We start from the raw sequence: 72,089 nt of genomic DNA, 5'->3' as shown, positions 1-72,089 counted from the left end.
TTGCACACGTCTGTCACTGCGCTCCCCAGGAGCAATTTTGGGGAAGGCACAGCACGCCGCCCCAGGGAAGAGAAGGATCCCTTGGCCTTGGGTCTAGAAACGCTCGGGAGTCAGAATAGCCTGCCGAGGCACGAACAGCAGGCCATGAGAAGACAAGTGTCCTCTACTCCCTGTGCGGAGAGATTGAAGCCTGGCTGCTAAGGAGACATGAGGGGAAGACAAGGGCATGGGTGCGTGCTCCACTCTGAGGAAGGAGTCTGGGCAGAAGGCAGGCCTGTCCTGTGCCTCTTGTCCCAAGGGGAAAGCATCTCTTTGGCCACCTGTCCCAAGGGCAGACTTGGGCTTGCCACCAGGTGCCATACCCGGAACTCGCAGAAACAACCCCATGGAGAAACGTGCAGTCAGATGCCGTCTTCCACCAAGATATGGCAGCATTGTGGGTGGCCGGGGGTGTGCCGGGGAAAGAGTGGAGACAGTCCCCACCGTTCCCCATCCCAGTGCTCGGGCCCTGTGCAGGGATCCTGTCGCCTCTTCTCTCCTGTGGTGAAGGCACTGGCCTTGACCCCGAGTCTGCCCGAGCGCCGGAGCAAAAGGCAAAGCCTTACCTACGCCAGGAGATGGTAATAGGCATAGAGTGTCATGCTAGGCCACGCACGCTGCTGCAGGGTTGTGACTGTGTCTGCTTAGATCGGCTTAGCAAGGTGAACCCAGGGCGCGAACTTGGAGCCCGGGAAAACAAGGCCCAAGAGGCACCAGCTCTCCCGCGGCTCTTCTTTCCAGCCGCGACAGAGCAAACGACCAAAGCCTTGCTGAGGAAGCAGCAGCGAAGTGCGTTTTGCGCCAAGCTGAAAACCTCTGCGAAAGCATAGCAGTCGCTGGGAAATCAGAGTCGGTTCTGTGGGATGCTGCCTGCTGCTTGCCGAAGCTAGTCTCCACTGCACGGTGGAATAAACCCGCATGGAGCGAAATCCTCTTTGCCTGGGCTTCCGCTCTGCCTGAGAGAGAAGCGCGGTGGTGCCTGTGGAAAGAGCCTTAAGGAAAGGGACACATCTGTCACTGCAGAGCGAAGGAAGCCGGGCTGCTAAGGAGACACGAGGGGAAGATTAGGGCAGGGGAAACGCACCACTCTGAGAAAGGAGTCTGGGCAGAAAGCATGCCTGTCCTGAGCCTTTGGGCCCAAGGAGACAGCAGCTCCTTGGCCACCTGACCGTGGTGGAGCCATGGGCTTGCCACCAGGTGCCTACCCTAAACTCGAGAAACAACTCCCAGAAAGACCTGGCCATCAGATGCCGTCTTCCTCCGGGATGTAGAAGCTTGGAGGAGGCCCGGGTTTTAAGGGAAGGAGTGGTGACAGTCCCCCAAAGCTCCCTATTCAGTACACGGGCGGTGTGCAGGGATCCTGTCACCTCTCCTTTCCTGTGGGGAAAGCACAGGCCTAGTCTGCGAGTCGGCCTGAGCGCCAGAGTAAAAGGCCAAGCGATGCCTACACCGGGAGATGGTAGTGTGCATGGAGTGCCATCCTAGGCTAAGCGCAATACTGCACGGTTGTGACTGTGTCTGCGTAGTTCGGCCTGGCAGGGTGAACCCAGGATGCGAACATGGAGCCAGGGAAAGCAAGGCCCAAGAGGCACCAGCTCTCCCGCAGCTCTTCTTCCCTGACGCGACAGAAGCCTTGCTGAGGAAGCAGTGGCGAAGGGCTGTTTGCTCCAAACCAAAGCCTCTGACAAAGGACAGCATTCCCCGAGAAATGTTTTGGGGGCTGCTGCTGCGTGCCTGAGCCCCATCTCGCGGTGGGAGAAACCCGCATACAGCGAAAGCCCCTTTGCCTTGGCATCTCCCCTTGGAAAGCACAGCATTCGTTGGGAAATCAGAGTTGGGTTTGGGGATGCTGCTGCTGCTTGCCTAAGCGAGTCTCCGCATCATGTTTCCAGATACCCACATGGAGCGAAATCCTCTTTGCCCTAGCATCCTTTCTGCCTGAGAGAGAAGCATGGTTGCTCAAGTCTGTCACCACGCTTCCCAGGAGCAAGTGTGGGGAAGGCACAGTACGCCGCCCCCGAGGAAGAGAAGGATCCCTTGGCCTTGGGGTCGGGAAACGCTCGGGAACAGGATAGCCTGCCGCGGCACTAAATGCAGGCCGGTGGCCAGACATGTGTCACCCGCTCCCTGTGCGGAGAGATGGAAGCCTGGCTGCTAAGGAGACATGAGGGGACGACTAGGGCAGGGGCGCGTGCTCCACTCTAAGGAGTCTGGGCAGAAGGCAGGCCTGTCCTGTCCCTCTGTTACCAAGGGGACAGCATCTCCTTGGCCACCTGTCCCAAGGGCAGACTTGGGCTTGCCACCAGGTGCCATACCTGGAACTTGCAGAAACAACCCCATGGAGAAACGGTCAGTCAGATGCCAACTTCCACCAAGATGTGGCAGCATTGTGGGTGACAGGGGGTGCGGCGGGGAAGGAGTGGAGACAGTCCCCCACAGTTCCCCATCCCAGTGCCCGGGCCGTGTGCAGGGATCCTGTTGCCTCCTCTCTCCTGTGGTGAAGGCACTGGCCTTGACCCCGAGTCTGCCCGAGCACCGGATCAAAAGGCAAAGCCTTACCAGAGCAGGAGATGGAATTAGGAATAGAGTGCCATGCTAGGCCACGCACGCTGCTGCAGGGTTGTGACTGTGTCTGCCTAGTTCGGCTTAGCAAAGTGAAATCCGGGCGCGAACATGGAGCCAGGGAAAGCAAGGCCCAAGAGGCAACAGCTCTCCCGCAGCTCTTCTTCCCTGACTCGACTGAAGCTTTGCTGAGGAAGCAGCGGCGAAGTGCTGTTCGCTCCAAACCAAAGCCTCTGCGAAAGCACAGCATTCGCTGAGAAATGTTGTGCGGGCTGCTGCTGCTTCCCTGAGCCCAGTCTTGCGGTGGGAGAAACCCGCATACAGCGAAAGCCTCTTTGCCTGGGCCTCTCCCTTAGGAAAGCACAGCAGTCGTTGGGAAATCAGAGTTGGGTTTGGGGATGCTGCTGCTGCTTTCCTGAGCGAGTCTCGGCAACATGGTGGAAGATACCCGCATGGAGCGAAATCCTCTTTGCCCTAGCATCCCCTCTGCCTGAGAGAGAAGCATGGTTGCACACGTCTGTCACTGCGCTCCCCAGGAGCAATTTTGGGGAAGGCACAGCACGCCGCCCCAGGGAAGAGAAGGATCCCTTGGCCTTGGGTCTAGAAACGCTCGGGAGTCAGAATAGCCTGCCGAGGCACGAAGAGCAGGCCATGAGAAGACAAGTGTCCTCTACTCCCTGTGCGGAGAGATTGAAGCCTGGCTGCTAAGGAGACATGAGGGGAAGACAAGGGCATGGGTGCGTGCTCCACTCTGAGGAAGGAGTCTGGGCAGAAGGCAGGCCTGTCCTGTGCCTCTTGTCCCAAGGGGAAAGCATCTCTTTGGCCACCTGTCCCAAGGGCAGACTTGGGCTTGCCACCAGGTGCCATACCCGGAACTCGCAGAAACAACCCCATGGAGAAACGTGCAGTCAGATGCCCTCTTCCACCAAGATATGGCAGCATTGTGGGTGGCCGGGGGTGTGCCGGGGAAAGAGTGGAGACAGTCCCCACCGTTCCCCATCCCAGAGCTCGGGCCCTGTGCAGGGATCCTGTCGCCTCTTCTCTCCTGTGGTGAAGGCACTGGCCTTGACCCCGAGTCTGCCCGAGCGCCGGAGCAAAAGGCAAAGCCTTACCTACGCCAGGAGATGGTAATAGGCATAGAGTGTCATGCTAGGCCACGCACGCTGCTGCAGGGTTGTGACTGTGTCTGCTTAGATCGGCTTAGCAAGGTGAACCCCGGGCGCGAACTTGGAGCCCGGGAAAACAAGGCCCAAGAGGCACCAGCTCTCCCGCGGCTCTTCTTTCCAGCCGCGACAGAGCAAACGACCAAAGCCTTGCTGAGGAAGCAGCAGCGAAGTGCGGTTTGCGCCAAGCTGAAAACCTCTGCGAAATCATAGCACTCGCTGGGAAATCAGAGTCGGTTCTGTGGGATGCTGCCTGCTGCTTGCCGGAGCTAGTCTCCACTGCACGGTGGAATAAACCCGCATGGAGCGAAATCCTCTTTGCCTGGGCTTCCGCTCTGCCTGAGAGAGAAGCGCGGTGGTGCCTGTGGAAAGAGCCTTAAGGAAAGGGACACATCTGTCACTGCAGAGCGAAGGAAGCCGGGCTGCTAAGGAGACACGAGGGGGAGATTAGGGCAGGGGAAAGGGCTCCACTCTGAGGAAGGAGTCTGGGCAGAAAGCATGCCTGTCCTGAGCCTTTGGGCCCAAGGAGACTGCAGCTCCTAGGCCACCTGACCGTGGTGGAGCCATGGGCTTGCCACCAGGCGCCTACCCTAAACTCGAGAAACAACTCCCAGAAAGACCTGGCCATCAGATGCCGTCTTCCTCCGGGATGTAGAAGCTTGGAGGAGGCCCGGGTTTTAAGGGGAAGGAGTGGTGACAGTCCCCCAAAGCTCCCTATTCAGTACACGGGCGGTGTGCAGGGATCCTGTCACCTCTCCTTTCCTGTGGGGAAAGCACAGGCCTAGTCCGCGAGTCGGCCTGAGCGCCAGAGTAAAAGGCCAAGCGATGCCTACACCGGGAGATGGTAGTGTGCATGGAGTGCCATCCTAGGCTAAGCGCGCTACTGCAGGGTTGTGACTGTGTCTGCGTAGTTCGGCCTGGCAGGGTGAACCCAGGACGCGAACATGGAGCCAGGGAAAGCAAGGCCCAAGAGGCACCAGCTCTCCCGCAGCTCTTCTTCCCTGACGCGACAGAAGCCTTGCTGAGGAAGCAGTGGCGAAGTGCTGTTTGCTCCAAACCAAAGCCTCTGCGAAAGGACAGCATTCCCCGAGAAATGTTTTGGGGGCTGCTGCTGCGTGCCTGAGCCCAGTCTCGCGGTGGGAGAAACCCGCATACAGCGAAAGCCCCTTTGCCTTGGCATCGCCCCTTGGAAAGCACAGCATTCGTTGGGAAATCAAAGTTGGGTTTGGGGATGCTGCTGCTGCTTGCCTAAGCGAGTCTCCGCAGCATGTTGGAAGACACCCACATGGAGCGAAATCCTCTTTGCCCTAGCATCCTTTCTGCCTGAGAGAGAAGCATGGTTGCTCACGTCTGTCACCACGCTCCCCAGGAGCAAGTGTGGGGAAGGCACAGCACGCCGCCCCCGAGGAAGAGAAGGATCCCTTGGACTTGGGGTCGGGAAACGCTCGGGAACAGGATAGCCTGCCGCGGCACGAAATGCAGGCCGGTGGCCAGACATGTGTCACCCGCTCCCTGTGCGGAGAGATGGAAGCCTGGCTGCTAAGGAGACATGAGGGGACGACTAGGGCAGGGGCGCGTGCTCCACTCTAAGGAGTCTGGGCAGAAGGCAGGCCTGTCCTGTGCCTCTGTTACCAAGGGGACACCATCTCCTTGGCCACCTGTCCCAAGGGCAGACTTGGGCTTGCCACCAGGTGCCATACCCGGAACTCGCAGAAACAACCCCATGGAGAAACGTGCAGTCAGATGCCGTCTTCCACCAAGATATGGCAGCATTGTGGGTGGCCGGGGTGTGCCGGGAAAAGAGTGGAGACAGTCCCCACTCTTCCCCATCCCAGTGCTCGGGCCTTGTGCAGGGATCCTGTTGCCTCCTCTCTCCTGTGGTGAAGGCACTGGCCTTGACCCCGAGTCTGCCCGAGCGCCGGAGCAAAAGGCAAAGCCTTACCTACGCCAGGAGATGGTAATAGCCATAGAGTGTCATGCTAGGCCACGCACGCTGCTGCAGGGTTGTGACTGTGTCTGCTTAGATCGGCTTATCAAGGTGAACCCCGGGCGCGAACTTGGAGCCCGGCAAAACAAGGCCCAAGAGGCACCAGCTCTCCCGCGGCTCTTCTTTCCAGCCGCGACAGAGCGAACGACCAAAGCCTTGGTGAGGAAGCAGCAGCGAAGTGCGGTTTGCGCCAAGCTGAAAACCTCTGCGAAATCATAGCACTCGCTGGGAAATCAGAGTCGGTTCTGTGGGCTGCTTTTGTTGCTTGCCTTAGCCTAGTATTCGCAGCACAATGGGAAAAACCGGCATAGAGCGAAAGCTTCTTGGCCGGGGCATCCCCTCTGGGAAAGCACAGCATTCTCTGGGAAATCAGAGTCGGGTCTGTGGGATGCTGCCTGCTGCTTGCCGGAGCTAGTCTCCACTGCACGGTGGAATAAACCCGCATGGAGCGAAATCCTCTTTGCCTGGGCTTCCGCTCTGCCTGAGAGAGAAGCGCGGTGGTGCCTGTGGAAAGAGCCTTAAGGAAAGGGACGCATCTGTCACTGCAGAGCGAAGGAAGCCGGGCTGCTAAGGAGACACGAGGGGAAGATTAGGGCAGGGGAAAGGGCTCCACTCTGAGGAAGGTGTCTGGGCAGAAAGCATGCCTGTCCTGAGCCTTTGGGCCCAAGGAGACAGCAGCTCCTTGTCCCCCTGACCGTTTTGGAGCCATGGGCTTGCCACCAGGCGCCTACCCTAAACTCGAGAAACAACTCCCAGAAAGACCTGGCCATCAGATGCCATCTTCCTCCGGGATGTAGAAGCTTGGAGGAGGCCCGGGTTTTAAGGGGAAGGAGTGGTGACAGTCCCCCAAAGCTCCCTATTCAGTGCACGGGCGGTGTGCAGGGATCCTGTCACCTCTCCTTTCCTGTCGGGAAAGCACAGGCCTAGTCTGCGAGTCGGCCTGAGCGCCAGAGTAAAAGGCCAAGCGATGCCTACACCGGGAGATGGTAGTGTGCATGGAGTGCCATTCTAGGCTAAGCGCGCTACTGCACTGTTGTGACTGTGTCTGCTTAGTTCGGCCTGTCAGGGTGAACCCAGGACGCGAACATGGAGCCAGGGAAAGCAAGGCCCAAGAGGCACCAGCTCTCCCGCAGCTCTTCTTCCCTGACGCGACAGAAGCCTTGCTGAGGAAGCAGTGGCGAAGGGCTGTTTGCTCCAAACCAAAGCCTCTGCGAAAGGACAGCATTCCCCGAGAAATGTTTTGGGGGCTGCTGCTGCGTGCCTGAGCCCAGTCTCGCGGTGGGAGAAACCCGCATACAGCGAAATCCCCTTTGCCTGAGCATCTCCCCTTGGAAAGCACAGCATTCGTTGGGAAATCAGAGTTGGGTTTGGGGATGCTGCTGCTGCTTGCCTGAGCGAGTCTCCGCAACATGGTGGAAGATACCCGCATGGAGCGAAATCCTCTTTGCCCTAGCATCCCCTCTGCCTGAGAGAGAAGCATGGTTGCACACGTCTGTCACCGCGCTCCCCAGGAGCAATTTTGGGGAAGGCACAGCACGCCGCCCCAGGGAAGAGAAGGATCCCTTGGCCTTGGGTCTAGAAACGCTCGGGAGTCAGAATAGCCTGCCGAGGCACGAACAGCAGGCCATGAGAAGACAAGTGTCCTCTACTCCCTGTGCGGAGAGATTGAAGCCTGGCTGCTAAGGAGACATGAGGGGAAGACAAGGGCATGGGTGCGTGCTCCACTCTGAGGAAGGAGTCTGGGCAGAAGGCAGGCCTGTCCTGTGCCTCTTGTCCCAAGGGGAAAGCATCTCTTTGGCCACCTGTCCCAAGGGCAGACTTGGGCTTGCCAACCAGGTGCCATACCCGGAACTCGCAGAAACAACCCCATAGAGAAACGTGAAGTCAGATGCCATCTTCCACCAAGATATGGCAGCATTGTGGGTGGCCGGGGGTGTGCCGGGGAAAGAGTGGAGACAGTCCCCACCGTTCCCCATCCCAGTGCTCGGGCCCTGTGCAGGGATCCTGTCGCCTCTTCTCTCCTGTGGTGAAGGCACTGGCCTTGACCCCGAGTCTGCCCGAGCGCCGGAGCAAAAGGCAAAGCCTTACCTACGCCAGGAGATGGTAATAGGCATAGAGTGTCATGCTAGGCCACGCACGCTGCTGCAGGGTTGTGACTGTGTCTGCTTAGATCGGCTTAGCAAGGTGAACCCCGGGCGCGAACTTGGAGCCCGGCAAAACAAGGCCCAAGAGGCCCAGCTCTCCCGAGGCTCTTCTTTCCAGCCGCGACAGAGCAAACGACCAAAGCCTTACTGAGGAAGCAGCAGCGAAGTGCGTTTTGCGCCAAGCTGAAAAGCTCTGCGAAAGCATAGCAGTCGCTGGGAAAACAGAGTCGGTTGTGTGGGATGCTGCCTGCTGCTTGCCGAGCTAGTCTCCACTGCACGGTGGAATAAACCCGCATGGAGCGAAATCCTCTTTGCCTGGGCTTCCGCTCTGCCTGAGAGAGAAGTGCGGTGGTGCCTGTGGAAAGAGCCTTAAGGAAAGGGACACATCTGTCACTGCAGAGAGAAGGAAGCCGGGCTGCTAAGGAGACACGAGGGGAAGATTAGGGCAGGGGAAAGGCTCCACTCTGAGGAAGGAATCTGGACAGAAAGCATGCCTGTCCTGAGCCTTTGGGCCCAAGGAGACAGCAGCTCCTTGGCCACCTGACCGTGGTGGAGCCATGGGCTTGCCACCAGGCGCCTACCCTAAACTCGAGAAACAACTCCCAGAAAGACCTGGCCATCAGATGCCGTCTTCCTCCGGGATGTAGAAGCTTGGAGGAGGCCCGGGTTTTAAGGGGAAGGAGTGGTGACAGTCCCCCAAAGCTCCCTATTCAGTGCACGGGCGGTGTGCAGGGATCCTGTCACCTCTCCTTTCCTGTGAGGAAAGCACAGGCCTAGTCCGCGAGTCGGCCTGAGCGCCAGAGTAAAAGGCCAAGCGATGCCTACACCGGGAGATGGTAGTGTGAATGGAGTGCCATCCTAGGCTAAGCGCGCTACTGCACGGTTGCGACGGTGTCTGCGTAGTTCGGCCTGGCAGGGTGAACCCAGGACGCGAACATGGAGCCAGGGAAAGCAAGGCCCAAGAGGCACCAGCTCTCCCGCAGCTCTTCTTCCCTGACGCGACAGAAGCCTTGCTGAGGAAGCAGTGGCGAAGGGCTGTTTGCTCCAAACCAAAGCCTCTGCGAAAGGACAGCATTCCCCGAGAAATGTTTTGGGGGCTGCTGCTGCGTGCCTGAGCCCAGTCTCGCGGTGGGAGAAACCCGCATACAGCGAAAGCTCCTTTGCCTTGGCATCTCCCCTTGGAAAGCACAGCATTCGTTGGGAAATCAGAGTTGGGTTTGGGGATGCTGCTGCTGCTTGCCTAAGCGAGTCTCCGCAGCATGTTGGAAGACACCCGCATGGAGCGAAATCCTCTTTGCCCTAGCATCCTTTCTGCCTGAGAGAGAAGCATGGTTGCTCACGTCTGTCACCACGCTCCCCAGGAGCAAGTGTGGGGAAGGCACAGCACGCCGCCCCCGGGAAAGAGAAGGATCCCTTGGCCTTGGGGTCGGGAAACGCTCGGGAACAGGATAGCCTGCCGCGGCACGAAATGCAGGCCGGTGGCCAGACATGTGTCACCCGCTCCCTATGCGGAGAGATGGAAGCCTGGCTGCTAAGGAGACATGAGGGGACGACTAGGGCAGGGGCGCGTGCTCCACTCTAAGGAGTCTGGGCAGAAGGCAGGCCTGTCCTGTGCCTCTGTTACCAAGGGGACACCATCTCCTTGGCCACCTGTCCCAAGGGCAGACTTGGGCTTGCCACCAGGTGCCATACCCGGAACTCGCAGAAACAACCCCATGGAGAAACGTGCAGTCAGATGCCGTCTTCCACCAAGATATGGCAGCATTGTGGGTGGCCGGGGTGTGCCGGGGAAAGAGTGGAGACAGTCCCCACTGTTCCCCATCCCAGTGCTCGGGCCTTGTGCAGGGATCCTGTTGCCTCCTCTCTCCTGTGGTGAAGGCACTGGCCTTGACCCCGAGTCTGCCCGAGCGCCGGAGCAAAAGGCAAAGCCTTACCTACGCCAGGAGATGGTAATAGGCATAGAGTGTCATGCTAGGCCACGCACGCTGCTGCAGGGTTGTGACTGTGTCTGCTTAGATCGGCTTAGCAAGGTGAACCCCGGGCGCGAACTTGGAGCCCGGCAAAACAAGGCCCAAGAGGCCCAGCTCTCCCGAGGCTCTTCTTTCCAGCCGCGACAGAGCAAACGACCAAAGCCTTACTGAGGAAGCAGCAGCGAAGTGCGTTTTGCGCCAAGCTGAAAACCTCTGCGAAAGCATAGCAGTCGCTGGGAAAACAGAGTCGGTTGTGTGGGATGCTGCCTGCTGCTTGCCGAGCTAGTCTCCACTGCACGGTGGAATAAACCCGCATGGAGCGAAATCCTCTTTGCCTGGGCTTCCGCTCTGCCTGAGAGAGAAGTGCGGTGGTGCCTGTGGAAAGAGCCTTAAGGAAAGGGACACATCTGTCACTGCAGAGAGAAGGAAGCCGGGCTGCTAAGGAGACACGAGGGGAAGATTAGGGCAGGGGAAAGGCTCCACTCTGAGGAAGGAATCTGGACAGAAAGCATGCCTGTCCTGAGCCTTTGGGCCCAAGGAGACAGCAGCTCCTTGGCCACCTGACCGTGGTGGAGCCATGGGCTTGCCACCAGGCGCCTACCCTAAACTCGAGAAACAACTCCCAGAAAGACCTGGCCATCAGATGCCGTCTTCCTCCGGGATGTAGAAGCTTGGAGGAGGCCCGGGTTTTAAGGGGAAGGAGTGGTGACAGTCCCCCAAAGCTCCCTATTCAGTGCACGGGCGGTGTGCAGGGATCCTGTCACCTCTCCTTTCCTGTGAGGAAAGCACAGGCCTAGTCCGCGAGTCGGCCTGAGCGCCAGAGTAAAAGGCCAAGCGATGCCTACACCGGGAGATGGTAGTGTGAATGGAGTGCCATCCTAGGCTAAGCGCGCTACTGCACGGTTGCGACGGTGTCTGCGTAGTTCGGCCTGGCAGGGTGAACCCAGGACGCGAACATGGAGCCAGGGAAAGCAAGGCCCAAGAGGCACCAGCTCTCCCGCAGCTCTTCTTCCCTGACGCGACAGAAGCCTTGCTGAGGAAGCAGTGGCGAAGGGCTGTTTGCTCCAAACCAAAGCCTCTGCGAAAGGACAGCATTCCCCGAGAAATGTTTTGGGGGCTGCTGCTGCGTGCCTGAGCCCAGTCTCGCGGTGGGAGAAACCCGCATACAGCGAAAGCTCCTTTGCCTTGGCATCTCCCCTTGGAAAGCACAGCATTCGTTGGGAAATCAGAGTTGGGTTTGGGGATGCTGCTGCTGCTTGCCTAAGCGAGTCTCCGCAGCATGTTGGAAGACACCCGCATGGAGCGAAATCCTCTTTGCCCTAGCATCCTTTCTGCCTGAGAGAGAAGCATGGTTGCTCACGTCTGTCACCACGCTCCCCAGGAGCAAGTGTGGGGAAGGCACAGCACGCCGCCCCCGGGAAAGAGAAGGATCCCTTGGCCTTGGGGTCGGGAAACGCTCGGGAACAGGATAGCCTGCCGCGGCACGAAATGCAGGCCGGTGGCCAGACATGTGTCACCCGCTCCCTATGCGGAGAGATGGAAGCCTGGCTGCTAAGGAGACATGAGGGGACGACTAGGGCAGGGGCGCGTGCTCCACTCTAAGGAGTCTGGGCAGAAGGCAGGCCTGTCCTGTGCCTCTGTTACCAAGGGGACACCATCTCCTTGGCCACCTGTCCCAAGGGCAGACTTGGGCTTGCCACCAGGTGCCATACCCGGAACTCGCAGAAACAACCCCATGGAGAAACGTGCAGTCAGATGCCGTCTTCCACCAAGATATGGCAGCATTGTGGGTGGCCGGGGTGTGCCGGGGAAAGAGTGGAGACAGTCCCCACTGTTCCCCATCCCAGTGCTCGGGCCTTGTGCAGGGATCCTGTTGCCTCCTCTCTCCTGTGGTGAAGGCACTGGCCTTGACCCCGAGTCTGCCCGAGCGCCGGAGCAAAAGGCAAAGCCTTACCTACGCCAGGAGATGGTAATAGCCATAGAGTGTCATGCTAGGCCACGCACGCTGCTGCAGGGTTGTGACTGTGTCTGCTTAGATCGGCTTAGCAAGGTGAACCCCGGGCGCGAACTTGGAGCCCGGGAAAACAAGGCCCAAGAGGCACCAGCTCTCCCACGGCTCTTCTTTCCAGCCGCGACAGAGCGAACGACCAAAGCATTGGTGAGGAAGCAGCAGCGAAGTGCGGTTTGCGCCAAGCTGAAAACCTCTGCGAAAGCATAGCAGTCGCTGGGAAATCAGAGTCGGTTCTGTGGGCTGCTTTTGTTGCTTGCCTTAGCCTAGTATTCGCAGCACAATGGGAAAAACCCGCATAGAGCGAAAGCTTCTTGGCCGGGGCATCCACTCTGTGAAAGCACAGCATTCTCTGGGAAATCAGAGTCGGGTCTGTGGGATGCTGCCTGCTGCTTGCCGGAGCTAGTCTCCACTGCACGGTGGAATAAACCCGCATGGAGCGAAATCCTCTTTTCCTGGTCTTCCGCTCTGCCTGAGAGAGAAGCGCGGTGGTGCCTGTGGAAAGAGCCTTAAGGAAAGGGACGCATCTGTCACTGCAGAGCGAAGGAAGCCGGGCTGCTAAGGAGACACGAGGGGAAGATTAGGGCAGGGGAAAGGGCTCCACTCTGAGGAAGGTGTCTGGGCAGAAAGCATGCCTGTCCTGAGCCTTTGGGCCCAAGGAGACAGCAGCTCCTTGTCCCCCTGACCGTTTTGGAGCCATGGGCTTGCCACCAGGCGCCTACCCTAAACTCGAGAAACACCTCCCAGAAAGACCTGGCCATCAGATGCCATCTTCCTCCGGGATGTAGAAGCTTGGAGGAGGCCCGGGTTTTAAGGGGAAGGAGTGGTGACAGTCCCCCAAAGCACCCTATTCAGTGCACGGGCGGTGTGCAGGGATCCTGTCACCTCTCCTTTCCTGTCGGGAAAGCACAGGCCTAGTCCGCGAGTAGGCCTGAGCGCCAGAGTAAAAGGCCAAGCGATGCCTACACCGGGAGATGGTAGTGTGCATGGAGTGCCATCCTAGGCTAAGCGCGCTACTGCACGGTTGTGACTGTGTCTGCTTAGTTCGGCCTGTCAGGGTGAACCCAGGACGCGAACATGGAGCCAGGGAAAGTAAGGCCCAAGAGGCACCAGCTCTCCCGCAGCTCTTCTTCCCTGACGCGACAGAAGCCTTGCTGAGGAAGCAGTGGCGAAGGGCTGTTTGCTCCAAACCAAAGCCTCTGCGAAAGGACAGCATTCCCCGAGAAATGTTTTGGGGGCTGCTGCTGCGTGCCTGAGCCCAGTCTCGCGGTGGGAGAAACCCGCATACAGCGAAATCCCCTTTGCCTGAGCATCTCCCCTTGGAAAGCACAGCATTCGTTGGGAAATCAGAGTTGGGTTTGGGGATGCTGCTGCTGCTTGCCTGAGCGAGTCGCGGCAACATGGTGGAAGATACCCGCATGGAGCGAAATCCTCTTTGCCCTAGCATCCCTTCTGCCTGAGAGAGAAGCATGGTTGCACACGTCTGTCACCGCGCTCCCCAGGAGCAATTTTGGGGAAGGCACAGCACGCCGCCCCAGGGAAGAGAAGGATCCCTTGGCCTTGGGTCTAGAAACGCTCGGGAGTCAGAATAGCCTGCCGAGGCACGAACAGCAGGCCATGAGAAGACAAGTATCCTCTACTCCCTGTGCGGAGAGATTGAAGCCTGGCTTCTAAGGAGACATGAGGGGAAGACAAGGGCATGGGTGCGTGCTCCACTCTGAGGAAGGAGTCTGGGCAGAAAGCAGGCCTGTCCTGTGCCTCTTGTCCCAAGGGGAAAGCATCTCTTTGGCCACCTGTCCCAAGGGCAGACTTGGGCTTGCCAACCAGGTGCCATACCCGGAACTCGCAGAAACAACCCCATAGAGAAACGTGAAGTCAGATGCCATCTTCCACCAAGATATGGCAGCATTGTGGGTGGCCGGGGGTGTGCCGGGGAAAGAGTGGAGACAGTCCCTACCGTTCCCCATCCCAGTGCTCGGGCCCTGTGCAGGGATCCTGTCGCCTCTTCTCTCCTGTGGTGAAGGCACTGGCCTTGACCCTGAGTCTGCCCGAGCGCCGGAGCAAAATGCAAAACCTTACCTACGCCAGGAGATGGTAATAGGCATAGAGTGTCATGCTAGGCCACGCACGCTGCTGAGGGTTGTGACTGTGTCTGCTTAGATCGGCTTAGCAAGGTGAACCCCGGGCGCGAACTTGGAGCCCGGGGAAACAAGGCCCAAGAGGCCCAGCTCTCCCGAGGCTCTTCTTTCCAGCCGCGACAGAGCAAACGACCAAAGCCTTGCTGAGGAAGCAGCAGCGAAGTGCGTTTTGCGCCAAGCTGAAAACCTCTGCGAAAGCATAGCAGTCGCTTGGAAATCAGAGTCGGTTCTGTGGGATGCTGCCTGCTGCTTGCCGGAGCTAGTCTCCACTGCACGGTGGAATAAACCCGCATGGAGCGAAATCCTCTTTGCCTGGGCTTCCGCTCTGCCTGAGAGAGAAGCGTGGTGGTGCCTGTGGAAAGAGCCTTAAGGAAAGGGACACATCTGTCACTGCAGAGCGAAGGAAGCCGGGCTGCTAAGGAGACACGAGGGGAAGATTAGGGCAGGGGAAAGGCTCCACTCTGAGGAAGGAGTCTGGACAGAAAGCATGCCTGTCCTGAGCCTTTGGGCCCAAGGAGACAGCAGCTCCTTGGCCACCTGACCGTGGTGGAGCCATGGGCTTGCCACCAGGCGCCTACCCTAAACTCGAGAAACAACTCCCAGAAAGACCTGGCCATCAGATGCCGTCTTCCTCCGGGATGTAGAAGCTTGGAGGAGGCCCGGGTTTTAAGGGGAAGGAGTGGTGACAGTCCCCCAAAGCTCCCTATTCAGTGCACGGGCGGTGTGCAGGGATCCTGTCACCTCTCCTTTCCTGTGGGGAAAGCACAGGCCTAGTCCGCGAGTCGGCCTGAGCGCCAGAGTAAAAGGCCAAGCGATGCCTACACCGGGAGATGGTAGTGTGCATGGAGTGCCATCCTAGGCTAAGCGCGCTACTGCACGGTTGCGACTGTGTCTGCGTAGTTGGGCCTGGCAGGGTGAACCCAGGACGCGAACATGGAGCCAGGGAAAGCAAGGCCCAAGAGGCACCAGCTCTCCCGCAGCTCTTCTTCCCAGACGCGACAGAAGCCTTGCTGAGGAAGCAGTGGCGAAGGGCTGTTTGCTCCAAACCAAAGCCTCTGCGAAAGGACAGCATTCCCCGAGAAATGTTTTGTGGGCTGCTGCTGCGTGCCTGAGCCCAGTCTCGCGGTGGGACAAACCCGCATACAGCGAAAGCCCTTTTGCCTTGGCATCGCCCCTTGGAAAGCACAGCATTCGTTGGGAAATCAGAGTTGGGTTTGGGGATGCTGCTGCTGCTTGCCTAAGCGAGTCTCCGCAGCATGTTGGAAGATACCCGCATGGAGCGAAATCCTCTTGCTCTAGCATCCTTTCTGCTTGAGAGGAAGCATGGTTGCTCACGTCTGTCACCACGCTCCCCAGGAGCAAGTGTGGGGAAGGCACAGCACGCCGCCCCCGGGGAAGAGAAGGATCCCTTGGCCTTGGGGTCGGGAAACGCTCGGGAACAGGATAGCCTGCCGCGGCACGAAATGCAGGCCGGTGGCCAGACATGTGTCTCTTGCTCCCTGTGCGGAGAAATGGAAGCCTGGCTGCTAAGGAGACATGAGAGGACGACTAGGGCAGGGGCGCGTGCTTCACTCTAAGGAGTCTGGGCAGAAGGCAGGCCTGTCCTGTGCCTCTGTTACCAAGGGGACAGCATCTCCTTGGCCACCTGTCCCAAGGGCAGACTTGGGCTTGCCACCAGGTGCCATACCTGGAACTTGCAGAAACAACCCCATGGAGAAACGGTCAGTCAGATGCCATCTTCCACCAAGATGTGGCAGCATTGTGGGTGACAGGGGGTGCGGCGAGGAAGGAGTGGAGACAGTCCCCCACAGTTCCCCATCCCAGTGCCCGGGCCGTGTGCAGGGATCCTGTTGCCTCCTCTCTCCTGTGGTGAAGGCACTGGCCTTGACCCCAAGTCTGCCCGAGCACCGGAGCAAAAGGCAAAGCCTTACCAGAGCAGGAGATGGAATTAGGAATAGAGTGCCATGCTAGGCCACGCACCCTGCTGCAGGGTTGTGACTGTGTCTGCCTAGTTCGGCTTAGCAAAGTGAAATCCTGGCGCGAACATGGAGCCAGGGAAAGCAAGGCCCAAGAGGCAACAGCTCTCCCGCAGCTCTTCTTCCCTGACTCGACTGAAGCTTTGCTGAGGAAGCAGCGGCGAAGTGCTGTTCGCTCCAAACCAAAGCCTCTGCGAAAGCACAGCATTCGCTGAGAAATGTTGTGCGGGCTGCTGCTGTTTCCCTGAGCCCAGTCTTGCGGTGGGAGAAACCCGCATACAGCGAAAGCCTCTTTGCCTGGGCCTCTCCCTTAGGAAAGCACAGCAGTCGTTGGGAAATCAGAGTTGGGTTTGGGGATGCTGCTGCTGCTTGCCTGAGCGAGTCTCGGCAACATGGTGGAAGATACCCGCATGGAGCGAAATCCTCTTTGCCCTAGCATCCCCTCTGCCTGAGAGAGAAGCATGGTTGCACACGTCTGTCACCGCGCTCCCCAGGAGCAATTTTGGGGAAGGCACAGCACGCCGCCCCAGGGAAGAGAAGGATCCCTTGGCCTTGGGTCTAGAAACGCTCGGGAGTCAGAATAGCCTGCCGAGGCACGAAATGCAGGCCGGTGGCCAGACATGTGTCACCCGCTCCCTGTGCGGAGAGATGGAAGCCTGGCTGCTAAGGAGACATGAGGGGACGACTAGGGCAGGGGCGCGTGCTCCACTCTAAGGAGTCTGGGCAGAAGGCAGGCCTGTCCTGTGCCTCTGTTACCAAGGGGACACCATCTCCTTGGCCACCTGTCCCAAGGACAGACTTGGGCTTGCCACCAGGTGCCATACCCGGAACTCGCAGAAACAACCCCATGGAGAAACGTGCAGTCAGATGCCGTCTTCCACCAAGATATGGCAGCATTGTGGGTGGCCGGGGTGTGCCGGGAAAAGAGTGGAGACAGTCCCCACTGTTCCCCATCCCAGTGCTCGGGCCTTGTGCAGGGATCCTGTTGCCTCCTCTCTCCTGTGGTGAAGGCACTGGCCTTGACCCCGAGTCTGCCCGAGCGCCGGAGCAAAAGGCAAAGCCTTACCTACGCCAGGAGATGGTAATAGCCATAGAGTGTCATGCTAGGCCACGCACGCTGCTGCAGGGTTGTGACTGTGTCTGCTTAGATCGGCTTAGCAAGGTGAACCCCGGGCGCGAACTTGGAGCCCGGCAAAACAAGGCCCAAGAGGCACCAGCTCTCCCGCGGCTCTTCTTTCCAGCCGCGACAGAGCGAACGACCAAAGCCTTGGTGAGGAAGCAGCAGCGAAGTGCGGTTTGCGCCAAGCTGAAAACCTCTGCGAAATCATAGCACTCGCTGGGAAATCAGAGTCGGTTCTGTGGGCTGCTTTTGTTGCTTGCCTTAGCCTAGTATTCGCAGCACAATGGGAAAAACCGGCATAGAGCGAAAGCTTCTTGGCCGGGGCATCCCCTCTGGGAAAGCACAGCATTCTCTGGGAAATCAGAGTCGGGTCTGTGGGATGCTGCCTGCTGCTTGCCGGAGCTAGTCTCCACTGCACGGTGGAATAAACCCGCATGGAGCGAAATCCTCTTTGCCTGGGCTTCCGCTCTGCCTGAGAGAGAAGCGCGGTGGTGCCTGTGGAAAGAGCCTTAAGGAAAGGGACGCATCTGTCACTGCAGAGCGAAGGAAGCCGGGCTGCTAAGGAGACACGAGGGGAAGATTAGGGCAGGGGAAAGGGCTCCACTCTGAGGAAGGTGTCTGGGCAGAAAGCATGCCTGTCCTGAGCCTTTGGGCCCAAGGAGACAGCAGCTCCTTGTCCCCCTGACCGTTTTGGAGCCATGGGCTTGCCACCAGGCGCCTACCCTAAACTCGAGAAACAACTCCCAGAAAGACCTGGCCATCAGATGCCATCTTCCTCCGGGATGTAGAAGCTTGGAGGAGGCCCGGGTTTTAAGGGGAAGGAGTGGTGACAGTCCCCCAAAGCTCCCTATTCAGTGCACGGGCGGTGTGCAGGGATCCTGTCACCTCTCCTTTCCTGTCGGGAAAGCACAGGCCTAGTCTGCGAGTCGGCCTGAGCGCCAGAGTAAAAGGCCAAGCGATGCCTACACCGGGAGATGGTAGTGTGCATGGAGTGCCATTCTAGGCTAAGCACGCTACTGCACTGTTGTGACTGTGTCTGCTTAGTTCGGCATGTCAGGGTGAACCCAGGACGCGAACATGGAGCCAGGGAAAGCAAGGCCCAAGAGGCACCAGCTCTCCCGCAGCTCTTCTTCCCTGACGCGACAGAAGCCTTGCTGAGGAAGCAGTGGCGAAGGGCTGTTTGCTCCAAACCAAAGCCTCTGCGAAAGGACAGCATTCCCCGAGAAATGTTTTGGGGGCTGCTGCTGCGTGCCTGAGCCCAGTCTCGCGGTGGGAGAAACCCGCATACAGCGAAATCCCCTTTGCCTGAGCATCTCCCCTTGGAAAGCACAGCATTCGTTGGGAAATCAGAGTTGGGTTTGGGGATGCTGCTGCTGCTTGCCTGAGCGAGTCTCGGCAACATGGTGGAAGATACCCGCATGGAGCGAAATCCTCTTTGCCCTAGCATCCCCTCTGCCTGAGAGAGAAGCATGGTTGCACACGTCTGTCACCGCGCTCCCCAGGAGCAATTTTGGGGAAGGCACAGCACGCCGCCCCAGGGAAGAGAAGGATCCCTTGGCCTTGGGTCTAGAAACGCTCGGGAGTCAGAATAGCCTGCCGAGGCACGAACAGCAGGCCATGAGAAGACAAGTGTCCTCTACTCCCTGTGCGGAGAGATTGAAGCCTGGCTGCTAAGGAGACATGAGGGGAAGACAAGGGCATGGGTGCGTGCTCCACTCTGAGGAAGGAGTCTGGGCAGAAGGCAGGCCTGTCCTGTGCCTCTTGTCCCAAGGGGAAAGCATCTCTTTGGCCACCTGTCCCAAGGGCAGACTTGGGCTTGCCAACCAGGTGCCATACCCGGAACTCGCAGAAACAACCCCATAGAGAAACGTGAAGTCAGATGCCATCTTCCACCAAGATATGGCAGCATTGTGGGTGGCCGGGGGTGTGCCGGGGAAAGAGTGGAGACAGTCCCCACCGTTCCCCATCCCAGTGCTCGGGCCCTGTGCAGGGATCCTGTCGCCTCTTCTCTCCTGTGGTGAAGGCACTGGCCTTGACCCCGAGTCTGCCCGAGCGCCGGAGCAAAAGGCAAAGCCTTACCTACGCCAGGAGATGGTAATAGGCATAGAGTGTCATGCTAGGCCACGCACGCTGCTGCAGGGTTGTGACTGTGTCTGCTTAGATCGGCTTAGCAAGGTGAACCCCGGGCGCGAACTTGGAGCCCGGCAAATAAGGCCCAAGAGGCCCAGCTCTCCCGAGGCTCTTCTTTCCAGCCGCGACAGAGCAAACGACCAAAGCCTTACTGAGGAAGCAGCAGCGAAGTGCGTTTTGCGCCAAGCTGAAAACCTCTGCGAAAGCATAGCAGTCGCTGGGAAATCAGAGTCGGTTGTGTGGGATGCTGCCTGCTGCTTGCCGAGCTAGTCTCCACTGCACGGTGGAATAAACCCGCATGGAGCGAAATCCTCTTTGCCTGGGCTTCCGCTCTGCCTGAGAGAGAAGTGCGGTGGTGCCTGTGGAAAGAGCCTTAAGGAAAGGGACACATCTGTCACTGCAGAGAGAAGGAAGCCGGGCTGCTAAGGAGACACGAGGGGAAGATTAGGGCAGGGGAAAGGCTCCACTCTGAGGAAGGAATCTGGACAGAAAGCATGCCTGTCCTGAGCCTTTGGGCCCAAGGAGACAGCAGCTCCTTGGCCACCTGACCGTGGTGGAGCCATGGGCTTGCCACCAGGCGCCTACCCTAAACTCGAGAAACAACTCCCAGAAAGACCTGGCCATCAGATGCCGTCTTCCTCCGGGATGTAGAAGCTTGGAGGAGGCCCGGGTTTTAAGGGGAAGGAGTGGTGACAGTCCCCCAAAGCTCCCTATTCAGTGCACGGGCGGTGTGCAGGGATCCTGTCACCTCTCCTTTCCTGTGAGGAAAGCACAGGCCTAGTCCGCGAGTCGGCCTGAGCGCCAGAGTAAAAGGCCAAGCGATGCCTACACCGGGAGATGGTAGTGTGAATGGAGTGCCATCCTAGGCTAAGCGCGCTACTGCACGGTTGCGACGGTGTCTGCGTAGTTCGGCCTGGCAGGGTGAACCCAGGACGCGAACATGGAGCCAGGGAAAGCAAGGCCCAAGAGGCACCAGCTCTCCCGCAGCTCTTCTTCCCTGACGCGACAGAAGCCTTGCTGAGGAAGCAGTGGCGAAGTGCTGTTTGCTCCAAACCAAAGCCTCTGCGAAAGGACAGCATTCCCCGAGAAATGTTTTGGGGGCTGCTGCTGCGTGCCTGAGCCCAGTCTCGCGGTGGGAGAAACCCGCATACAGCGAAAGCTCCTTTGCCTTGGCATCTCCCCTTGGAAAGCACAGCATTCGTTGGGAAATCAGAGTTGGGTTTGGGGATGCTGCTGCTGCTTGCCTAAGCGAGTCTCCGCAGCATGTTGGAAGACACCCGCATGGAGCGAAATCCTCTTTGCCCTAGCATCCTTTCTGCCTGAGAGAGAAGCATGGTTGCTCACGTCTGTCACCACGCTCCCCAGGAGCAAGTGTAGGGAAGGCACAGCACGCCGCCCCCGGGAAAGAGAAGGATCCCTTGGCCTTGGGGTCGGGAAACGCTCGGGAACAGGATAGCCTGCCGCGGCACGAAATGCAGGCCGGTGGCCAGACATGTGTCACCCGCTCCCTGTGCGGAGAGATGGAAGCCTGGCTGCTAAGGAGACATGAGAGGACGACTAGGGCAGGGGCGCGTGCTCCACTCTAAGGAGTCTGGGCAGAAGGCAGGCCTGTCCTGTGCCTCTGTTACCAAGGGGACACCATCTCCTTGGCCACCTGTCCCAAGGGCAGACTTGGGCTTGCCACCAGGTGCCATACCCGGAACTCGCAGAAACAACCCCATGGAGAAACGTGCAGTCAGATGCCCTCTTCCACCAAGATATGGCAGCATTGTGGGTGGCCGGGGTGTGCCGGGGAAAGAGTGGAGACAGTCCCCACTGTTCCCCATCCCAGTGCTCGGGCCTTGTGCAGGGATCCTGTTGCCTCCTCTCTCCTGTGGTGAAGGCACTGGCCTTGACCCCGAGTCTGCCCGAGCGCCGGAGCAAAAGGCAAAGCCTTACCTACGCCAGGAGATGGTAATAGCCATAGAGTGTCATGCTAGGCCACGCACGCTGCTGCAGGGTTGTGACTGTGTCTGCTTAGATCGGCTTAGCAAGGTGAACCCCGGGCGCGAACTTGGAGCCCGGGAAAACAAGGCCCAAGAGGCACCAGCTCTCCCGCGGCTCTTCTTTCCAGCCGCGACAGAGCGAACGACCAAAGCCTTGGTGAGGAAGCAGCAGCGAAGTGCGGTTTGCGCCAAGCTGAAAACCTCTGCGAAAGCATAGCAGTCGCTGGGAAATCAGAGTCGGTTCTGTGGGCTGCTTTTGTTGCTTGCCTTAGCCTAGTATTCGCAGCACAATGGGAAAAACCCGCATAGAGCGAAAGCTTCTTGGCCGGGGCATCCACTCTGTGAAAGCACAGCATTCTCTGGGAAATCAGAGTCGGGTCTGTGGGATGCTGCCTGCTGCTTGCCGGAGCTAGTCTCCACTGCACGGTGGAATAAACCCGCATGGAGCGAAATCCTCTTTTCCTGGTCTTCCGCTCTGCCTGAGAGAGAAGCGCGGTGGTGCCTGTGGAAAGAGCCTTAAGGAAAGGGACGCATCTGTCACTGCAGAGCGAAGGAAGCCGGGCTGCTAAGGAGACACGAGGGGAAGATTAGGGCAGGGGAAAGGGCTCCACTCTGAGGAAGGTGTCTGGGCAGAAAGCATGCCTGTCCTGAGCCTTTGGGCCCAAGGAGACAGCAGCTCCTTGTCCCCCTGACCGTTTTGGAGCCATGGGCTTGCCACCAGGCGCCTACCCTAAACTCGAGAAACACCTCCCAGAAAGACCTGGCCATCAGATGCCATCTTCCTCCGGGATGTAGAAGCTTGGAGGAGGCCCGGGTTTTAAGGGGAAGGAGTGGTGACAGTCCCCCAAAGCACCCTATTCAGTGCACGGGCGGTGTGCAGGGATCCTGTCACCTCTCCTTTCCTGTCGGGAAAGCACAGGCCTAGTCCGCGAGTCGGCCTGAGCGCCAGAGTAAAAGGCCAAGCGATGCCTACACCGGGAGATGGTAGTGTGCATGGAGTGCCATCCTAGGCTAAGCGCGCTACTGCACGGTTGTGACTGTGTCTGCTTAGTTCGGCCTGTCAGGGTGAACCCAGGACGCGAACATGGAGCCAGGGAAAGTAAGGCCCAAGAGGCACCAGCTCTCCCGCAGCTCTTCTTCCCTGACGCGACAGAAGCCTTGCTGAGGAAGCAGTGGCGAAGGGCTGTTTGCTCCAAACCAAAGCCTCTGCGAAAGGACAGCATTCCCCGAGAAATGTTTTGGGGGCTGCTGCTGCGTGCCTGAGCCCAGTCTCGCGGTGGGAGAAACCCGCATACAGCGAAATCCCCTTTGCCTGAGCATCTCCCCTTGGAAAGCACAGCATTCGTTGGGAAATCAGAGTTGGGTTTGGGGATGCTGCTGCTGCTTGCCTGAGCGAGTCGCGGCAACATGGTGGAAGATACCCGCATGGAGCGAAATCCTCTTTGCCCTAGCATCCCTTCTGCCTGAGAGAGAAGCATGGTTGCACACGTCTGTCACCGCGCTCCCCAGGAGCAATTTTGGGGAAGGCACAGCACGCCGCCCCAGGGAAGAGAAGGATCCCTTGGCCTTGGGTCTAGAAACGCTCGGGAGTCAGAATAGCCTGCCGAGGCACGAACAGCAGGCCATGAGAAGACAAGTATCCTCTACTCCCTGTGCGGAGAGATTGAAGCCTGGCTTCTAAGGAGACATGAGGGGAAGACAAGGGCATGGGTGCGTGCTCCACTCTGAGGAAGGAGTCTGGGCAGAAAGCAGGCCTGTCCTGTGCCTCTTGTCCCAAGGGGAAAGCATCTCTTTGGCCACCTGTCCCAAGGGCAGACTTGGGCTTGCCAACCAGGTGCCATACCCGGAACTCGCAGAAACAACCCCATAGAGAAACGTGAAGTCAGATGCCATCTTCCACCAAGATATGGCAGCATTGTGGGTGGCCGGGGGTGTGCCGGGGAAAGAGTGGAGACAGTCCCTACCGTTCCCCATCCCAGTGCTCGGGCCCTGTGCAGGGATCCTGTCGCCTCTTCTCTCCTGTGGTGAAGGCACTGGCCTTGACCCTGAGTCTGCCCGAGCGCCGGAGCAAAATGCAAAACCTTACCTACGCCAGGAGATGGTAATAGGCATAGAGTGTCATGCTAGGCCACGCACGCTGCTGCAGGGTTGTGACTGTGTCTGCTTAGATCGGCTTAGCAAGGTGAACCCCGGGCGCGAACTTGGAGCCCGGGGAAACAAGGCCCAAGAGGCCCAGCTCTCCCGAGGCTCTTCTTTCCAGCCGCGACAGAGCAAACGACCAAAGCCTTGCTGAGGAAGCAGCAGCGAAGTGCGTTTTGCGCCAAGCTGAAAACCTCTGTGAAAGCATAGCAGTCGCTGGGAAATCAGAGTCGGTTCTGTGGGCTAGTTTTGTTGCTTGCCTTAGCCTAGTATTCGCAGCCTGATGGGAGAAACCCGCATAGAGCGAAAGCTTCTTGGCCGGGGCATCCCCTCTGGGAAAGCACAGCATTCTCTGGGAAATCAGAGTCGGGTCTGTGGGATGCTGCCTGCTGCTTGCCGGAGCTAGTCTCCACTGCACGGTGGAATAAACCCGCATGGAGCGAAATCCTCTTGCCTGGGCATCCGCTCTGCCTGAGAGAGAAGCGCGGTGGTGCCTGTGGAAAGAGCCTTAAGGAAAGGGACACATCTGTCACTGCAGAGCGAAGGAAGCCGGGCTGCTAAGGAGACATGAGGGGGAGATTAGGGCAGGGGAAAGGGCTCCACTCTGAGGAAGGTGTCTGGGCAGAAAGCATGCCTGTCCTGAGCCTTTGGGCCCAAGGAGACAGCAGCTCCTTGTCCCCCTGACCGTTTTGGAGCCATGGGCTTGCCACCAGGCGCCTACCCTAAACTCGAGAAACAACTCCCAGAAAGACCTGGCCATCAGATGCCATCTTCCTCCGGGATGTAGAAGCTTGGAGGAGGCCCGGGTTTTAAGGGGAAGGAGTGGTGACAGTCCCCCAAAGCTCCCTATTCAGTGCACGGGCGGTGTGCAGGGATCCTGTCACCTCTCCTTTCCTGTCGGGAAAGCACAGGCCTAGTCTGCGAGTCGGCCTGAGCGCCAGAGTAAAAGGCCAAGCGATGCCTACACCGGGAGATGGTAGTGTGCATGGAGTGCCATTCTAGGCTAAGCGCGCTACTGCACTGTTGTGACTGTGTCTGCTTAGTTCGGCATGTCAGGGTGAACCCAGGACGCGAACATGGAGCCAGGGAAAGCAAGGCCCAAGAGGCACCAGCTCTCCCGCAGCTCTTCTTCCCTGACGCGACAGAAGCCTTGCTGAGGAAGCAGTGGCGAAGGGCTGTTTGCTCCAAACCAAAGCCTCTGCGAAAGGACAGCATTCCCCGAGAAATGTTTTGGGGGCTGCTGCTGCGTGCCTGAGCCCAGTCTCGCGGTGGGAGAAACCCGCATACAGCGAAATCCCCTTTGCCTGAGCATCTCCCCTTGGAAAGCACAGCATTCGTTGGGAAATCAGAGTTGGGTTTGGGGATGCTGCTGCTGCTTGCCTGAGCGAGTCTCGGCAACATGGTGGAAGATACCCGCATGGAGCGAAATCCTCTTTGCCCTAGCATCCCCTCTGCCTGAGAGAGAAGCATGGTTGCACACGTCTGTCACCGCGCTCCCCAGGAGCAATTTTGGGGAAGGCACAGCACGCCGCCCCAGGGAAGAGAAGGATCCCTTGGCCTTGGGTCTAGAAACGCTCGGGAGTCAGAATAGCCTGCCGAGGCACGAACAGCAGGCCATGAGAAGACAAGTGTCCTCTACTCCCTGTGCGGAGAGATTGAAGCCTGGCTGCTAAGGAGACATGAGGGGAAGACAAGGGCATGGGTGCGTGCTCCACTCTGAGGAAGGAGTCTGGGCAGAAGGCAGGCCTGTCCTGTGCCTCTTGTCCCAAGGGGAAAGCATCTCTTTGGCCACCTGTCCCAAGGGCAGACTTGGGCTTGCCAACCAGGTGCCATACCCGGAACTCGCAGAAACAACCCCATAGAGAAACGTGAAGTCAGATGCCATCTTCCACCAAGATATGGCAGCATTGTGGGTGGCCGGGGGTGTGCCGGGGAAAGAGTGGAGACAGTCCCCACCGTTCCCCATCCCAGTGCTCGGGCCCTGTGCAGGGATCCTGTCGCCTCTTCTCTCCTGTGGTGAAGGCACTGGCCTTGACCCCGAGTCTGCCCGAGCGCCGGAGCAAAAGGCAAAGCCTTACCTACGCCAGGAGATGGTAATAGGCATAGAGTGTCATGCTAGGCCACGCACGCTGCTGCAGGGTTGTGACTGTGTCTGCTTAGATCGGCTTAGCAAGGTGAACCCCGGGCGCGAACTTGGAGCCCGGCAAATAAGGCCCAAGAGGCCCAGCTCTCCCGAGGCTCTTCTTTCCAGCCGCGACAGAGCAAACGACCAAAGCCTTACTGAGGAAGCAGCAGCGAAGTGCGTTTTGCGCCAAGCTGAAAACCTCTGCGAAAGCATAGCAGTCGCTGGGAAATCAGAGTCGGTTGTGTGGGATGCTGCCTGCTGCTTGCCGAGCTAGTCTCCACTGCACGGTGGAATAAACCCGCATGGAGCGAAATCCTCTTTGCCTGGGCTTCCGCTCTGCCTGAGAGAGAAGTGCGGTGGTGCCTGTGGAAAGAGCCTTAAGGAAAGGGACACATCTGTCACTGCAGAGAGAAGGAAGCCGGGCTGCTAAGGAGACACGAGGGGAAGATTAGGGCAGGGGAAAGGCTCCACTCTGAGGAAGGAATCTGGACAGAAAGCATGCCTGTCCTGAGCCTTTGGGCCCAAGGAGACAGCAGCTCCTTGGCCACCTGACCGTGGTGGAGCCATGGGCTTGCCACCAGGCGCCTACCCTAAACTCGAGAAACAACTCCCAGAAAGACCTGGCCATCAGATGCCGTCTTCCTCCGGGATGTAGAAGCTTGGAGGAGGCCCGGGTTTTAAGGGGAAGGAGTGGTGACAGTCCCCCAAAGCTCCCTATTCAGTGCACGGGCGGTGTGCAGGGATCCTGTCACCTCTCCTTTCCTGTGAGGAAAGCACAGGCCTAGTCCGCGAGTCGGCCTGAGCGCCAGAGTAAAAGGCCAAGCGATGCCTACACCGGGAGATGGTAGTGTGAATGGAGTGCCATCCTAGGCTAAGCGCGCTACTGCACGGTTGCGACGGTGTCTGCGTAGTTCGGCCTGGCAGGGTGAACCCAGGACGCGAACATGGAGCCAGGGAAAGCAAGGCCCAAGAGGCACCAGCTCTCCCGCAGCTCTTCTTCCCTGACGCGACAGAAGCCTTGCTGAGGAAGCAGTGGCGAAGTGCTGTTTGCTCCAAACCAAAGCCTCTGCGAAAGGACAGCATTCCCCGAGAAATGTTTTGGGGGCTGCTGCTGCGTGCCTGAGCCCAGTCTCGCGGTGGGAGAAACCCGCATACAGCGAAAGCTCCTTTGCCTTGGCATCTCCCCTTGGAAAGCACAGCATTCGTTGGGAAATCAGAGTTGGGTTTGGGGATGCTGCTGCTGCTTGCCTAAGCGAGTCTCCGCAGCATGTTGGAAGACACCCGCATGGAGCGAAATCCTCTTTGCCCTAGCATCCTTTCTGCCTGAGAGAGAAGCATGGTTGCTCACGTCTGTCACCACGCTCCCCAGGAGCAAGTGTAGGGAAGGCACAGCACGCCGCCCCCGGGAAAGAGAAGGATCCCTTGGCCTTGGGGTCGGGAAACGCTCGGGAACAGGATAGCCTGCCGCGGCACGAAATGCAGGCCGGTGGCCAGACATGTGTCACCCGCTCCCTGTGCGGAGAGATGGAAGCCTGGCTGCTAAGGAGACATGAGAGGACGACTAGGGCAGGGGCGCGTGCTCCACTCTAAGGAGTCTGGGCAGAAGGCAGGCCTGTCCTGTGCCTCTGTTACCAAGGGGACACCATCTCCTTGGCCACCTGTCCCAAGGGCAGACTTGGGCTTGCCACCAGGTGCCATACCCGGAACTCGCAGAAACAACCCCATGGAGAAACGTGCAGTCAGATGCCCTCTTCCACCAAGATATGGCAGCATTGTGGGTGGCCGGGGTGTGCCGGGGAAAGAGTGGAGACAGTCCCCACTGTTCCCCATCCCAGTGCTCGGGCCTTGTGCAGGGATCCTGTTGCCTCCTCTCTCCTGTGGTGAAGGCACTGGCCTTGACCCCGAGTCTGCCCGAGCGCCGGAGCAAAAGGCAAAGCCTTACCTACGCCAGGAGATGGTAATAGCCATAGAGTGTCATGCTAGGCCACGCACGCTGCTGCAGGGTTGTGACTGTGTCTGCTTAGATCGGCTTAGCAAGGTGAACCCCGGGCGCGAACTTGGAGCCCGGGAAAACAAGGCCCAAGAGGCACCAGCTCTCCCGCGGCTCTTCTTTCCAGCCGCGACAGAGCGAACGACCAAAGCCTTGGTGAGGAAGCAGCAGCGAAGTGCGGTTTGCGCCAAGCTGAAAACCTCTGCGAAAGCATAGCAGTCGCTGGGAAATCAGAGTCGGTTCTGTGGGCTGCTTTTGTTGCTTGCCTTAGCCTAGTATTCGCAGCACAATGGGAAAAACCCGCATAGAGCGAAAGCTTCTTGGCCGGGGCATCCACTCTGTGAAAGCACAGCATTCTCTGGGAAATCAGAGTCGGGTCTGTGGGATGCTGCCTGCTGCTTGCCGGAGCTAGTCTCCACTGCACGGTGGAATAAACCCGCATGGAGCGAAATCCTCTTTTCCTGGTCTTCCGCTCTGCCTGAGAGAGAAGCGCGGTGGTGCCTGTGGAAAGAGCCTTAAGGAAAGGGACGCATCTGTCACTGCAGAGCGAAGGAAGCCGGGCTGCTAAGGAGACACGAGGGGAAGATTAGGGCAGGGGAAAGGGCTCCACTCTGAGGAAGGTGTCTGGGCAGAAAGCATGCCTGTCCTGAGCCTTTGGGCCCAAGGAGACAGCAGCTCCTTGTCCCCCTGACCGTTTTGGAGCCATGGGCTTGCCACCAGGCGCCTACCCTAAACTCGAGAAACACCTCCCAGAAAGACCTGGCCATCAGATGCCATCTTCCTCCGGGATGTAGAAGCTTGGAGGAGGCCCGGGTTTTAAGGGGAAGGAGTGGTGACAGTCCCCCAAAGCACCCTATTCAGTGCACGGGCGGTGTGCAGGGATCCTGTCACCTCTCCTTTCCTGTCGGGAAAGCACAGGCCTAGTCCGCGAGTCGGCCTGAGCGCCAGAGTAAAAGGCCAAGCGATGCCTACACCGGGAGATGGTAGTGTGCATGGAGTGCCATCCTAGGCTAAGCGCGCTACTGCACGGTTGTGACTGTGTCTGCTTAGTTCGGCCTGTCAGGGTGAACCCAGGACGCGAACATGGAGCCAGGGAAAGTAAGGCCCAAGAGGCACCAGCTCTCCCGCAGCTCTTCTTCCCTGACGCGACAGAAGCCTTGCTGAGGAAGCAGTGGCGAAGGGCTGTTTGCTCCAAACCAAAGCCTCTGCGAAAGGACAGCATTCCCCGAGAAATGTTTTGGGGGCTGCTGCTGCGTGCCTGAGCCCAGTCTCGCGGTGGGAGAAACCCGCATACAGCGAAATCCCCTTTGCCTGAGCATCTCCCCTTGGAAAGCACAGCATTCGTTGGGAAATCAGAGTTGGGTTTGGGGATGCTGCTGCTGCTTGCCTGAGCGAGTCGCGGCAACATGGTGGAAGATACCCGCATGGAGCGAAATCCTCTTTGCCCTAGCATCCCTTCTGCCTGAGAGAGAAGCATGGTTGCACACGTCTGTCACCGCGCTCCCCAGGAGCAATTTTGGGGAAGGCACAGCACGCCGCCCCAGGGAAGAGAAGGATCCCTTGGCCTTGGGTCTAGAAACGCTCGGGAGTCAGAATAGCCTGCCGAGGCACGAACAGCAGGCCATGAGAAGACAAGTATCCTCTACTCCCTGTGCGGAGAGATTGAAGCCTGGCTTCTAAGGAGACATGAGGGGAAGACAAGGGCATGGGTGCGTGCTCCACTCTGAGGAAGGAGTCTGGGCAGAAAGCAGGCCTGTCCTGTGCCTCTTGTCCCAAGGGGAAAGCATCTCTTTGGCCACCTGTCCCAAGGGCAGACTTGGGCTTGCCAACCAGGTGCCATACCCGGAACTCGCAGAAACAACCCCATAGAGAAACGTGAAGTCAGATGCCATCTTCCACCAAGATATGGCAGCATTGTGGGTGGCCGGGGGTGTGCCGGGGAAAGAGTGGAGACAGTCCCTACCGTTCCCCATCCCAGTGCTCGGGCCCTGTGCAGGGATCCTGTCGCCTCTTCTCTCCTGTGGTGAAGGCACTGGCCTTGACCCTGAGTCTGCCCGAGCGCCGGAGCAAAATGCAAAACCTTACCTACGCCAGGAGATGGTAATAGGCATAGAGTGTCATGCTAGGCCACGCACGCTGCTGCAGGGTTGTGACTGTGTCTGCTTAGATCGGCTTAGCAAGGTGAACCCCGGGCGCGAACTTGGAGCCCGGGGAAACAAGGCCCAAGAGGCCCAGCTCTCCCGAGGCTCTTCTTTCCAGCCGCGACAGAGCAAACGACCAAAGCCTTGCTGAGGAAGCAGCAGCGAAGTGCGTTTTGCGCCAAGCTGAAAACCTCTGCGAAAGCAGAGCAGTCGCTGGGAAATCAGAGTCGGTTCTGTGGGATGCTGCCTGCTGCTTGCCGGAGCTAGTCTCCACTGCACGGTGGAATAAACCCGCATGGAGCGAAATCCTCTTTGCCTGGGCTTCCGCTCTGCCTGAGAGAGAAGCGTGGTGGTGCCTGTGGAAAGAGCCTTAAGGAAAGGGACACATCTGTCACTGCAGAGCGAAGGAAGCCGGGCTGCTAAGGAGACACGAGGGGAAGATTAGGGCAGGGGAAAGGCTCCACTCTGAGGAAGGAGTCTGGACAGAAAGCATGCCTGTCCTGAGCCTTTGGGCCCAAGGAGACAGCAGCTCCTTGGCCACCTGACCGTGGTGGAGCCATGGGCTTGCCACCAGGCGCCTACCCTAAACTCGAGAAACAACTCCCAGAAAGACCTGGCCATCAGATGCCGTCTTCCTCCGGGATGTAGAAGCTTGGAGGAGGCCCGGGTTTTAAGGGGAAGGAGTGGTGACAGTCCCCCAAAGCTCCCTATTCAGTGCACGGGCGGTGTGCAGGGATCCTGTCACCTCTCCTTTCCTGTGGGGAAAGCACAGGCCTAGTCCGCGAGTCGGCCTGAGCGCCAGAGTAAAAGGCCAAGCGATGCCTACACCGGGAGATGGTAGTGTGCATGGAGTGCCATCCTAGGCTAAGCGCGCTACTGCACGGTTGCGACTGTGTCTGCGTAGTTGGGCCTGGCAGGGTGAACCCAGGACGCGAACATGGAGCCAGGGAAAGCAAGGCCCAAGAGGCACCAGCTCTCCCGCAGCTCTTCTTCCCAGACGCGACAGAAGCCTTGCTGAGGAAGCAGTGGCGAAGGGCTGTTTGCTCCAAACCAAAGCCTCTGCGAAAGGACAGCATTCCCCGAGAAATGTTTTGTGGGCTGCTGCTGCGTGCCTGAGCCCAGTCTCGCGGTGGGACAAACCCGCATACAGCGAAAGCCCTTTTGCCTTGGCATCGCCCCTTGGAAAGCACAGCATTCGTTGGGAAATCAGAGTTGGGTTTGGGGATGCTGCTGCTGCTTGCCTAAGCGAGTCTCCGCAGCATGTTGGAAGATACCCGCATGGAGCGAAATCCTCTTGCCCTAGCATCCTTTCTGCTTGAGAGGAAGCATGGTTGCTCACGTCTGTCACCACGCTCCCCAGGAGCAAGTGTGGGGAAGGCACAGCACGCCGCCCCCGGGGAAGAGAAGGATCCCTTGGCCTTGGGGTCGGGAAACGCTCGGGAACAGGATAGCCTGCCGCGGCACGAAATGCAGGCCGGTGGCCAGACATGTGTCTCTTGCTCCCTGTGCGGAGAAATGGAAGCCTGGCTGCTAAGGAGACATGAGAGGACGACTAGGGCAGGGGCGCGTGCTTCACTCTAAGGAGTCTGGGCAGAAGGCAGGCCTGTCCTGTGCCTCTGTTACCAAGGGGACAGCATCTCCTTGGCCACCTGTCCCAAGGGCAGACTTGGGCTTGCCACCAGGTGCCATACCTGGAACTTGCAGAAACAACCCCATGGAGAAACGGTCAGTCAGATGCCATCTTCCACCAAGATGTGGCAGCATTGTGGGTGACAGGGGGTGCGGCGAGGAAGGAGTGGAGACAGTCCCCCACAGTTCCCCATCCCAGTGCCCGGGCCGTGTGCAGGGATCCTGTTGCCTCCTCTCTCCTGTGGTGAAGGCACTGGCCTTGACCCCAAGTCTGCCCGAGCACCGGAGCAAAAGGCAAAGCCTTACCAGAGCAGGAGATGGAATTAGGAATAGAGTGCCATGCTAGGCCACGCACCCTGCTGCAGGGTTGTGACTGTGTCTGCCTAGTTCGGCTTAGCAAAGTGAAATCCTGGCGCGAACATGGAGCCAGGGAAAGCAAGGCCCAAGAGGCAACAGCTCTCCCGCAGCTCTTCTTCCCTGACTCGACTGAAGCTTTGCTGAGGAAGCAGCGGCGAAGTGCTGTTCGCTCCAAACCAAAGCCTCTGCGAAAGCACAGCATTCGCTGAGAAATGTTGTGCGGGCTGCTGCTGTTTCCCTGAGCCCAGTCTTGCGGTGGGAGAAACCCGCATACAGCGAAAGCCTCTTTGCCTGGGCCTCTCCCTTAGGAAAGCACAGCATTCGTTGGGAAATCAGAGTTGGGTTTGGGGATGCTGCTGCTGCTTGCCTGAGCGAGTCTCGGCAACATGGTGGAAGATACCCGCATGGAGCGAAATCCTCTTTGCCCTAGCATCCCCTCTGCCTGAGAGAGAAGCATGGTTGCACACGTCTGTCACCGCGCTCCCCAGGAGCAATTTTGGGGAAGGCACAGCACGCCGCCCCAGGGAAGAGAAGGATCCCTTGGCCTTGGGTCTAGAAACGCTCGGGAGTCAGAATAGCCTGCCGAGGCACGAACAGCAGGCCATGAGAAGACAAGTGTCCTCTACTCCCTGTGCGGAGAGATTGAAGCCTGGCTGCTAAGGAGACATGAGGGAAGACAAGGGCATGGGTGCGTGCTCCACTCTGAGGAAGGAGTCTGGGCAGAAGGCAGGCCTGTCCTGTGCCTCTTGTCCCAAGGGGAAAGCATCTCTTTGGCCACCTGTCCCAAGGGCAGACTTGGGCTTGCCACCAGGTGCCATACCCGGAACTCGCAGAAACAACCCCATGGGGAAACGTGCAGTCAGATGCCGTCTTCCACGAAGATATGGCAGCATTGTGGGTGGCCGGGGGTGTGCCGGGGAAAGAGTGGAGACAGTCCCCACCGTTCCCCATCCCAGTGCTCGGGCCCTGTGCAGGGATCCTGTCGCCTCTTCTCTCCTGTGGTGAAGGCACTGGCCTTGACCCCGAGTCTGCCCGAGCGCCGGAGCAAAAGGCAAAGCCTTACCTACGCCAGGAGATGGTAATAGGCATAGAGTGTCATGCTAGGCCACGCACGCTGCTGCAGGGTTGTGACTGTGTCTGCTTAGATCGGCTTAGCAAGGTGAACCCCGGGCGCGAACTTGGAGCCCGGGAAAACAAGGCCCAAGAGGCACCAGCTCTGCCGCGGCTCTTCTTTCCAGCCGCGACAGAGCGAACGACCAAAGCCTTGCTGAGGAAGCAGCAGCGAAGTGCGGTTTGCGCCAAGCTGAAAACCTCTGCGAAAGCATAGCAGTCGCTGGGAAATCAGAGTCGGTTCTGTGGGATGCTGCCTGCTGCTTGCCGGAGCTAGTCTCCACTGCACGGTGGAATAAACCCGCATGGAGCGAAATCCTCTTTGCCTGGGCTTCCGCTCTGCCTGAGAGAGAAGCGCGGTGGTGCCTGTGGAAAGAGCCTTAAGGAAAGGGACACATCTGTCACTGCAGAGCGAAGGAAGCCGGGCTGCTAAGGAGACATGAGGGGGAGATTAGGGCAGGGGAAAGGGCTCCACTCTGAGGAAGGAGTCTGGGCAGAAAGCATGCCTGTCCTGAGCCTTTGGGCCCAAGAAGACAGCAGCTCCTAGGCCACATGACCGTGGTGGAGCCATGGGCTTGCCACCAGGCGCCTACCCTAAACTCGAGAAACAACTCCCAGAAAGACCTGGCCATCAGATGCCGTCTTCCTCCGGGATGTAGAAGCTTGGAGGAGGCCCGGGTTTTAAGGGGAAGGAGTGGTGACAGTCCCCCAAAGCTCCCTATTCAGTGCACGGGCGGTGTGCAGGGATCCTGTCACCTCTCCTTTCCTGTGGGGAAAGCACAGGCCTAGTCCGCGAGTCGGCCTGAGCGCCAGAGTAAAAGGCCAAGCGATGCCTACACCGGGAGATGGTAGTGTGCATGGAGTGCCATCCTAGGCTAAGCGCGCTACTGCACGGTTGCGACTGTGTCTGCATAGTTCGGCCTGGCAGGGTGAACCCAGGACGCGAACATGGAGCCAGGGAAAGCAAGGCCCAAGAGGCACCAGCTCTCCCGCAGCTCTTCTTCCCTGACGCGACAGAAGCCTTGCTGAGGAAGCAGTGGCGAAGTGCTGTTTGCTCCAAACCAAAGCCTCTGCGAAAGGACAGCATTCCCCGAGAAATGTTTTGGGGGCTGCTGCTGCGTGCCTGAGCCCAGTCTCGCGGTGGGAGAAACCCGCATACAGCGAAAGCTCCTTTGCCTTGGCATCTCCCCTTGGAAAGCACAGCATTCGTTGGGAAATCAGAGTTGGGTTTGGGGATGCTGCTGCTGCTTGCCTAAGCGAGTCTCTGCAGCATGTTGGAAGATACCCGCATGGAGCGAAATCCTCTTTGCCCTAGCATCCTTTCTGCCTGAGAGAGAAGCATGGTTGCTCACGTCTGTCACCACGCTCCCCAGGAGCAAGTGTGGGGAAGGCACAGCACGCCGCCCCCGGGGAAGAGAAGGATCCCTTGGCCTTGGGGTCGGGAAACGCTCGGGAACAGGATAGCCTGCCGCGGCACGAAATGCAGGCCGTTGGCCAGAAATGTGTCACCCGCTCCCTGTGCGGAGAGATGGAAGCCTGGCTCCTAAGGAGACATGAGGGGACGACTAGGGCAGGGGCGCGTGCTCCACTCTAAGGAGTCTGGGCAGAAGGCAGGCCTGTCCTGTGCCTCTGTTACCAAGGGGACACCATCTCCTTGGCCACCTGTCCCAAGGGCAGACTTGGGCTTGCCACCAGGTGCCATACCTGGAACTTGCAGAAACAACCCCATGGAGAAACGGTCAGTCAGATGCCATCTTCCACCAAGATGTGGCAGCATTGTGGGTGACAGGGGGTGCGGCGGGGAAGGAGTGGAGACAGTCCCCCACAGTTCCCCATCCCAGTGCCCGGGCCGTGTGCAGGGATCCTGTTGCCTCCTCTCTCCTGTGGTGAAGGCACTGGCCTTGACCCCGAGTCTGCCCGAGCACCGGAGCAAAAGGCAAAGCCTTACCAGAGCAGGAGATGGAATTAGGAATAGAGTGCCATGCTAGGCCACGCACGCTGCTGCAGGGTTGTGACTGTGTCTGCCTAGTTCGGCTTAGCAAAGTGAAATCCGGGCGCGAACATGGAGCCAGGGAAAGCAAGGCCCAAGAGGCAACAGCTCTCCCGCAGCTCTTCTTCCCTGACTCGACTGAAGCTTTGCTGAGGAAGCAGCGGCGAAGTGCTGTTCGCTCCAAACCAAAGCCTCTGCGAAAGCACAGCATTCGCTGAGAAATGTTGTGCGGGCTGCTGCTGCTTCCCTGAGCCCAGTCTTGCGGTGGGAGAAACCCGCATACAGCGAAAGCCTCTTTGCCTGGGCCTCTCCCTTAGGAAAGCACAGCATTCGTTGGGAAATCAGAGTTGGGTTTGGGATGCTGCTGCTGCTTGCCTGAGCGAGTCTCGGCAACATGGTGGAAGATACCCACATGCAGCGAAATCCTCTTTGCCCTAGCATCCCCTCTGCCTGAGAGAGAAGAATGGTTGCACACGTCTGTCACCCCGCTCCCCAGGAACAGTATGGAGATTATTCATATTATTAAAAGTAAAATTACCATATGATTCAGTAATCCCACTTCTAGGTATCTATCTAAAGGAAACGAAGTCACTGTTCAAAGACATATCTGCACTCTTATGTTTATTATAAAATTATTAACTCTAAGCAAGAGATGGAAATAACTTCAGTATCCATTAATGGATGAAAGAATAAAATAAGTATGGTAAATATATACTACGGAATACTACTTAACCATGAAAAATTAAGAAATACTGCCATTTACAACATCATGGATGGATCTTGAAGGTATTATACTAAGTGAAATATTTCAAAGATTTTATATATTTTTTAATTTTATGTATTATGATATCCCTTACATACAGAATCTGAGGAAAAGGAAAACTAATGGAAACTTAGAGTTGAGTTGACAAGGGGTGAACCTGGGGTGGAGTAAGGTGGTCCAAGGGTGCAAACTTGCAACTATAATATGAAAAAGTTCTGGGGATCTAATGTACAGCATGATGATCATAGTTAATAAAATATACATACTTTTTTTATTGTGCTTCCCTTTATTAAACTTTGCATATATCACATTCTTACAAGTTGAAAGTTTATAGCAATCTTGTATAAAAAAAGTCTGCTGCCACCATTTCTCTAACAACATTTGTTCATTTTGTGTCTCTCTGTCACATGTTGGTAATTCTTGCAATATTTCAAGTTTTTTACATTATTATTGTATTTGTTATGGTGAACTGTGATCAGTAATTATGACCCACTGAAAACTCAGAACTAGTTTACTTAAGGTATATACATTGTTTTTCTTTAAAAACATAATGCTTTTGAACAGTACAGTATAGTGTCTATTTTTTATATGCACTGGGAAACCATAAAAAATAATAATTTGACTTAGTTTATTGAGATAATCACTTTACTGAGGCGGTCTGGAACAAAACCCACTAGACCTCTGAAGTTTATCTCTACTATACTATATACATAAAAGTTGCTAAGAGAGTAGATCTTAAAATTCCTTACGATACATGCATAAAAATCAGTGGCAACTATACGAGATAGTAGATGTATTAACATTTTTGTGTAGATTATATTGCAATAAAGATGTATACCAATTTATCAAATTGTACAAAATTTACACAATGTTAAAAGTTTGCAATGTTATAAGAAATCATTTCTTAAATTTACAAATATGTCGATTTTTTTCAATAAAGCTGGAAAAAACTTTTTGTAGAATTAATCTATTTTTCAAAAAAGGAAGTAAGGCAGTAGAAACTGCAACTAACTCTGAAATAATAGAATATAAAATCCATTTTTGTTATATACACTGTGACACAAACTATTACTTAGTTTACAATGGAGGAGTACTTATGAAGCATGAAGGATGGTCTATAAAAAAGGCTGAAAGAGCTCAGTTTTAAGGTTTAAATTTAAAATCTTCTTTTGAAATACTAAACTGACCACCCAGTGTTCCAAACATCAATGTCTTAACTGCATGAATTTATTTCATACAACTCTATAATCTAGTTTCATAAGAAAGCAGCATGCAAAGTTTGAATAAGACAGACTTGCTTAAGTTTCTTTATGTTCAACAGTAAAGGATACCTCCTTAAAAACAAATAGAAGAAAAATCAGCATATTTATTATGATAATTATTATTCATAAGGAGATTCATATTGAATTAGGGAATATATATCCTCAGAGGGGGTAAAGTAAAATGAAATTTATGTTGGTAAATGTGTCTAATAATAGTCAATACAATGCCTCAATATAAATGAATATTACCATTTTGAACAATTTAATTACTATTACTAGAATTATTATAAGTATAAAAATAGCTATCATTTTAGCATGGAATATGAGACTCTCATGCTCCATGCTTCATCACATCCACACAACAACGCTGCATAATAAGTATTATCATCACCATTTCATGGGTGAAAAAACTGAGGCTAACACATTTAGATAACTGGTTTATGATTACATGGGTAGCAAAAATGCATCACACTAATTTAGGCTTTATGATTTCAGAATTGTACTCTTTCCACTGCACATTCTATTACTCTGTAAATACTTGGCCTGTTTTCATTTGGTTCTTTAATTTTATTCATGTGGTGATGGCTTAAAGCTTCCTTTAAAGGAAGCTTAAAAATTTCATTTAACCAAAAGCTCCCAAGAATTAAAAATGCCACGGATCTAATGTAGACATGGATATCATTAGTTAATGGGTAACTATATATTTTCCACCCTAGTGAGATAACAATCAGAGTATTTTTCTAAGTTTTAGTCTCTCAGTGTTAAAAAGCACTTTGTTAAAATAGAAATATTTAGACAAAGGTGATCAAAAGTCTGAATCAGGTCACCTTAAGGTAAATATTAGGAACCTGAGGAAACAAATGGAGATTTGAACACTGAGCTATGATATAATGAATGGTTTCAAGTATTTAGTAGAGTATAGAAAAGCCCTTTAAAGCCTGGTCTTAGCCTAGCATTGCAGCTTCTGGGATATCTGTCTATCTATCATCTATCTATCTAGATATAAATTTGAAAACTTTTTTAACTTAAAGATTTTGAGAAATAGAACATAATCAGCACCATAGAAGATCTGTTTATGATAACAACCTAGCCCCTCCTCCCAGTTTGTTAATATTCTCTCTTATTTAATGTAACATTGTGCAAATAGACCACTACTGATCTGCCGTTATGAATGAAATAGCTATAATCATCTGTTTGCATATCCTGGTGAAAATATTCATTTAGTTCCATGTTGTATTTCTAGGAATGGACCAAATTTTTATTTTTATTTTTAAGTTTTCTAAATATTGTCCAACTTACCTCAAATGTTTTTATTATGGGCACTTTCATTCTTTCACATTCTTGCAAGGCAATTTTACTGTTGCCCAATATGGTAAGTGTGTAATAGTATGTCATTTTAGGTTTTAATTTATTTTTAATTTAATTTAATTTAATTCCAGATTCATAATAAAGATAAACAGTTTTTATATATGAGTGGCCATTTGGATTACCCTTTCTGTAAAGTACATGCTCAAATCTTTTGATATCTTAACACTGTGTCATACTGACTTCTTTAATAGTAGATTTTCTGAATGAACTTTTAGGTGTGTAGGTCTTCTATATTTTATTTTGAACTTGTTTTCATTTCAAAATCTTTATATTTATTTTCATAATCTGCTTTTATTTTGCTTTGTCTATTATCTATCTATCTATCTATTTATTTGCAAGCAAGAGAGAGTGAGCAAGTGAGAGTGCAGGGAGGGATAGAAAAAGAAGGGAAAAGAATCTTAAGCAGGCTCCAGGCTCAGCACAGAGCCCAACTCTGGGCTCTATTTCACAACCATGACATCATGACCTGAGCCAAATTGAAAGAGATAAAATAAAATTAAGGTGTTAAAAAAAAAGGAAAAAGAATTGGAGGTTTAATTAAGTGAGCCACCCAGGCACCCCTGTGGTATCTTAAATTAGCTGTCATATCTTTAAAGTTCTAGAGTATCCATTTGGTTCATTTATAAAACCTTTCTCAATATCATTTTTAGTGTCAGTTTTTGGTTCAATTTGCTTCCCCTCTCATTTCTTTGAGCAGAGTAATCAAGCCATTTTACAATCTTTATTGATCATTTTAACATCATACTTAATCCCATTTTGTCTATCAAATCTTGTTAATGGTTTTTCTTTGTGTGCTTTGTTACATTTTGCTATGTTCAAGACATTATATTTGAAACTCTTATTGAGTAGGGATAATTAAGAGCTATAATAATGGTATGGTCCTCCTTGGTAGAATTTTCTCTTATATCTGAGACTCTACAAGACAATCATACTCCAAATTCAGTGATTGGCTTTCTCAGTTTACACAGAAGGCAAGGTAGGCTATAGTCTTATTTCTGCTTCTCCTTGTGCTTTGGGGATCTCAACTTAAATTTGGGTTGTACCAAAGTCCTCAAATTTGATTGCTGCTGGATTTGTTTCTCTAGTATCAAGAGTCTATGAACAACACAGCTCAGTGTGTTTTAGCAGTTTCAAATGCTCTCATAGCTAAAATGGCTTCAGGGCATATATCTCTAGGCTCTCATTGTATTTCGTATTTTGGCCCAGTAATCCCTCACTTATTTTTATAATCATTCTGATATTTTTAACTTTAAAAGCTATTTTGTCTGGATTTTTAGTTGTCTTAAGTAGGAGTTTTTAGATCACCATTACTAGAAGCAACAACAAATATACATGAAAATATCTGCAGTAGTTTATCACATCTTTATGGCTTTGAACTTCCATAAGCTGAGGCATCCTTCTCTAATCACTTAGGCAAACTCCAATTTACCCTTTAATACAACACAAGAATTGCTTCATTTAAGAACATGTTCAGGGATGACTCTTCCCCACTGTTCTTACCAACATTCCCACACACTCTTTGCTACCCAAAGCTTGTTTATGAACTTTCGTTAGGTATATCAGCGTGACCAGAATTTTGCTCTATTGTATTTTTGTCCTTTAGAGCTTTAATTAAATATGAATTCCATAGAAAGTCTGTCCCTTTTCTTTCAAACCTGGGTTAGTTATTTCTTCTCATTCTTTGTCAGAAGTTACTTTATTAGAGAAACTTATAGCTCTATTGTGACTTTGGAGCCTTTACAGTTTTTCGACTGGAAAAATCACCCATCCCTGAGATTTTTACGCAGCTTCCTAGCTGATATTATTCAGAAATCTGTTCAAAACAGACTTTTTCAGGGAGGCCCTTTCGGACCACTCAGTTAAAAAACCTCTTCTCAATCACTGCTCTTTTAAAAATGTGCTTATTTAGTTCAAATATGCATCTCTATTAAAGAAAAAGCAGTACGATTTTTTTTTTAAAGTTGGCTTACCTATTATCTATCTCTCCCATTAAAATGATTCCTCTGGCCTGGGGTTTTGTTGTGCTCATTTTAGGCCAGGCACTCAATAAATTGTCACTGAATGATTGAATTGTTTGACTCCCTTGCTAGATTCTCAACTTCATGAGGCCAAGGATTGTTCTATTCAGTCCTTCTTTATCCTCAATGTCTGTTATATTGCAGTCACTTACGTGACTAATGGGAAAAATCACAGAAAGAAAGAGTTAAAACTACAGAAAAACCCTGTAGGTTCAATAACACAAAGCTTTCTAAAATTATTTAGCCCAGGAATTGAATACTGGCTGCACTTTTGATTTTTTTTAAATGGTATTGAATTTAATTTAAATGGAAATACTGGAATGGTAGAATAATAAAAAAATTATAAAAGCAACTTGCTCCTTAAAGTAAGAATTATATAGGGCATCTCTTCTAGAAGCAAAATTTTCAAATGTCAAACATCTGAAAGCATAGAAGGAGAAGTAAGAGTGTGAATTGTACTTCAATGCTCTTTTCTTTATATTCAGCAAACAGCTTCATTCACACACCTTTCCAATTTTTTCAACTCTTTTGACAAAGCCTTCAGAGGAGTTACTGCTGATGACAACCATCACAGCCTAACAGGAGAAATTTTATAAAGAAAAATAATAGCATGTTTTTCCCAAATTGTTAAGGATATGGTGAAGCTCTGTCGGATTCAAAGGAGGAATGTGCAATTCCATGCTATATATAATAATAACTTGTTTTAATAGTGGCTTTGCAATTTTTCAGATATATCCATTTACTGAAACCACTATCAAATAAACAAAAACAAACAAATGAACAGGGGTTCGAGACAGAAATTATCTAATCTAAAAATAGCACATGTTCACAGAATACACAACACATATCCCAAGTACTACTATAGGTTTCAAGTAATAGTCAAAACAATAGTAAACATGATTCAGACCCTACCAGTCAAATCATAAATGGGACCTTAACTGTAAATCCTTATCTTTAGATCAAAGCGGGTAATTGGGGGCTGAAGATACATTATAGAACTAATATGTTATAGAACTCCTCTGAAATGAGTCATTTATTCCATCACTTTTCCTGCACAGCTGCTGACCCATGTTTTGGTTCCTGGAAATAGCTGCTACCCTGTCATACTTCTTAAAAGCACATATATTGATAACTCTACTCATTCCTCCATTCTCTGTGACTGTCACTGTGTTAAAATGTGGAGTCAGCTGACTCACTTGTGATGGTAATAAAGTAGATGAGTTTGCAAAGTATTTTGTTATTTCTAAAAATGCAAAAACCAAATTACATTGAAATCATAAGGGGTGTCTCAGGGAGAGCTGTAGGATGTGGTTTCTTGTGTAATCCACAGAGATTAGCTCCAACACATATTTAAACTCTCCTCTAGGAGCAACCTTAGTGGTAAAGCAAGAAGATAAACAGATGTAAACACACCCTGGCACAAAATTATCACTTATGTTTGGCTTCCTAGTCTCCTCGTGTTACTTATTTATCTTAACTTCTCTCTGAAATCAGGGAACACAGAATCTCAATCAGTTGACATTTTTCTACTGAATTACCCAATAGTCTGATCATACCCCAAGACTTTTTTAAATTATTTCACTCATAATCCCAAATCTGCTTTGCTTCCTCATCTTAGTACACTGTAATTTGATTTCAAAATGAGGACAGTTGTCAGTAATGCCACATTCGTTCATCTATTTTACAATTCCATGTGCTTATAACTATGAAGATATGTTAATAACATCCATTCCAATAAGCCACCCTAAATTTATTATCATGAAACAAGACCTCAAGAAAGAGAATTCAAAATCATCCATGTATTTGCAACTTATTGCAATAAAGCCTTTATCAATAGACTTCCCTGTGCACATGGTGGTCAAATTGCTGGTGAAAACCAGCCAGATCTATTACAAGCTTTCTCATGGCTTCTAGGTAACCCAAGTGAGCCTTTATTGATACTGGGAAGGGATAAAGCAGGGAAGGGATAAACAGTGCTGTAAGAATTGGCTAGACAAAAGTAATGACTCTCATTACAAAGTGAGTATTTTAAAGCAAAAGAGCCTGTTGGGAATATTGTTTTATAAAATAGTGGTTTTTTTATTAACTTTTTAAAATTCAATTAGGTAACATATAGTGTACCATTAGTTTCAAATGTAGATTTCAGTTATTCATCCATAGCATATAATAGCTAATGCTCAGTACTTACTGTGATAGCTTCTTGAAAGCAGAATTTTAACCCACTGAGCCACCCAGGCGCCCTTGAAAGCAGAATTTTAGATCACATTTTCTGATTACTTCCATGTCGTACAACACTTTCCTGCTAGCAACCTTCAAAACATACTGTATGTTAGAGGAATTTCTTTAATAATAAATAAATAGAAATTTATTTAAATTTATAAATATATAAAATAAATAGGAATTTATTTAAATTTATTTAAATATTGCACACTGTTTCATTGTTCATAAATAAGGTGATGATATTATAGCCATTAGTTGGTAGCACTGATATATCACTTTCTTTTTACTTCTCAGTGCATTCTCTTTACACAAAATAGATATATATTTTAAAAGAATCTGAATCTGTGGCAAACTTGTAAAAAACCCTATACAGTAAAGTTTATCATTTTAAGTAATCTCAATTATCTTCCTCAATTGTGATAGTATATCCTTCTATCTAGGCCAGATATTGTATGAGGGATTTGAAAAGACATACTTTTCTAAATTTCACTTTTCTCATCTGCAAAATGCTTATCATATCCTACAATAAAATACACTTACAATTTTTTGATGAAAATTTATTTATTTATTTTAAGATTTTATTTCTTTATCAGAGAGAGTGGGCGAGAGAGCAAGCACAGGCAGACAGAATGGCAGGCAGAGGCAGAGGGAGAAGCAGGCTCCCGGCCGAGCAAGGAGCCCGATGCGGGACTCGATCCCAGGACGCTGGGATCATGACCTGAGCCAAAGGCAGCTGCTTAACCAACTGAGCCACCCAGGCGTCCCTTTTGATGAAAATTTAATCTGTATAAACAATATATTTGCTGTAATGCGTGGTTCATGGAAAACATCTTATTTAATTATAAGCAACAACAGTATTAGAAATTAAGTAAATGTGTCTATAATATTTAAAGTTTTAACAAATAATTCCACTGCTTTGCCTTATTTTCTCAAATCCCTTTACCACTTTCACTGACAGAGTTAAATGTACTTTTTCTACTAGTAGCCAGCTCTTTGTCTTTTGTCAGAAAGATGCCCTTGTGAATTATTTATAATAGAGATATTAGCAATAATAATAATAATAATAAATAGCAATGAAAATGTTAAAAAAAAGTTTTCTTAACTAATTAGGGTTCTTAGACATCAATTAGAGGAACCACCTCGGGCAAGCAAATTAATCTGCAAGACATTCCCAGAATTAACAAGTCAGTCAGATACAGGGTTGTCCGTAGACTGAAAGGTGAAGCAAAAGGACTAGGTTTGGAAAATAGGTAAGGACAGTGAAAAAAGTGATCAAATTTTGGGGCAAAATAAATTCTTAGGTGTCCTTTCAATGGAGTCCTGTTCATTATGTAGCAGAAACTCTAGAGATTATCTCAATCCATTGGAGTCACCCCGTTTATTAGCTTGCTATTGACAAAGTTATTTACAAACTGTAGAGCAAGAGGTTATAATGTAGAAAACTGATGGTAATGCACAGGATTCTTGTTAACAATAATGCAAGTTAGTGATTTTTCATTAGAAAACATAAATTCTATAACCCAAATTATGGGCCCAGAGCACTTCTGCTGCACAACTCTGCTTATATCCCAAATAACCATGTGAACTAGTTTTAATATCTGCTTCTCTTATTAATTTTTGAATAAAAATTCTTGACACAAGTATTTTATAATTGTGTGATAACCATGCATTTAATTTCTTGGAGAACAAAACACACTTTAGCATAACTAGGTTCGTTCACAGAACCAGCCTTGATAACACACTTCTATATGTTAGAAATGATGTAATAAATGTAGAATATTGGGCACTTGTTTGGTATTCTTTGCCATGTTTTGCACTATCTAAAAAGAGATCAGTGAACTTGGACTGGAGTTAGTAGACATGGAAGAAAATAAAATATTACAGAGAAGAATACTCTGTGGTCCACAACCTAAACGGGCTGGGATTCCCATCATTTGGATCCCTGTAGCTTTACAAAAGTCAATTAAATTTTTGTATCTCCGATTAAAGTTGATTCCCCAGTACTTTTTCAAACATATCTTGTAAAGTATTGTTTCCCAGAAAAAAAGGGATTTTGCACATGTATCTGCCTTTGTCTCTGGTCATGATCTCAGTCAGGATCCTGGGATCGAGCCCCATTTCGGGCTTCCTGCTCATTAGGGAGTATATTTCTCAGTCTCTCTCTGCAGCTACATCCCCCTGCCCCACTCATGCTCTCTCTCTCTCTCAAATAAATAAATACAATCTTTAATTTTTTAATTAAAAATAAGATAAATAAAATAAAATAAAAAGTCTGGTCTTACTGCCCCATTTAGCTCCTTTTGTTTTTTTGAGTTGTATTTAAAGCAGCATGAGAGAACATGAGGCTCTCAAACTTTAAAAAAAAAAGGAAAAAATTGAGTTTTGTTAGGATTTAAGATCTTGTCTGCTAGACAAAAACGTTGGCTTTGTTAACATGTGAAAATCAACAAAAGAGAATAAGATCGAATTCTAATAATTTTTGTAGAAATTAAAAATTTCCTCCAACCCAATTACATACAGACCCATTAAGTAAATTCATTCCAATGTCCCAAACCAACCTTTTCTAATAGTAATGCATCTGTGTAAACAGGGTCAACCCAAGGAATAAATAAATATTATTATTTTTTTTCCTGTCTCTTCCACAGTCACATCTGGGTATATTGGTAGCAAGCCAATTATCTATCTTATAAGACATGATATCATAAGGAAGGTTATTCTGTCCATTTGGAACAACTGAAAATCATTGTAGTTTTATCTTGGTGCAGTAACTTGAGATGGCACAGTGTGGGTTATGAATATATTTTATTTTTTTTACTGGGAAGAAGAGATTATAGAGATATTGGTTATCCAAGAGAGACTGACAGGTGTTGATAGTTGCCAGGTCAATATCCATCTACTCTTTCCTTTAATATCAGAAAGCACTGAGGGATTGACAACAAGGAAACTTAAAACAACATCAAATATTTTATTGTCTCTTTTCTAGTTACATTGTAACCTTATGACAAAGTATCAGTCGTACAAGATATCATTCTCTTTTACCTCTATCTTTCTGCCAGAAATGTGGGCTTAATAGTGAGAACTCCAACAGCAATTTTTGCAACTGTGAATGAAAAGCCATGAAAACCTCTAAGATAGTTCACTTGACTTTCTTAAGACTCTGAACCAACACCAGAAAACACTCTCTGTAGTCTTCTTGTTAAATGAAAAATATGGTTAAACCACTTTTGACAGTCTACTACCTACAGCAAACTGTAAATCTTAATTGAAATATGTCCTCTCAGCTGTGCTTAAGCAACTGAGTCCTGAGCTTTTTAGGTTTTCAGTCTGAAAGAGTACACCTCGGGTGCTCTGAAAGGGAAGAGAAAGGACACCCTGTTCTCCATATAAATTAAAGAAGAGAAATCTGTGCATTTAAGTGGGCCATATAAAATTTATCAAGCAATTATCTCCTAACTCCTTCCTATCCAAATTACCTGATATGCTCTCCCTACTCCTTTATTCCACGTTACTGCCTTTTCCAGGATTCTGTATCACATCACAGCATGTCTTCTGTTATTTCCTTCTTGCAAGCTAGTTTTGTTTTCTCCATCTAAAAAAATCAACAATCATTGTGTATTTCAATTCCCATTTTCCTCAAATGCATTGATTCTTCTTATCTATTACTCTTTTCTCATACTCAGTGTCTTTGTCTTTATGGGGTTTGTACTTTGCTTTTCCCCATTCTTTACTGCCATTATATAATCAAATCTAATAACTTCTTAGAGAAAGTTAAAAATTCCTGCATAGCCACACGTGAACACAAAGTCACTGATTTTTAGCAAACCTATAAGATAGTCAGACATCCATTCAATTTCTTTTTAAGATTTTATTTATTTATTTGACAGAGAGGGATGAAAAGCAGGCAGAGAGGCAGGCAGAGAGAGAGAGGAGGAAGCAGGCTCCCTGCTGAGCAGAGAGCCTGATTTGGGGCTCGGTCCCAGGACCCTGGGATCATGACCTGAGCCGAAGGCAGCGGCTTAACCCACTGAGCCACCCAGGCGTCCCTCCATTCAATTTCTTAACTGAGTCCCAAATGCATCCTGACTTCTAACCTAAACCTAAGTTCTACTTCTTACACGTTGTTATATGACCAAATTCTTTCAGTTCAGTATTTTGTAACATTTAAATATTAGTCAATTGATGCTTTGTTTGTGTATTTCTATGAAAATAATTTGAATACTGTAGATTTATTGTTATATTTATAGGTTTATAATCAAAGTTTCATCAGTTGAAGTTTTTGGAAATTTCAGATATAATGATTAACCTAAAATGATACTGCCTCAAATCCCTCTGATATCAAGGCCCAACTCCTGATCATAGCCAAACCTGTGGTGGATAGTTCCATGGGAAATTGCAGTTACTTAACACTGATAGGATCTCATGTTCTCTCTCTCATTTTGGAATGTCTCCAACACAACCCAAAAGTGTAGGAGAGTTAATGTCCTCTGAGGACAGCTCTCAGTGAAGTGGAAATAAGAACCATAGGTAAAATTGTCAGTTTTCAGGTCTTCATGAGGACAACTTAAAGAAGTTTCTCAGGACCTTTCAGTAAAAGCAAGCCTTCATTTTCTATCCACAACAATTATATCAACAATGTACCTCTTTGACAAAGTTGCTTCTTCACTGTATCACTTTCCCATTCTTTTCTACCTTGGATAATCTCCCAGATAAACTAACAGTACTCAAATCCTTTGTCCTACTCTTTGCTCTCAGGATAAATGGAGCCAAAAGACTTAGATTAATATCAAGTTCTGAATGGGATCTTAGAGCTATTTCTGTCCAGATTTTCATAAACATAGGGACCTTTGAATTATCAGGCTATAAATAAGTTCTAAATGGAGGGGGCAAAAGCAAAAAGTAGAAATTTTTATGTTTGATTTTTAATCATGATTAATTGACTTTATTGATTATTAAAAATACTAACATTATAAAAGTGTGGATCTTTGTAAAACAATGTCTTAATGTAAGAAAGAAGTTGCATAGTCCTTTTGAGAATATTAAACCAAGTGTTCAGGTGCCATCTAATTTCTTGTTTAATCCAGAACTTTGGTGTGCATCATCTTGAGGAATAGGATTTTGAAGTCCAGACAGACTAACAGAAAACTGATCCAAATGTGTGTGTTTATATTTCTGCTTTTGTTGTAAAAATCAAAGTGTGATTGCTGGTTTAAAATGGTAAAACTAATAATGTTCATGGACTCGATTATAAATTTTCTAATTGTATGGGAAGAATCCAACAAAGATAGAATTAATTGATTTGCAAATCCTCAAAGAGCTACAGGATCAGGTAGTGGTATGTTCTGATTCAACAGCATCATAATGCAGCATTTTATATGTGTGGCTAATGGATATTTTCATGAATGTTTGCTAGCTAGTCAGCCAATACAGAGAAATATTAGGTAGGGTAATTACTCACAGTTGTGTTTAATATAATGAGAGAAAATTATCAAATGGCACTAATAATAATAATCCTATAGCAGGCTAAATAATTCAATGATAATTACAAGTATTAATCTAGCTTTCTTCCCTGATTATGACTCTTCTCTCCTTTATCATAATGGGAGTAGCACATTGTCTGCAATGAATTGTGAAAACCCAGCAGTGACTTTGGCAGTGAAGGCCTCCCATCAATTTTGATAGGTTAAAAGGATTCTGGTTGGTCTTGAGCAAATGTGTCAATTTTTTTATTCTGTGTGTGTCATAAAAGAAAGAAGCAATAGTAAATTCTTGCTGTTATTCCATGGAGCCAATAAAATCATACTGCCAACAAGAGGCTGTTGACACCATAGGTGTAGTTAACTGTCTTGAAATACTACGCCTGGAAATAAAATCCTAATATTTCACATAACCTCTTTTTTTAAAGAAACAAAACAAAACAAAACAAAACAAAACAACTATACTGCTTACATTTAGGGCCCTGCTGTTGTGTAACTATTTTTGAACATGTCTTCTGTAAGTGTATATATATATATATATATATATATATATATATATATATACATATTTTTCTGTGCAATAAATTCATTTAGAGATAAATTTGGATTGCAAATTATTTTGGGGGAGGCGTGGTATTTGTGGCTAGTCTTACAAGTAAAAAGGACTAAAAGAAAGAAGAAAAACATTTTTTATTACAGCATATTTACATCTGTCCAAAGTACTTATCTACTATAATACTGACTAATGTATAATACTGTACACAAAGAAAGAAGCTAAATGAGTTATAATTCAGTCAGTGTATAGCTGGCCATTTTAAAACTTACCACTGAATCTTTCTGGTATGCAATGTGATAACTGGCAATCTGGTCCAGTTCATTACATCAGGTCATTTGTATGTTCTTATTACCATTTTGATAGCATAGCACATTTTATAACCCAGACATTTTACAATGGAACTATGATGCATGTATTTTCAAAAGTATAGACATACATGAAGCTATGAGGTCAAAAAAGATGAATGTCCGTAGTACCATATAGACTCAACAAATAAAAGTGTCCAAGGGTCTGAGTGTGACTTATGAATATTGTATAAGATTAGGCCAACATGTGGTTTTGATATAAATAATCTGTTCTTAAATTAGAATTACAATCGTTGAGTACAGTGTTGAAAATGGCAGATAGATTTTAGCTATCTTTGCTCACTAGGGAAAATGGAAAAATGTTTAGTTTGGTCAGATTTTCACTTAACTTCTGAAAAATCTTACGTTTGAGAGAACCCTTCTGAAATAAGAATCCTTAAAGACATAACCCCTTTGGCACAAGTTTTCAAGAAACTTGTTTGATGTTGTAGACAATTCTATGGCACACGTACTGTTCTAGATGTTTCATGCCAATAATATGTAAGCCATACCAAGGCTACATATACATATAGAGATGTTCCTCAGCTTACAAGGGGGCTATGTACAGAGAAACACATAAAAAATTGAAAATGCATTTAATACCCCAAAACTATCAAATATCATAGCTTACCTTAAGCTTATTTAAACATACTCAGAACACTTACATTTGCCTGCATTTGGGCAAAATCATCTTAAGCAAAGCCTATTTTATAACAAAGTATCAAATATCACATGCAATTTATTAAATATTACATTAAAAAAGAAGAATATATATATTCTATATATATATTCTATATATAGAATGCTTGTAAGAATATCAGGTGTTCACCCCTGTAATCTTCTAGCTGACTGGGAGCTGTGGCTCACTGCCGCTGCCCAGCATCACAAGATGGCACCATATAGAACAAGAGTTTCAGGTGGTAGGTGTTGTAAATTTTACCCAAACTGACATTGGTCAAACTCGTTTTTGTCATCATATATATCAAGTAGTTTTCTCGGGTTTATTTTTAGAATATCCTTGTATAATGAATATTTACACTGATATCTAGTATAAAAATCTTGCAATTTAACAGTAGAAACATTAAGATATTGAAAATCAATCTATTTCTTTAATTCATTGAAGACATTTTTGGCTTGTTTCCAGTACTTTCTTACTGGTTAAAAAGTGAATTTGAAGTAGTCTGGATTTCATTATTATATGGCACTTTCCCTTTGATGAATACAAAGACGATATTCTATATTAGCTATCTGAGAAGAATTTATTTTTTTAATTTTATTTATTTGTAAGAGAGAGAGTGAGAGAGAGCACAAGCAGGGGGAGCAGCAGGATGAGGGAGAAGCAAACTCCCGGCTAAGCAGGAAATCTGTTGCAGAACTGAGTCCCAGGACCCTAAGATCATAACCCGAGCTAAAGGCTCAGGCGTTTAACTGACTGAGCCACCCAGGTGTCCCAATCTGAGAAGAGTTCTCTATGCTATTCCTATTAATATGCAGTTTAAAGTCTAGGTAATTAACTTAATATTTTAGTGGCTATTGTATAGATAGCACTATGTTCCAGGTAGAGAGTAAGAAAGAAATATTAAATCAACCATATTCTATGCATTCTAAATGAAAATAATTAATCAATCATAATAAATCCTTCTATTTATGGAATATCAACTTATAAGCTTTCCTCCATATGAACAATGCCAAATACCAGAATAAAGGGTCATCTAATACAAATAAAGGATAGAATTAAAGAATTCTGGTAAGCCATTTAATTTTGAAAAATGGTGTTCTATTGTTGCTGAGTTGTGGTTTTCCGTTACATAATATCTGATAAGTGTAGAAGTAACATGAGTGTTACGTGAGATGAGAAATGGTATATAATTAAGATATTTTTAAAAGTACAGATAAATACAAATTTGTAAACATAGCATTATGGAGGAGTAAAAATAAATGATAGCTACACACTCTAAAGTGAATAAAACTTGGAAAGCTAATAGAGAAGTAAAACAAGGACAGTGCAAAAAGTATGGTACATTTTTATGAAGTTCAAACAAATTCTGTGAAACCATAGATGGACTTAAAGATACTATTATGTATCAAATATTGTAAAAATTAAGCAAGGAAATAGCAAACATAAAACAACCAAAGCATACAAACTTGGGTAGATACAAGAGGTGTGATCATGTTCTACTTCATAAAGAGATGAGTCAATAGATAAATACAAGTAACTAGACTTTTTAGAAGTTAATAAAACGTTGCCTGTTATTTCTTAGTAATATAAAATATATGGTTTTCTAACAAAAACGTTTATCTTAAAAATATTTAAAAATAAATTTCAGGCTACTCCTAAGGTTATATTTACTTTTCCACTGTGGGAAAAGCTGGTTGTTGTAGTTGTAGTTGTTTGTTTGTTTTAGTCTCCTCCTAGTTTTTATTATTATAATGTGGAATGAGGAATGTTAGATTGAAAAGTGAATTATTTTATAGACAAAAATCATTACTTGATTCACCTCCTGGTACAGCAGATGGAACTCCTGAAAATATGCCCTTTTGCCTTATGGAAGAGTAACAGTTATGCTTACTTCTGAAACATACTTGGTGGTGGCCCTAAATAGTGACACCATAGTAAACATTTTGAATATTTGCAATTAATTTTTATAGTCATAGGGCTCCAAAAGGCACTGCAGGTATCTTAGCAGGTATTTCAATAAGGCTAAAAGTTGCCTGACTGTTTAAAAATATTAGCAAGGCACAAAACATGGCAGAAGTATTGTCCTCAGATATTATTTTTTTCCATATGCTCCTGATTTCACACATGACAAGTTATTTTTTCAAATATTTATTATAAAAGTTTTTATTTATTTATTTGACAGAGATCACAATTAGGCAGAGTCAGGCAGAGAGAGAGAGGAGGAAGCAGGCTCCCTGCTGAGCTGAGAGCCCGATGTGGGCCTCGATCCAAGGATCCTAGGATCATGACCTGAGCCGAAGGCAGATGCTTTAACCTACTGAGCCACCCAGGCTCCCCCATGACAAGTTATTTTGATAGATGTATATACAGTGTATTTTCCAGTTATAAGAAAAATGGTTCTGCTATTTTTAACCTTTTTTTAAAATTAAATAATTTTTTTCATTGAAATTTTATTTTTTAATGTTTTACTTCTCTTTTCTTTTTTTTAAAGATTTTATATATTTATTTGAGAGACAGAGATCACAAGTAGGCAGAGAGGCAGGCAGAGAGAGAGGGGGGGGGGGAAGCAGGCTCCCTGCGGAGCAGAGAGCCAGATGCGGGGCTCAATCCAAGGACCCTGAGATCATGACCCGAGCTGAAGGCAGCAGCCCAACCCACTGCGCAACCCAGGCGCCCCAATGTTTTACTTTTCAATATACTACTTAGAATATAAAACCTATTCCATTTTGTAAGATGTTTACCATTTAAAAACTGGTAATTTTCTCATTGTGTCTTCCCCTCACATTGCTTTATTTTGAATAAAAAATTTCACAATAAACATAACTGATGCTTTCCTTCTGATGGTCCCTCTGTTGGTCATATTGTATATGAGCCATGACAATTAGTTTTACAAAATTTATTGATGTTTGTTGATATGTTTTATCATAACTAATTTTCCCTCCCTTATCTAGATTCCCCAGCTTTCAGACAGGTGGACACTTCAATAAACCATACCCAAGGGATGTATCAAGTACTTCTTAGACATTCTCTCAGATCCTTGAGGTGTCATTTTGCCTAGGGATTTGCAATAGGTTCTGCCAGAGGCACCACTGTGACAACTGATGTCCATGGTCTATCTCCTGCTAAGCTCAAGAGGTCACTGGTTTCCAAGTTTATCTATACAATTAATGCATACCAGCAAGTTCTTTTTTTTTAATATTAACAAACTTATTTTAAAGTTTATATGGAGAGGCAAAGACTCACAATAGTCAACATAGTGTTGAAGGAGAACAAAGACTGAGGACTGACTTCAAAGTTTACCATAACGATTGGGCGCCTGGGTGGCTCAGTGGGTTAAGCCTCTGCCTTCCGGCTCAGGTCATGATCCCAGGGGCCAGGGATCGAGTCCCGCATTGGGTTCTCTGCTCAGCAGGGAGCCTGCTTCTCCTCATCTCTCTTTCTGGCTGTCTCTCTGCCCATTTGTGATCTCTCTCTCTGTCAAATAAATAAATAAAATCTTAAAAAAAAGTTTACCATAATGATAATTGTAAGCATGATATTGTAATACCAAAGAAAGACTAGATTAAAGCAACAGAATATATATTATCAATTATATTTTATATATAATAGAAAAGCAAAAGCAATACAAGAGAGCACAATACAATCTTTTAAACAAATGGTTCTGTAGCAATGGTGAAGCTAAATCTAAAAATATAAAATAAAATAAATCCAGGCAGATATCCTACACTCTTCACAAAAATGAACTCAGATTGGATTATAAACCTAAACATGAAACATGTAGAAGGTAATATAGAAGAAAATTTAAATGACCTTGGTTTTCGCAATAACTTTAGCTAAAAAACACAAGCACTGAATTTAAAAATGTCTACTCTGTGAAACACAATGCCAAGAGAATGAAAAGGCAAAGCACAGACTATGAAAAAAAATTTGCAAAATACACATCTGGCAAAGGACTGTTAATCAAAAATACACAAAGACCCCTTAAAACTCAACAATGGGGGAAAAACCGGATTAAAAATGAGCCAAAGACCTTAGCAGATACCTCACAAAAGAAAATATTACAGATGGCAAATAAGCATATAAAAAGATGCTTCACATCAAAGGTCATCAGGAAAATGCAAATTAAAACAAAAAAGAGACACCAGTACATACCCAGAATCCAGAGCACTGACAACAGAACATGAAATGTTGGTGAGGATGTGGAGCAACAGGAATGTTCTTCCATGTATATTGAGAATAAAGAATGGAAAACAACTTGGCAGTTTCTTACATAACTAAACATATTCTTGCCAGATTATTCAGCAGTAGCAGCTCTTGGTATTTATCCAAAGAAGATGAAATCTATACCCACAAAGATGTCTATAGTAGTTTTATTCATAACTGACAAAAGCTTGGAAGCAACCAAGATATCCTTCCATAAGTGAAAGGTCAAAGAAAGTGTAGTACATGCAAACAATGGAATATTATTTAATGCTAGAGAAATGAATTACCAAGCTATGAAAAGATATGGATATAAATATTTAATAAATATTTGATTTTAGGCTTCTACAAGTCTATCAATGTTATTAGTATATTTTAACAGTGAATGCTCAGCATTCATGAATTTACCTAATAAAACATTTTGGGTTCAATATTTTAAATACTTCAACCTCTATGATTATATTCCTAATAATTTTGAATTGGGGTAAATAAACCTTAATTTTTTGTAACTTGTTTCTTATTGCAAGAGAGCTCAATGAAATTTTAGAAAATAAAAATTTACAAAAAAAAAGTTTAGTTTATTATTGCCAAATAATTTAAAACTTTATCTTATATTCAAATACATATATTTTTCTAAATTGATTTATATGCTACTAAAACCAAAAACTTTTAGTTATACTAGATTTCATATCCTGCAATCAATGCCAGAAATCCATCTGGCAATGATTTGTCTTAAATAGAGTTAAGATGGGTGTAATTACAATGCAAGATGGAAACAAAGATAGTATAACAATTGGTGTTACATAACTTTTCCGTTTTGATCAAGTTACTAATCTACAAAAGGCTTTTATCAGTGACAGACTTGGGACTTTAACAAAACTTTTAAACTTGCATGTGCGACTCATTCCTAGAAAACAACACAATCAATAACACTTTATTTAGATTAAATCATGACTATTTCTCCATTTGAATAAAAAAGGTAGCAACCCCAATAAGTTTATTGAACATGAAAAGTTGAAATGCTATAATGCTCCTAAGGAATTAAATGATCCAGTCAAGAATTACTAAAAAAGGATATAAATTACCAAAGTGTTTGTATAATTGTAATGTACAACTGCCCATTATCGTTCCATAGTGTAGGCTTGTACAAGAACTCTATAAAAGAACTCCACTTCTAAACTGTGGAAAATATGTTCCCTTTCCCCCTATATACAACTATTAAGCCATTCATTTAGCTTTTAAAATATCCACTTAATACAGGCTTTTTACACATTTGAACAGGCAGCAGGGCTCTATTCTTATCGCTTACATCTGAAGGATAGACTTCTAGCGTAAGAGGTAAAGCCCATAAAGGAGCCCAATAATAACAACAAAATACAGTTTAGTGAGCCCTTACAATCTGCCAGCTACCTTTCTGAGAATACTTCAATTAATAAAACATATAAAATACCTGACCACAAAGAGCTCACATTCTTTTGAAATATAATAGTGAAATAAACCAATAATAGAGGGGCACCTTGGTGGCTCAGTCCATTGAGTGACTGCCTTTGGCTTGGGTCATGATCTCAGGGTCCTGGGATGTAACTCCCCAGCAGGCTTTCTAGGCAGTGGGGTGTTTTCTTCTTCCTCTGCGCACCCTCCCAATTCTCTCTCTCTCTGTCTCAAATAAGAAAATAAACCAGTAATAGAATAATGATTGATGGTTGATGGTGATAAGTGATACAAAGAAATACAAGAAAGGTAAAAGCCATTGGAGAATGCTGGTATGAAAGTTAATTTTATTTTGTGTTGGGTGGTTATATCTCATTTATGAGATGTTATTTGCACAAAGACCCAGGAAGTGAAGGAGAGTGTTATACAAATATTAAAGGAAAAGATTGCTCTAGGCAGAGCAAGTAAGTATATAGACTTTGTGTGAACAGCTTGTCTGTTACTTTTGAGGAAAAGCAAGGAGGCCAATGAGGAGTTCATAGTGGTGGAGAGAGGAAGAACGTATTGATGTATGACCTTCTAGTACATTAAAACGCCTTCAGTTTTTATTTAATATGAAAGGGGAAGATACCAAAAGACCCTCAACAGCAGAATAAAATCATCTGACTTGATTTTTAGGTTAAATTGCTGTACCAAAATAAATTTGCAGGGAGAAAGGAGTGCAGTTTGTGTGGAAGTGGGGTTATCAATCAAGTCAATAATTCAGGAACATATGATGGTGTTTTTAGCATGCTGGGTGGTAATAGAAGTGGTGAGGTATGGTTTTCATTGTGTATATATTTTGATGGTGAATATTCTGGTGAACAGGATGGGGTATGTGCAGGACAGACATCAACATTTATTTTACCTGCACAAACAGAAGGGTGGAGTCTTCATTCTCTGATATGGAGAGAACTCTGAGTTCAAATGTTCTTTCTCATTAAATGGCATAGTGATGATGAGGATTTAGTCAGACAGTGAAAGAGAGCAGTAAGCATAGTGTTAAGTGGTAAGACATTATAATACATTGGAACATCAAAAAACGTTGTGTTGGATCATCTGTTTATGTGAGTAAATAAATAAATAAAGCTTCCTGGGGTTCTGATAGAGGTAAAGAAGACTGCTATATGATCCAAAGGGGCACGTGCACCAAATGTTTATAGCAGTAATATCCACAATAGGCAAACTATGGAAAGAACATAGATGTCCATCAACAAATGAATGATATATATATATATATATATATATATATATATATATATATATACACAATGGAATACTACTCAGCCATCAAAAGAAATGAAATCTTGCCATTTGCGTTGACATGGATGGAACTGGAGGGTATTATGCTTAGCAAAATAAGTCAACCAGAGAAAGGCACTATCATATGATCTCCCTAATATGAGGAAATGGAGGTGCAATGTGGGGGGTTTGGGGAACAGGAAAAGAGTAAATGAAACAAGATGGGATCGGGAGGGAGACAAACCATAAGAGACTCTTAATCTCACAAAACAAACTGAGAGTTGCCGGGGGGGGTGGGGAGGTTAGGGAGAGGGTGGTGGGGTTATGAACATTGGGGAGGGTATGTGCTGTGGTGAGTGCTGTGAAGTGTGTAAACCTGGTGATTCACAGACCTGTACCCCTGGGGCTAATAATACATTATATGTTAATGAAGAAGAAGAAGAAGAAGAAGAAGAAGAAGAAGAAGAAGACTACTATAAATCAAATGCTATGGTTTTCAGCATAGAGTGTGTAATCAGGCACATTTTATTAAAGTAACCAAGTAAAATGATGGTCGAAAACTGGAATAACAGAAAACATAAAAATCAGAGATTTTAAAAAGAGATATGGGACAGTGAAGAGAATATAGTCAATGATATTATAATAGTGTTATATGGTGACAGATGGCGGCTATATTTGTAGTGATCATAGAATAATGTATGGAGATCTTGAAAACCTGAAACCAATGTAACACTGACTATCAACTACACTCAAATAAAAAAATAGTAAAAGGAAACATTTTAATTTAAAAAGATAAAAAGAGGGACAAGAATTTGAAAAGTGAATTTCAAAAAGAGTAAAGATGAGGCTAAGACATACTCTGAACCTTGAGGAAAACACCATTTTGAAAATTCTTCCCATTTTGAGAAAACTCAAATGAATCAATACCATAAAAGAACCCATTTTAACTGAGAGATGTAATGAATGCTCAAGAAATAATTTTATGACAGGATAATTCTTCCCTATGAAACAGCATACAGAAACCCGGGGAAACACCTGGAAGCCAAATAAACTATACTGAAAATAAGAATTAGGAAAAAGATAAATGATGAAAGATAAGAAAATTAGACCTGCGACAGAGACCTAGTGAAGAGAATTTTTAGCTTGTGGTTTAATGTTTTTGAGGATAATCTAGAGTTCATAACTGCCTTGAGGCAGGCTGGTTGTAGGCAGTTTAGGCAGACCCCTAAGAGAGGCCTACTTTGGGCAAGTGGTGTTGGAGGAGGCCATTGGGCTGGACAAAGACAAATCCAACCATTTGACTAAAGTGTCTGTGAAGATGTTGAAGTCAGATGCAGCAGAGAAAGACCTGTCAAACCTAATCTCAGAAATGGAGATGATGAAGATGATTGGACAGCACAAGGACACCATCAACCTGCTGGGTCCTGCACACAGGATGGTCCTTCGTACACTATCATGGAATATGCCTCCAAAGACAACATACAGGAGTACCTGCAGGCCCAGAGGCCTCCTGACCTGGAGTACTGTTACAATATCAGCCACAATGCAGCAGAGCAACTCTCCTCCAAGCACCCGTTATACTTTGCCTACCAGGTAGCCTGAGGCATGGAGTACCTTGCCTCCAAGAAGTGCATACACCAAGACCTGGCCACCAGGGAAGTGCTGGTGACAAAGGACAACATGATGAAGATCTCAGACTTCAGCCTTGCCAGAGATATCACCACATCAGTTACTATAAAATGAGAACCAACAGTGGACTGCCTGTGAAGTGGATGGTCCCTAAGGCCATGTTTGACCAGATCTACATCCACCAGAGTGACTTCTGGTCTTTTGGGGGTGATCCTGTGCAAAATTTTCACTCTGGAAGCCTCCCATATCCTGGAGTGCCTGTGGAGGTGGTTTTCAAGCTGCCGAAGGAGTCATTTGATGGATAAGCCAATAAGTGCACCAGAGAGTTATACACAATAATGAGGGGTGGCTGGCATGTGGTACCTTCAAGCTGCTGGTAGAAGACCTGGATCATACTGTGGCCTTGACCTCCAACCAGGAGTACCCGGACCTGTCCTTGGCCCTGGAACAATACTGTCTATGCTTTCCCAACACCCAAAGCTTCACCTGCTCCTCAGAGAAGAATTCCACCTTCTCTCATGTGCCGTTGCCCAGGGAGGCCTATCTGCCCTGACACCCAGCCCAGCTTGCCAATGGTGGACTCAAATGACTAGTATCCCTATTACTCCTGTCCAGATTCCGTCATAAGCTGTAACCCTTACCCCCCACCCTCCCTGCAAGACTCACTGCCTTCTCCTTTGTCCCTTTCCTACTGGCAGGAGCCAGCTGCCTACCTGAGGCCTTCACCCCTTGAAGTTCACCTCTCTTCCCCTTCCTCTTCCTCCTCCTTACAACCTGCTCATGAAAGAAAGGAACAGAGAGGCAGGTACTTGCTCGTGGCTACTTCCTTCCCTCCCATATGTTGGACCAAGACCCCTCCCTGTCATCTGGTACTGCCTAGACGTCGAGAGAGTTGGAGATGAGGCAGGCCAGTGAAAGCTGTTGGAGCTTTCCTGGTTTGGTTTTGTCTGCTTAGCATAACATGTAAGACTGAGTTCTGGTGGCAGGGACCTAGTCCTTGGGGCTATAGCACTAGCGAGGGGAGGTCAACTGCTCTGGGCCTTGGCTAAGAGCAAGCCCTGCTCCAGAGATATGGTGCCAAGGGCTTATCAATTTTGATACTAATTTGCTTTGCTGACCAAATACCTGGTATCAAAAGATGGGAAGGCAAAGACTGGAAGCAGTGTTGTGACCATGGGGTCCAGCCCCAAACTATGAAGAAAACACAAAGTGTATAAATCTGAGTAAGTATATATTTACACACATTTTTAAATAGGTTGTTATCAAAGATTTAATCAATGGGTAATATGCTCCTCGTGGCTGGGAAGCATCAGTTGCCATATATTAAAAACAAAGAAAAGAGGTGTCTGGGTGGCTTCCTCCAAGAAGTGTCCCTTCTTTTCAGGTCATGATCCCAGGGTCCTGGGATGGAGCCCCACATCAGGCTCTCTGCTCAGTGGGAAACCTGCTTCTCCTTTTCCCTCTGCCCTGCTTATAGTTCCTCTTTCTGTCTCTCTGTCTGTCAAATAAATAAAATATTAAAAAAAAATCAAGAAAGAAACAAAATGTTTTTAAAAGGTCTTTTTTTTTTTTTTTAATTTTCTAGGGGTGCCTGGATGACTTAGTTGTTTAAGCAGATGTTTGCCTTTGGCTGAGGTCATGATTCCAGTGTACAGGGATCCAGTCCTGCATGGGACTACTTGCACCCCAAGGAGCTTGCTTCTTCCTCTCCCTTTGCACATGATTCCCCCTGTTTGTGTGCTTCTTCTCTCTCTCTCTCTCTCTCTCTTGCTGTCATTAAATAAAATAAAATCTTTTACTAAATAAATAAAAAAATAAATAAATTTCTAAACCTACTTTCAGTTTAGGTCCCTTAACAATAATTGCTACTGCTTCATTAAAAAAAAAAAAAGATAATTTAGAAAGATGCTTCCAGAGTTAAAAAGTTGTTTTGTTTCTTTGTCAGGATTCAATATAGAAGTGCTTTAAAAAGTAAAAGAAAAAATATGCTATATTAACTCTAATCACACTATAACTTTGGTGGTTATATCAAGATAATGAAAAGTGATTTTAAAGCAAATTTCATTATTAGACATAAAGATCAAGTCAAAATTACAGAAGAGTAAAAGGATGAATTCATCAGGGAGTATAATAATTCTTTTTTTTTTTAAGATTTTATTTATTTATTTGACAGAGAGAGATCACAAGTAGGCAGAGAGGCAGGCAGAGAGAGAGAGAGAGGAGGAAGCAGGCTCCCTGCTGAGCAGAGAGCCCAATGCAGGACTCGATCCCAGGACCCTGAGATCATGACCTGAGCCTAAGGCAGCGGCCTAGCCCACTGAGCCACCCAGGCGCCCCGGGAGTATAATAATTCTTGAATTTTAATACGTAACAACAGATTTGGGGATATATAGGGAAAAACTAAGAACAAAAATCATAACTTCTACCTTGGACGACAAATGGAAAATAATTTCAACACCCTTATTTTAAGATTACATAGACAAATGGTCATCATATTGGTAAGATATGTAGGACTTGAACAAAATGATCAACTAACTAGATATGCTTGATATTACATTACAGTAACTGAACTAACTGAGGTCAGTCTTTGGTGAATCACAGAAACAGGTGGAGTTGTCAAACAAAGGAATCTTTGTTTACAACATACAAGGAGTTCACAGGGAATAAGTTCCAAAGCCTTGACTGTTTGAACAGGAGAGAGATTTTTATTTAGTATTTAAGATGAATACTCAGAAGGGAGAGTTTTATTATCCCGTGTATGGTTGGTCATAAGGTTGTGGATGCATGCACATCCACATATGTATTTGTGCAATATGTATTGCATGTTCACCTGAATGAAGCTTGTATTCCACCGAGGGCAGAAACTTCAACGTTAGAATAAAGCAGAGGTAACTGTTGGACAAGGGAAAGGAACTCTGCAGGCTTCAAGAGCAGATAGAAACTAGATGGGGTCTTGGGCTCATTTTCTGGGACAAGGAATGAAAGGCCTTGATTGCTTTTGAAATAGCACTAGGAGTTTTACCACTGATTTATTGTCTCAATAGCTTAGGCTATTTCCTGCTCTGGTGGTGACTGTTAGTTTTCCCATTGCCTTGTTCCCTCAAAATCCTTAGGAGTGAGGTTTTTGCATTTCTTTGTAAGAACCTCCCAGGAATTTTTGGAAGAAGTGTGCTGGGGCAAGTACACAGGTGGGGTATAGATCATTGAAAATAGCTGGGGACAAAAAATGACTTTTCTTATGTCAGGAAAATTATATCTCTTCTTTAATTTTCTAGGAACCTCTAACTCTTTCTGCTGATGTTACCAGCAGGCATCTGAGATATTACTGATTGTTCTCTTGAACCTAAGGAAAAGGAAATGTAGAAAGCAAAAGAAAAAACTTTAAAATTGGGGCGCCTGGGTGGCTCAGTGGGTTAAGCCGCTGCCTTCGGCTCAGGTCATGATCTCAGGGTCCTGGGATCGAGTCCCGCATCGGGCTCTCTGCTCAGCGGGGAGCCTGCTTCTCTCTCTCTCTCTGCCTGCCTCTCCGACTACTTGTGATTTCTCTCTGTCAAATAAATAAATAAAAATCTTTATTAAAAAAAAAAAACTTTAAAATCTATCCTGCAACTCATCAATTCACTGCAGCCACCTCTCTGTCTTTCCCTTTCTCTTTTTCTCTCTTTCTCTTTCTCTCTCACTTTCTCTCTCACATACGCACAACACACGCAAATCGACTTAAAGCAATATTTAATTTTCCCTATTCCATTTTAATATACTTGAGGCATGATCATTTTCTTAGTAAATACAAGGAAAAAAAATCTAGGATTCCATCATTCTGTGTGATTAAAGTATTGAGGAATTTACTTTCAATAGCACTTATAAAAACATATTTTATTTAAGGAATATTATATAATCAGGTGCCTGCATTTTTCTTATTCTCTAACTAGTGTTATTTGGCAATTAATATTTTGTCAATCAATATTCCCCTATACCTGAATGTGTGGGCAGTGAGAGATGAGTTAGAGGCAAGGATGGTGAACACTCCCAACAACTGCAGACTACATATATCTTAAGCCATGATTTTCTTTGCAAAGGTCAACATTGATAATGTTCTAGTCATACCTCCGTGTACCAGGAAAGAAGTAGCATATTTCTTGAAAGACACAGCTATCAAAGCTCCATTGAGAAACCATAAAGATGGAGAAGGGATTTGCAAGTTAAATATCTGATAATGGACATCTACTCTGATTATTTAAAAATGAATAAAAATAAAAAACCTTACTAATAACCAAACAGAGTATCCAATTTTACATGTGAAGGAAATAATGGAAGAGACATGTCACCAAAAGTATATGGATGGCTTATAAGCACATGGCCAATTTCTCAACATTTAAACATTAAAGAAATACAAATTAAAATCATAATGAGACATGCTTACATATCTATTAGAATGGCTAAAATTATAAAGGCTAATTGTACTTGGTCTGAGCTAGATTGAGAAGCAACAAAAAATCTAAACTGTTGTTGGCATATATCATGATACAACCACTTTGGAAAATAGTTTCAAAAATTTTTAAATGAAAAATATGTTGCAGTTACACAAATAGCCATTTTATTCTAGGCATTTAACCAAGAAAAACAAACCCTATGTTCATACAAGGACTTGTATGTGAATTTCATATCAGCTTTATTTTTAAGAATTGAAAACAGTGGAAATGTTCATCAATGTCCATCAATAGAGCAAAGACAATTGGAGATTCTCAAAGTAATGATGCTGAGAAAAGAAAATCCAGGCAATGAATAGTATATACTGTGTGATTCCATGACTACAAAAAATCTAGAAAATACAAATTTATATATAGTCACAGTCATCAAATATATGGTGTGATTTTAGTGCCTTCTTCTGTGCTCCCATACCTTCCTACACTTGTATCTCCGAGCATTTGTTACACCATGTGAAAATATGAACTCTTTCTCTTTATTCTGTCTTACTAGAATAAGAATCCTTGAAAGTTTATGGACAATTGAACTCTCAGTTATTAGCAGAAATTCTATCACACAGTAAGTTTCCAAATATAAAAGCCAGAGTTTTACAATGACTTCTAAGCTTTTACATGATCTAGCCACTCATTTAACCTCTGTGACCTCTTTCCCTGCTACTCTTCAGTCACTCACAGTGGCCTCCTTGCTATTCCTCAGATATGCCAGGCATGATCCAACCTTATGGCCTTCAAGATAGCCAATTCCTTTGTCTGGAGTGACCTTATTGCTGATAGTTCTGCGCAAATTCATCACCTTTCCATACATTTGTTCAATTGTCAGCTTCATTGTAAATACCCTGATCTTTCTATTAAAAGATTTAACTCCCCATCCCCTGCCTAGCAACCTTGATTTTTCTCACCCTGATCGAATTTTTCTTTTTCCCCATTGTACTCTTCCTTTTTGAATGCACTATGCCATTTTTATTAAGGTTTATAGCTTTGAATTGTCTCACCCATTAAAATAAAAGTTCTACAAAGCCAAGTATTTCATTTACCAGTGTAGTCTGAAGTAATATCTGCCATATAATAGTTCAGTAGACAACTGGTAAATTTCAAAATAAATTAATGTTGAGAGTATACTGAATTTCATAAGTCATTTCAATATTTTTTCCAAAAAATAAACTACATAAAACATACTTTAAATTTATTTTCAAAATATTTTATAGCATATAATGGACAATATACATAAGCCTAAAGAAACAATCCTATAATTAACCATTTCATACCTACTTAAAAACTGCATAATACCACACTCTTAGATCCTCTTTGAATGCTCTAAAATAACCCTTCAAATGAAATACATTTTAAAAACTCACAGATTTTTTGGCAAATAATTTAATAAAATAAAAGTTTCATTCATCTATGTAGATCAAAATAAATGTTTTTAATAAGCATGAAATTATAACTCTGAAGTGTGCTAAAATGAAACCACCTGCTAAGGGTGAGAGAACAAAAATAAACATCCTTTTTCCAAATAAGAGGAATTTATTACCTTTGAATCAAAGCATGTGGATTTGTTTTAACTGGCAATAAAGCAATATGGAGACACAAACCATAGAAAGTCATATTTTAGATTTCCAAAAGACTTCTAAGTGAAGAGTATACATTTTTTAATTGCTACATAATGCTACATAATGACAAGATGACAGGTTGTGGCAAATAGCATTTTAAAAGCTCTACTCATAATGGAACGGAAGATGTCATTTCCCTATAATCTTATATATGTCTTTAATTTACTATATCTGGATACAACATATTACCAAACAGATGTTCATCAAAGACTAAATCATTTTTAATGGAACATAATAATTTGAACCTACATCTATTAATCATTTTTTTCGATCTAACATTTATAGTCTCGCTAAACATTTTATCAGTTGTTGACAAAATTCAAAATAAATAGGATAAAAAGTCGTGTTTGGAAAAGTAGATTTCTTTTCAAATTGGCATTTAAATGAAAATATTTGCTGATATTTTTAAAACTTTAAATGTAATTTTATATATATCTGACCTATCAGATGATATAAAATTTTTGGAGAAAATATGACATATTTTTTGATCTTGGTTGAAGGTATTAATAAAGAGCAACTGTTTGTATTATTTGTATTGTGATATCTTAGTTAATAAACATGGATAACTGGTATAAAATATGTTTTTTTAAAAATTTTATTTATTTACTTGACAGAGATCATAGGAAGGCAGAGAGGCAGCCAGAGAGAGAGGAATGGAAGCATGCTCCCAGCTGAGAAGAGAGCCCACTGTGGGACTCAATCCCAGGAACCTGGAATCATGACCTGAGCCGAAGGCAGAGATTTTAACCCACTGAGCCACCCAGGCGCCCTAAAATATGTTTTTTTTTTTAATATAGAAGTATAGTTCTTGCCAAAATATGGAACTAGCTGGAACTGAATGCCTCCTTCAAAGTCAGCTCTGGAGAAATTATGCAAGTGTAATATGGAACTATTTCAGATATTAACCAAAAACAAAGAAATGATGATAAACGCCTTAAAATACTCAAAGTTGCCCTTGACTGGTATGTTTCAAGCTCTATTCCTGGTTTGAAGACAGGTTTTAACAGGCCTGTCACTGTAGAAATCCGCTGGATGTTTAGAGGCTATCAGAACTGTACAAAACCTTGAAGGGGTAAAGACTTGAAAATTCTTTAGAGAGATTAGCTCCCTAAGGCATTATTCCTCCACACATTTTCCTCCAATCAATTAAGACTGATGGATGAGGGGCACCTGAGTGGCTCTCTCATCACGTGGGTGGTGGGTTAAGCCTCTGCCTTCATCTCAAGTCATGGTCTCTGGGTCCTGGGATCCAGCCCCACATCGGGCACTGCTCAAAAGGAAGCCTGCTTCCCTCCCTGCTTGCCTGCCTCTCTGCTTACTTGTGATCTCTCTCTCTCGCTCTCTTTCTCTCTCTCTGTGTCCAATAAATAAATAAAATCTTTTAAAAAAGGCTGATGGATGATAAATTATGAAAACTGCTCCCTCCAAATGATGCTTCTTCATAAGGATTTAAGAATTTAAAATTGAAACTTGACCGTAGGATTTATCTTATAGAATAACATCAAGTGAAGGCAGTTTTTATTAGTTCTGAAGTATTTGTGATTCTGAATTCTTGGCCTCATTAGTAAATTTATTTTTAAATTCTCCCATGGAGTGGTGATTGGCCTTCAGTCTTTCATTGATATACATCATTGGGTCAAATGAGATGTGTGTGCCCAGAACTATATATAATCTTTTTTGTATTTCACTGGAGATGGCATTTCTGAGTTTTGTTCAATTGAATTTGGACAGATGTTTTAATAGTCACTTCTAGAGTTGGCCCTGGAGAATATCTTCCTTTTTTTCTCTTCCCGATTCTCTGAAAAACCCTGACTAATTCACATTATCACAGTAATATCATAATTCAAGTTTTTCCAAACACTATAGCTGCAAAATAGAAGGAAGCTACTCAGAATGGAATACTATTGTGAATGATTGAGAAAGAAAACATTATTATAATTAAGCTACCAGGTTTCAATGTATTTTATTGTTGCTTAGAAAATCCTAGCATACCCAGACTTTACAGAGATTTGATGATCCTAAGAAGAGCTGAACTCATGGACCAAAATAACTATGCACATAAAAAGTACAATTACTTACCTAAAAAATATGATGTGGTTAACTTTATATGCCAATCCAAGTGTTATTGGAACAGGAATTAAAAAAATAGCTTAGGGGCGCCTAGGTGGCACAGTGGATTAAGCCACTGCCTTCAGCTCAGGTCATAATCTCAGGGTCCTGGGATCAAGTCCTGCATCAGGCTCTCTGCTCAGCAGGGAGTCTGCTTCCCTCTCTTTCTCTCTGCCTGCCCTCTGTCTACTTGTGATCTCTCTCTGTCAAATAAATAAATAAATAAAATCTTAAAAAAAAAAAGAATGACTGTACTTTTAAAAAATAGCTTAAAAGGAGCGCCTGGGTGGCTCAGTGGGTTAAGCCGCTGCCTTCCGTTCAGGTCATGATCTCAGGGTCCTGGGATCAAGCCCCACATCAGGCTTTCTGCTCAGCAGGTAGCCTGCTTCTCTTCCTCTCTCTCTGCCCACCTCTCTGCCTACTTGTGATCTCTCACTGTCAAATAAATAAATAAAATATTTTTAAAAATAGCTTAAAAGTATATGATAAAATAATGATATACATATACAAGGAAAAGAAAGATACTATACTGTGAATATAAATTAAGTGAAAATTGTTGAAATAAAGAATACAATAAATGGAGACTAAGATGAATATAGCTGTAAAATGAATAAATGAGTTGGGAAAAACAAACAAACAAATTAATGACTTCTGCCCAAATACAGCAGAAGAGAAAAAAAAAATAAAGAAAATATTTAAATAAGTACTGAGATAAATTTTGGAGAATTAAAGAAAGATAAAAGATACCAGACTTAAAATGATGCCAAACACGAGATATCAGAAAGAAAACAAAACAAAACAAAAACTACACACACTAAAAACCACTCGTATACATTATGGTGAGTTTTAAGAATATCAAAAACAGAGAAGAGCATAAATGATGCCCAAGAGAAGAACAGATCACCTAAAATGTACAAGAATAATACTGACAGCACAATTCTCAATAGTAATAGCATATAAAGAGACAGCTGGGAGTTTTTATAGATGGAAAAGATATTTGAAACTAGGTATTATACATCAATCCAAATTATTGATTAAATTTGAGAGCACAGTAAAAATACAATGAAGCATGTTAGGTCTTAGAACATTTATCACACAGAGACACACATTTTGGAAAACTTCCTTGGAAGACAGCTCAATTGAGATCGAGAAAACAGAATTATGTACTCAAAGGCACATTTTGAAGGAAGGATTGAATATAGTCTGCACTGCAAATATTCTTTAATCGTATGTTCTGAATATCCTAAATTTAAGAAGTATTTGTTCAAATATTTACCTTTAAATAAATCCTAGGAGACTTTTTCTTGGATTCTGGAAAATCAGTCCATTTGGATACAAATCTTTTTGTCACTGATGGAAATTTTGATAGCCCTTAACTGTGGAATGCCTAATGTATTGTTACAGCAATTGTGATTTGCCAATACATGGGTGATGTGTGTGTGTTGTGTGTGTTTATTTTTATTTTTGATGGTTTAACTCTTCTATGAGATTTTTAAGTAGACATGATTTTAATAAATTATGATTTGTTGAAATTTATCTGAGGTTATATATAATAAAATGAAATTTGTGTGAACTAAAGAAGTGCATCTCCATTTTTTTTGTTTTAAGAGTAGACTGGTCTTTAAAAATTGTCCAAAGAAGTACATTATATTCATTATTAAATTTGATAATATACTATAAAGTATTTATGGTCATATTGGACCATATCAAATTCTACTATTAATTCATATTAATAATTACCATAAGAGGAAAAAGGGATATTTTTCAAAATAATAAAAAATTAGCGTATTTTTCAGAATATGATATAGTGTTATTCACTGAACTGAGGGAACAAATGTCAAAGTCTAACACAGTTTACAGAATGTTTTAACATAAATTGAAATTTAAATCTGACCAAATTTCACAGTTTTAAGTAAAATGATAGCACTTTATATCCTTGAAAAGTGGTAAGTGACCCAAAACATGGCTTAGAAAAACGAATTTAACACTACACTAGTCAGAGATGGTTAAGTTATGGTACAACTTGCCATTGTGTATCATCAAATGGTATATTTTTTTCTTTTGGGCTTGTCATTATATTTTATTTTAGCCATTCTGGTAAGTGTGTAGTGATATCTCAGTGTCATTTTAATTGCATTTCCTTGATGTATAATTATGTCAAAATATATTACTTTGATGTTTAATGCTCTGAACTTTCTCAGTTCAAGACCATGAAGCCACTTAGGAAAAATACAGTTGCAGAGGCACTCATAGACCAACTCTTATTTCGAAATAAGAAGAAACATTACTACCCATTCCAACAAAAAATAGATTTGTTATGCAGCAGGGATTTTATAAATTACCTGACACAACTTATATAGTAAGATGAAATGGGACAGGCGGCTTCTTGCAGCTATATACAACATCATTTTAATTTCAAATTTCAGTATAATTTTTCCAAGGTATACACAGAATATATATTTAATGTAAATTGTGAACATTTTAAACTCTGTATATGGAAATTAGTCAATTTTAAGTTTATAACAATCAAAATTAACGGAAGTTTATTTTAAATTAGTTAGCTTTCTCTGCATTGCAAGACAGAATAATCAAGAATTGGTAAGAAAAAAGTAATCTCTGTAAAATTACCGGGGGTGCATTATAAAGTGTTCGGTAACCGATCAAACTCACAATTTGGATTGAATGGCAAGTGATTTTTAAAATCTGGAACTCATTGTCAATTTTTTTTTCTTCATTGTGTCTTAATAAATTACTGTGTTCATTTGCATGGAAGTGAAGAAAAATGCATGACATTTCATCTCAACACTAACACCTTTAACTGGCAACTCTGAATGTACTTTACAGCAGTGTAACAAAGTAAAGATCAATGATGTTTCATGAAATATCTGTTATAATTCTCAAGGAGATAGGGAGTTTGTGCAAAAATGCAAATCACTTTGCGACTAAACACATTGTTTATTTCAGCTAATTTTAAGAAAATATGCTGAGAATCTCTCAAAAAAGGAAGCAATGATTTAGGTTTGCCTTCAAACTCCTTATCTAATCCTGAACCAACAGCACATAGTTCAAAGAGCAACTAATTTGAGTAGCTCCAATTTACACATTTCCTAACAATGCTTAATTTAGTGGAATTTCTGTCCAATTATGTTAATTTGATGTAATGAAAGACAAAAGTTCAAAAAGATCATCCTTAATTTATATAGATGCCAAACTCTGCATTTTCTGAATGACGCCCAGGAACGTATTTTCAAAAACAAACAAACAATGCCAGAACCACTATTAGGTCATCTCTAGGCAGAAAGTGACTCAGAGCTTACATTACTCTCTCACTGAAACTACTACCCTGAGTCTGTGCTATCAAATTCCTTAAGTTAGAAAGTTTTAAAACCCGTCTGTGTGGGAGTATTTCATTTACAGATAGAGATTTGGTTGTTTATACATTTTCATACTTGATTTTTAGGGTGTAATAACTATGTTTTAAAATTCATGGTGGTTTTGAATACTGTTGGATAATTGAGCTAAAATGGTATATCCATTCCTCCTAGGAAACAGAAATTATAGAAAGGTAGTGCTTTTCAAATCTGACATCTTTGAGTCATTGTAGTTTCATATAAATGCAATAGGAAAAGTGTCATTCATGTTTATGATATTTTCTATAAGTAAATTAGAATGTACTGGAGGCCTGATATAAAGTGGGATGCCTAAACTTCAGTAAGATCTTGTTTTCAATTCAAAATAAATTTTATTTTTTATTTTTTTATAATGTCCCTCAATTTCAGATAAGCACCCCCATAAGGTCCACTCCGTTTTTTTTAAGATTTTATTTATTTTATTTGACAGATAGAGATCACAAGTAGGCAGAGAGGCAGGCAGAGAGAGAGGGAAGAGGAAGCAGGCTCCCTGCTAGGCAGAGAGCCCGATGCGGGGCTCGATCCCAGGACCCTGGGATCATGACCTGAGCCAAAGGCAGAGGCTTTAACCCACTGAGCCACCCAGGCGCCCCCAAAATAAATTTTAAATTGAATTATGCACCTCTAAGTTCAGAGACAATAAACATCAACCAACACAATTAATAAGTTCTATTTCTTGAAATTTCGGGAACATTGATAGTCTCATCTCCTGGAAGAACAACAGCTAAAATTTTAGGTCATGGATTCCTGCTAAAATATCACTTTCCCAAAGAAAATTAATGTTAGGAATTTTCATTGATTGTTATTGATCATGAAGAATATAACAACCACGATAAAAAGAGTAGGAAAAACATGATATCTCATCTGTAAGGGCATGTGGAAAGTAGGAAATGCTAATAAAAATAACTACCATTATTTCCTAAGTTAACATAATACAACAGAACAAAAATATTTCAAAACAATGTTTTCTTTTTTTTTAAATTTTATTTATTTATTTGACAGAGAGAGATCACAAGTAGGCAGAGAGGCAGGCAGAGAGAGAGGAAGAAGCAGGCACCCTGCTGAGCAGAGAGCCCAATGTGGGACTCAATCCCAGGACTCTGAGATTATGACCTGAGCCGAAGGCAGCGGCTTAACCCACTGAGCCACCCAGGCGCCCCCATAACAATATTTTCTAGGCTCATTCTGATAACTCTTTTCTACATTCAAATTTAAAGGTTGAGGCATGTGATATATATTACACAAAAAACATCCCAAGGCATTCGTAAAAAAAAAAAAACTCTTAATAAAGAACAAATCCAAAGGAATTTCTTTTCTAATTTAATTAACAAATTATGAATTGACTTACCTATTTTATCACAGTGTATCAGGCACCAATAATATTTTTTAATCGTCACACCTGATGCAATAGTTACCATCTTTCAAACATACTGATCACGAACAAGCAAATAAACAAGAGCACCGTAGCTTAAGATCTACCTGCATAAATATAGGCTACTTCAGACAATCTCTTCACCACAACATAGCAATGAATAGAAATCATACATGCTCTGTATGGACATACAGATGAGATAGAATGGGATGATGTTAATATATGCAGAATCTTTATTAATTACATTGTAAACCATAATATGGAAAAACAGAATACAATTTTAGAAATACCCAGGTCACCATCATTGTTTTATTTTTATATGTGTAGATAAGGAGTTTAATAAACAATCCATGACTATTCAACTCCTTATATTTTGAAAATTTTAGCAAAAGTAACAAACCTAGCACCTAGAAAATTGTACCTATCTGCAATATACAGCTTTGCCAGCATGGTAGAAGAAAAGCAAAACAAAATAAGTAAGAAAAGTTTAACATTTCACAAGAGATTTGCTTTTATTTTTTTATTTTTTAATTTTTATTTTTCATTTATTATTTACTTCTATTTTCTACTTTATTTTAATGAAAATGTCATGACCATAACATAAGAGCAGAATTAAACCAACATGAGAAATTATTTTTTCATAAGTTAAAATAAACTAGCTTGGTGATTAATTCAAAATTATATTACAAACTTCAGTGTTCTTGCAGTAAGTATCACTGCATAAACAAATCAGTCAGGAGTCATAAACTAATGATGATTCTAAATGTTATTTAGAGAGACATTCTGTTCTTAATATATTTCAAATATTCTACACAAGGCAAAGTGGATCCAAGTAATCTGTAGGCAAAATAAGATTTTAGAGAAGTATATATTTCCAACAGTATTTATAAAATATTACCTTTATGTAAGGCATCATCCTGGACTTTGTGGAAAACACACAAAGGAGTAAGAAGTGGCCCTTCAAGAAACATATACAATATCAAGGTTTAACATGAAGCAGCATGTCTTCTCTAATTAAAAAAAAAAACATTGTACCAACTGACTTTACTGAAACTTTATATTTATTGCTCTCATTTTAGGTCATAGTGTCCTTCTGCATGCAGGCTGCTATAACGGACATGATATAGACTTAATAGCTTATAAAGAACAGGAATTTATTTCTCACAGTTCTAGAAT

The sequence above is a fragment of the Mustela nivalis genome, assembly GCF_964662115.1.
Source record: "Mustela nivalis genome assembly, contig: HAP1_SCAFFOLD_75, whole genome shotgun sequence".
Taxonomy (NCBI): Eukaryota; Metazoa; Chordata; class Mammalia; order Carnivora; family Mustelidae; genus Mustela; species Mustela nivalis.
Note: the sequence above shows the minus strand (reverse complement) of the source record.